Raw genomic sequence first — 53,995 nt, 5'->3', positions numbered from 1 at the left:
ATATAACACAAATATTATTAAATGAGGCTTCAAAATTACCAAAAACACATCAATATTTACTACCATAGATATTTTTTCTTGTTTTGAAATTAAATGATCTAGTTATATATTTTTGTATATTTAATATGTTTTTGATAAAATGTACAACTATTATATTTATTTTAATTTTGGGGTTACAAAATTTAAATTTTCAAGATTATTATAATTCTATATTTATGTATATTATAAATAATATTATTTATTATTATAAATTACTGTACAGTTATTATTTAATAATTAATTTAATTTTAATTAAAATCTAACATTTTAATTATAATATAAATTTTAAATTATATTTATTTAATTGAAATATTATTAATAATTGTAATAAAATAAACTTAAAATAAAATTTATATATAAAATAAAAAAATATTCTTTATAATATAAGTAAATATAGAAAATAATAATTAATAGAATTATCGTTATAAAATAAATAAACATTTTATAATTAAAATATTAAATTATTTAAAAAATATATATTAAAAATGATTATATATAATAATAATAGTAAAACTAAATAAAATATATTTTATGTATTATATAATAATAAGTTATATATAAAATAAATTGAAAATATAATATACATGATTTTAGAATGTTAATAGGTTTTAAATTCTTAATTTTACCTATTTTATAATTTGATTGGAATATAAGTTTTATTATAAAAAACAATTCTGTATATTTTTCATAATTATATATCTAATAAATGAATATAAAATAGTAATATAATAAAACTTATATATTAAGGTGGTAATTTATTTATTTTTATTATTTTTGGAAATAAATCCACACTTGAAATATAAAATATAAATAATTTTATAAAAATAAGTTAAAAATAAATTTTATCCTCAAGATTTTTGTATGAACTTATTTTATAAATTAATTAGTTATTTTCTAAACAATTATTTTATCATTGACATGTTTATTTAATATGAAAATTTATTTAAAATAAAATTCATTATTATGTATAATTTTTTTTTATAAAAATATATCAAACTAACTAAAGTTAATATTTGATACATTCATATAAAGAGTTTATCTAAATCTAACAAATATAATATGTTCATACTTAAATATAATACATGATCATTCCTAAATTGGACAAATATTAATATTTTATATTTTATAAAAATAAGATTATGAATTTAATAATTTAAAGTTAACTAAATTTACAAAATTATTTATAATTCTTTTTTTTATCAGGTATGATTTATAAAAATAATTAAAAGTCTTAATGTCTAATACTTGAAATTAGAAATTTATTGTTAGATTTGTAAATGTATATAAAATTTGTAACTATATATCAATTTTAATATTATATATTATTTTATAAAATTTATAGTTATACATGAATAAAATAAAATTATATCTCTAAATTTTAATATTAAATTAAAAACTTAAATATATTATAATTTATTAATTTATTGAAAGTAATAAAAAAATTAATTATTATTGTAATAAATATATTAATCTAATATAATATATAAATACAGAAAAATTAATATATATATATAATTTTATAAAAATCAAATATCAATTTAAATTCATAATATACATGATTTTAAGAATATAAATAATGACTTTTTAATTTGCATGATATAAATTGAAACTTGTATACAAAATTATAAAATTTTAAACAAGATGATAAAGACTTATATAGGTAATAAAGAATTTAAAAATTAATTATGACCATTTTTAAGAAATGTGTTATATATAAATATGACTTAGTAAATGTATATTTTAATATGAATTAATTTTTTTAATTAATTAGTAATAAATGAGTGTATTCATTAATCTTTTAATATAAACTAATTTTTTAAATTAATTATTGAATGAATTAGTCTACTCACTTAATATACTCATTTAATTTAATATGTATAATAAAGATATAACTAATTTATAACAAAATAAAATATGTTTGCATATATAATGAATATATGAGTTATATATAACTAATTGTGGGTTAATGAAATAATATATTAAAAAAGTGAATGAATAATTATTAATAAATTTGACTAACACATCAACTATATTTATAAATAAATATATATATAAATATATATATATATAAATATATATATTTATAATATATATATATATATTTATATATATATTTATAATATATATATATATATATATTTATACATATATATATAACGTGTATATATATATATATATATATAACGTGTATGTATAAATTTTAATTAGAAAAAATGAATTATTAGATAATTATTAATAAATTTATTACATACAATTAAAATGATGAGATGTCAAATGAAATATATATATATATATATATATATGAGATGTCAAATGAAATATATATATATATATATATATATATATTTAAAATGTATAGTTATACGTGATAAAATAAAATTATATCCACTAAATTTTAATATTTAGTAAAAAAAAAATTAAATATAATTTTTTTATTAATTTAATTAGAACAAATCAAACCGTATATAAAATTTATAATTATTTATTTTTATTGTTAAAGCTGGATAAAGTGGTTTCCTCTCTCTCCACTTTCACATTCTCCATTATTTATTCATACCTCCCTCACCTTCCATTACATCTTCATCTTATCTCCATAACCTCCTCATTCCATTATTTCTTCACAGTAACTTCCTCATCTCCCCCTCACATCCTTGCTTATTCTCAAACCTCTCATACTTTCATATTTTTAAATATTAAATTAAATGATTATATATACTCAATTTGAAATATGTATATGTGAGATTACAATAACGTTGATTCAAAATTGGATTATATATACTCAATTTGAAATATGTGAGATGACAAAGATGTTGAATTAAATTGTCAAGTCCCAAGAACTCCAAATAATAAGGTATGATTTCTTTTATAATGATTCTTTAATTTTTTTACTAATATAATAATTTGAGTAAAATAAATGAATGTTCTTTTATCATGGATCACATAATGAGAAGATATATTGAAATTTTATGTATAAAATGATCATTTATTTCAAGTTTAAAATGATATTTATTTTATGATGTAATGTTCTTAATATTTTGAATGTGTATAAACTTAAAAATCTATGCTCATTATTAGAAATTTGATATTATTTGGTTGTAAAATTATTTATATAAATTATGTTTATGAAATGATTAAATTTAGTAGAAAATTATGCTTATACAGGGGATTGAATTATTATTTTTTTATAAAATTTATTTAAACTAGTTATAATTGTTAAATTATAATACGTTATTAATTTATAAATTTTTATTTGAATGTTATACAGGTTTTAAAAAGAGTTGAGCTGTTCAACCCAACCCAAAAATAAGAAGGAAGGAAGGAAAGCTGTTCAACCTAACCCAAAAATAAGAAGGAAGGAAGAGAAAAGGAAGGAAGGAAAGTTGTTGGAAGGAAGAGAAAAGAAAAGAAAGGAAGGAAAATTGTTCAACCCAACCCAGAAAGAAGAAAGGAAGAGAAATTGTTTATTGTTATAAAGTTTGGGAATGATAATTTATTTGATTTGTTTGTTAATAAACTTTTTATTATTTTATATTTAAATATAATCAAATTTTATTATAATAATATTTGGATGTAATTATATTTACAGTAATATAAATTATTTTCATGAATGCTTTTATTTTTATTTTAAATATATAAAAGTTTTTCTGTTAAAATCATTAATCAAACTGCAGTTAATATTCTATAACGGCGGTTTTATAAACCGTAGTTAAAGACTATTAACTAAGGGCGGTAAAATTACCGCAGTTAATAGTCTCTAACTACAGTTTATAAAACTGCAGTTAAAGACTAATTACTACGGTAATTTTACCGCAGTCAACCGTAGTTAAAAGTTCCGTCGTTAAAAAAATGTTACTTAATAAGGGCGGTAAAGTTACCGCAGTTGGAGACTATTAACTACGGTAAGTTTACCGCCCTTATTGAAAAAAAACATTTAACTCCAGTTTTTAAAACCGCAGTTAGAGGCTATTAAGTGCGGTTTATTAAACCGCCGTTGTAGACTATTAACTACGGTATTTTTCCCGCCCTTATTGATTATTATTTTTTTAACGGCGGAACTTTTAACGGCGGTTGACTACGGTATTTAAACCGCAGTTAATAGGCTTTAACTACGGGAAATTATCTTTTAACGGCGGTTAAAACCGCCTTTAAATATTACTTTTTTACTAGTGGTACTTCTTCTTAAGTATCGTAGTATCCAATTTACTGCTTCCCAATGTTGTCTACCCAGGTTGCTCATGAACCTGCTAACAACTCCCACTGCATGTGTTATGTCTGGTCTTGTACAAACCATCGCATACATAATACACCAATGGCAGAGGCATACGGAACAGTGACCATGTAATTTTTCTCCTCATCTGTTGAAGGCGACTGATCTTTAGATAGTCTGAAGTGACTAGCTAAGGGGGTAGTAACTGATTTTACATCATACAAGTTGAACCTATTAAGAACTTTCTTCACATATTCTTCTTATGAAAGTTTGAGAACTTCTTCATCCCTGAAAATTCTCATCCCAAAGATTTTTTTAGCAGCATCCAAATCCTTCATTGCAAACTTTTCAGACAACTCTTTCTTGAGCTTGTTAATCCCATACAAACTTGCTCCAACAATCAACATGTCATCAACATAGAGGAGCAAAATAATGTACGATTTTTCAAACCTCTTAATATAACAGCAATGATCAGCTTCACACCTTAGAAAATTGTTACTTTTCATGAAGTTATCGAACTTCTTGTACCATTGCCTTGGAGCCTGTTTCAAACCATTCAAACTCTTCTAAAACTTACACACAAGCTCATCTTTTCCTTTGATTTCGAATCCTGCTAGTTGTCGCATATAAATCTCTTCATCTAAATAACCATGAAGAAAAGAAGTTTTGACATCCATTTGTTGAAGATGAATGTCTTCTTTCACAACCAAACTCAAAATAGTTTTGATTGTCATCAATTTAACAACTGAAGAGAATATCTCATTGTAGTCAATACCTTCATTCTGTTGAAATCCTTTCACAACCAATCTTGCCTTGTACATCATGGTTTTATCATGTTCTTCTTTAATCCTGAAGATCTATTTGTTGTGAATTGCTTTCTTTCCCTTTGGTAGCTCAGTGAGCTCCCAAGTCTGATTCAACATCAAAGAGTCCATCTCATCTTTCATAGTAGACTCCCACTTAATCGATTCATCAGATTGTATTGCTTCTTCAAAACATTCAGGTTCACCTCTATCTGTCAACAAGATATAGTTCAGAGATGGAGACCACCTCTCAACTGGTTTTCGATTCCTTGATGATCTTCTCAATTGTATAACTGGTGTTTGCTGATTTACCTATGGGGCCACGTTCTCAACGATTTTATCTTCAACAACATATTGTTCTTCTTCGACAACTGGTATATATTCAGCTGAAATTTCTCTCAAATCGACTGTACCAGTCTCTTCCAACTTGGAATCACCATCTGATGTCTTCCCAACACAATCTTTGTAGAGAACCTGTTCATTGAAGATAACATTTATGCTACGAATGATCTTCCAATTTTGATTATCCCAGAAACGATAACCAAACTCGATATCACCATAACCAATGAAAAAACATTTATTAGACTTTGGATCAAACTTGCTCCTATCACATTTTTAATATGAACATATGATAAACAACCAAACACTTTCAAATAAGAAAGGTTTACCTTTTTATTGCTCCAAGCTTCTTCGAGAATTCTGAATTCAAGAGGAACAGAGGGTCCATTGTTTATCAAATAGACATCAGTATTAATAGCTTCTGCCTAGAAGGTTTTAGGTAGCCCTGCATGCAATCTCATGCTTCTGGCACGCTCGTTCAATGTTCGATTGATTCGTTCAGCTACTCCATTCTCTTGAGGCGTTCAGGGAACAGTCTTCACCATACTAATCTCATTCACAACACAATACTCTTTGAAATATGAATTGATATATTCACCTCCGTTGTCGGATCTCAAGCACTTAACTTTCTGATTTGATTCATTTTCAACCAAAGTCTTCCATTTTTTGAAAATAACAAATACTTCAGATTTGTGCTTCATAAAATATACCATATCTTTCTTGTTGAATCATCTATAAACGTCACGTACTATTTCGATCCGCCAATAGAAGAAACAGGTGAAGGTCCCCACACATCAGTGTGTACCAACTCTAGCCTTTCTTTCTTGAGCTCCTTCCCAATCTTTAAGAAACTCACCCATTTCTGTTTTCCAAGAATGCAGTTTTCACATAACTGATGTTCAATAGACTTCAGTTCTGGAATCTGTCAATTCTTCAAAAGAATTTTCATCCCTTTTCGCTCAAATGGCCCAACCTACAATGCCACAACTCATTGTTCTTCGAGTCATCAACTATAGCAACAATTGTTTCTCTGCAAGTTGAAGTCGTGTATAACGTTCCAGTTTTGTGACATCGAACAACAACTATTGCTCCTTTAGTCACCTTTCATGCACCATTTCCACAACTGAAATTGTGACCTTCTTCATCAAGTTGTGTAATAGAAATCAGATTGCGCATTAAACCTGGAATGTGTCTCACCTTATTAATCTTCCAAACAAAACCATTTGCCATCTTCAATTTTATGTCTCCCATGCCAACAATATCCAGTGGCTCACCATCTGCGAGATAAACTTTCCCAAAGTTTTCAGCCACATAATTCTCCATTAATTCTTTGTGGGCAGTGGTGTGGAAAGACGTGTTGGGAAAAATCCTGACAAAAACACAAAAGAAGAAAACAAACTGAAAGAACACTAACAAAATTTGATAACGGAGTTCGGCCAAAATATTGCCTACGTCTCCGAGCACTAAGGCTATCAATTAATAAGGAAGAAGAGATACAAATTTGGGTGCAATAAACTAAAGAGGGGAGAGTTTCTTTTATACACTAAGAAACTTCCCCAACTCCCATCATCTTCCGATGTGGGATTTATACTAATTGTGAATATAGTTTCTTTTATATACTAAGAAACTTCTTTCACTCCCATCATCTTCCGATGTAGGATTCTAATTGTGCCAAAAACAACAAATCTCCACTTTGGCACAATATCCAAATACTAATCTTCAATATTAAAAAATAAACCTTCAGTGCTTCCAATTGGTGCTCTTCAGCGCCGACTCAAACGCGGAAGATGCTTACCAAATCTAAACAATTAGATTTGGTTTTCCCCATGTCTTTCATCTCGAACTCTTTACCCAATTGAGTCTTCAATTTGTCAACTTCATATTGGCTCTTTGATGCTATCAACACATCATCAACGTACAAGAGTAGATAGATGTAAGACTCATCTTGCAATTTGCGCAAATACTCACATGAACTGAATCTGCTTCTTCTGTACTTGTGCTCCATCATAAACTTGTCAAGTCGCTTGTACCATTGTCTCGACGATTGCTTCAACCTGTACAATGATCTGTTCAACTTGCAAACCCAATTTTCTTTATCAGCAACATTGAATCCATCTAGTTGATAAATGTAGATTTCCTCGTTCAAATGACCGTGTATGTCTGCGGTCTTCACATCTGGTTGAGCTAGCTCCAAATTCATCTACGCTACCAAGGCCAATAAAATTCCAATGGAAGAGTGTTTAACAATAGGAGAAAATAACTCATTATAATCACCTCCTTCCTTCTAAGCGTAGTTCTTAGCTACCAATTTTGCCTTGTAGCGAACATCAAATTTTTCGGAAAATTCTTCTTTCTTAGCAAAGATCCATTTATCACTAATAGCCTTCTTCCCTTTTCGTAGATGCGTCAACTTGCATGTCTCATTCTTCTGAATAGATTGCATCTCATCTTCCATAACACCTCTCCTTTTTCCATTTTCAGTACTTCGACTGACATCTGGAAAAGTGGATGGAACATCATCTACGACTAGAAGTGCACAGGCCGCCATGTCAACAAACCGACCTGGTTTTTGAATAACTCGTATTGGCCTATTCACATCAATTGATTCACTTTGTTCTGAAGGTTCTTGGGTCAGAACTTCTTCCACATTTAACTCTTCGTCTGTCGTCGGAGAGTCACTTCAAGTTGGCTTTATCTTTATCTGCTCAAACTCCACCTGTAGCGGAGTACAATCAATCTTGTCTGATGTTACCTTATTCAACATTGAATAATCATCAAAAATAACATCTCTTCTAATAATGGTTTTCTTTACATCCAAACACCAGAGGCGATATTCTTTAACTCTAGTCGTAAATCCCATAAAAAAAAGCCTTATTTCCTCGTGGATCTAAATTTGATTCAACTCCATGATAATATACAGTAGAACCAAAAATATGCAAAGAATCATAATTAGTTGCAGGTTTTCCAGACCATACCTCTAATGGAGTCTTGCCACCAAATGCAGATGATGGTAGGCGATTTACCAAATGTTGAGCGTATGACCCAACTTCTGCCCAAAATTTCCTGTCTAACCCAGCATTAGACAACATACATCGAACTTTCTCCACCTAATCATACGTTCCGATACTCCATTCTTTTTCTTCTATACCATCTGGCTTTCCGACCTCAATAGCAACATCTAGACCCTGCTGAAAAAGACAATCTAGAACCTCACCTTGCCACATGCCGAAATGCCTAGTTTCATCAAAGATCTCCACTGCAAACTTCAAATTCGACATCGGTGTCCTCGTCCAGGATGACGAAGAAGTTGACGACCCTTTTGAAGACTCCACCATGCCAAGGACGAACATTCGGCTCTGATACCACTTGTTGGGAAAAACCCTAACAGAAACACAAAAGAAGAAAACAAACTAAAAAAACACTAACAAAATTTGATAACGGAGTTCGGCCAAAATATTGTCTACGTCTTCGAGCACTAAGGCTATCAATTAATAAGGAATGAGAGATACAAATTTGGGTGCAATAAACCAAAGAGGGGAGAGTTTCTTTTATACACTAAGAAACTTCCCCAACTCCCATCATCTTCCGATGTGGGATTTATACTAATTGTGAATATAGTTTCTTTTATATATTAAGAAACTTCTTTCACTCCCATCATCTTCTGACGTGGGATTCTAATTGTGCCAAAAACAACAAGACGCTCCCGAGTCCAAAACCCATGAATCTATTGGGCTATCAACAGTAAGAAGTAATGCATTAGTGACAGTTTCTGTAACAACGTTGGCAGCATCATTTTTATCATCATTGTTTTTCTTCGGTGCTTTGCAGTTCCTCTTCAAATGACCCTGTTTACCACAATTACATCACTCCTCTTGCTCCTCGACATAGATCTGCTCTTACCTCAGTTGAAATTTCTATCATTATCTCTGCCCCTATTTTCCACATTTAGAACAGAACCTTTAAACTTTTCACTATAATCAATTTTATGAACCTCTTCAGCAAAAATACAATATCTAACTTCAACAAATTTCAGTTTAGCATTTCAAACTGAATTACTAATTGCTGCCCTCATAGGTTCCAACTATTTGGTAGAGATTCTAACAAAATCAGGGCACTAACTTCATCCCCAAAATCAATCTCAACACATAGCAATTGATTCACAATTGTATTGAATTCATTCAAATGAGTAGTGACAGAAGTACCATCAACCATTCTTAAGTAAAAGCTTCTTTTCATTAAGTGTACCTTGTTGTTAGCAGATGGTTTCTCATACATATCAGAAAGAGATTTAATCAGACCCATGGTGGTCTTCTCCTTTGCTACTTTGTGAGCAACTGTCTTGGCTAGCGTCAATCGGACAACTCCCAAAACCTGTCTATCAAGGAGTTTTCATTCAGATTCATCCATCTTCTCTAGTTTCTCACTCAAAGGAACATGAAACTTCTTTGCATAGAGATAATCTTCAATCTGTATTCTCCAGAAGGCATAATCTGTCCCATCAAATCTTCCAATCCTATGTCCTATACTGTTCTCACTTGCCATTGTTTCTAATGCTCAGATCTAGCCTAGCTGCTCTGATACCAGTTGTTAGAATTTGTATCTCCCAAATCCAACCAGCTTGAAACAATCTGTAAAAATGCATGAAAGAAGAACATAAGAAGACACATATTTATAGTGGTTCACTCAAATTTAGCTTCATCCACTTCAGCCACCACCAGATTTCACCATGAAAAAGAAGGAATACATAGTTTTTACCTCAAACTTTATCTCTCTAGAATTATTTCATTTCATTGTAAACCCTTAATAATCACATATTTATAGGGTAAACATTTAGATAATAAACTTAAATAATTCTTGGTCAGACCCAAGCCCAAAACCAAATACAAACCAATAAACTCTAATTAACACTTGTAGAGTTTATTATAAGTGTAGTCTCCATAACTCAGCAATGAGGGAATAAATTCCAGAGGGATTGAAGACACAATAGGGATAGAGAATCTCGGAGATAGAAAAGAGTAACAATCCGGTCAGAGACATATATAGCAGGTCGTGACTGGAGTTCAAGACCATCATTGTTGAACACGAGGTCGAGCCATGGTGATGGAATCGATGAGAGTCATATTGTCCGAGCGACGAGTGCATACTATGAGCTCGAGAGAGGATTTGGAGAGGTGTAGGTAAAAGTCGGTTGATAGAGGTAGGGAAGCAGTCGGTGTCGCGGGGAGGAGAGAGAATCAGAAGAGATGACGTTGGGCGGTCGAGGAGAGGTGGTTTGATGATATATAAATTTATTAAATAAATAAATTAAAAATTAAAAAATTACATGAGACATATTTTAATAGAATTTTAACTAAATTGAGGGTGTTAATAAGAAGTTTTAAACATTATAAAAAATTAGGAGAGGCCTATATTTGATAAAAAATTTCTAGTTATAAATTTATCATTTATTTAAGATAACTATTAATTGCGGTTTTAAAATTACAAATAAAGACTATTAACTTCAATAATTTACCATTCTTAATTGTCAAAATTTCTTAAATCACGGCTCACTGTGATCATTTTACTATTTATTTACGTTTTAACAGCGATAAAACCACCTTTAAAATGTTAAGTTCATTTTGAAAGAGCATTCTTTCACATTTTTTTTATGATCAAAATAAATATAACAATAATCTTATTTAATGAAAATAAACTAATTAATACAAAATGTCAACTAACTTTAACTTTGACTTGTTTCAAATAAATACTAGTTATCAAATTGATTTATTTCGAATAATTCAATTAATTATGAAATTAAGTAATAAGTCATTTTTATTAAATATTTTCTAATATTTAATTTTTAAATAAGAGTATTAAAATTGCTATTTTTCTGTTTTCCAATGTTTAGTGTGTTAGAAATTTAGCTGTGAAAATAGTCCATTTTGTAGTGAAATTTTATAAATAAATTATGCAATTTAAAAGGTTTTTATATTAATCCAATTTATATGTGCACTTATGAGTTGAACTAATTTAATTATAAATATATAAAGGGTTGAATTTTGAATGAATCACAATTAGAGATGGCAATGGGTACCCATATGCCCGATACCTGTGGGTACCCGATAGTTGGGTTCGGGTATTTTAAATCGGGTTCGAGTATTTTAAATCGGGGTCGGGGTCGGGCATGGGGAGAGGGAGAAGGTACCCGGTCGGGTACGGGGTCGGGGATGGGGAGTGTGCGAAACTCAAACCCGATACCCAATACCCGGTTATATTAATATTATTGATATTTTTTTATTAAAGTTTAAAGTTTTGACTTTACAAAAATGCCTCATCATTACAAATGTATTATAATTTATAAATATGCATCATTTAATTTGATCTTATCTACACTTTACTCCAACCATAGTCATAAATACACTACACTCCGACTTTAATTATTTTATATTCCCAAAATAATATTTCTCTACATAACTTCAATTTTTATTTTAATAACAAAATATTACTCTCTCTCATAATTCTTCATATTCAATCTCTATTTTTTTTTCAATGTTAAAATTATTTATTAAAGTTGTGTTTCTTTTTTTAAAACTTTATAATCTTATAAATAATTTAATCGGGTAATGGGGTACCTGTCGGGGATCGGGTACCCGACGAATCGGGAATGGGTATAGAAGTAGAGATACCCGTCGAGTTCGGGGATGGGTACTTCACTACCCGTCGGGTAGGGTACCCATTGCCATCCCTAATCACAATGAACCTCTTGTTGTGTTAAAAAATATTAACAATTTCAGTAAGACAAAATACTGTTAACCGTGTTTTCATTCTAATTTTTTTTTTTTTTTTTTTTTGCGTTGCAAGGTTAGTTTGACAATAGTCACTTCTTTTTGCATGAAAACTTATAAATAATATAGAATATAGTTTTATATATAGTTTTTAAGCTTGACCCAATTTATATAGGCAATTAGTAATTGGAAACAATTTAATTAATTATAATATTAAAAGGATGAATTTTGAATTAATCAGATTGAAACTCATGCATGAGGGCATGGCAAACAAAATTGACAAATCCCATTGTTGACCTTCAGCATGAATAAAACAAACTCTTTGTTATCATTTAATATAAGGCTGCAGGCAGTCAAAAGAGGATTTGATCATGTTTAATTAATAATTCGCCCTTCACGCGGCTACCCAGATTAGATTAGAAATATTCTTATTGAAAGCCACCAACCGAACTCTCCTCCTTATAAATTGAAGATTACCATTCCAACTCTCTCATCATTAATCTCATCCATTTTCTAAGTATTTACAAAATCAAGAAAGGGAAAAATCATCTTATTAATTATTTGTTTGCAATGACTTCAGCCACCCCTCCCATGCTTGTTTCCATCTTGTTCTTTATATCCTTATTCATTGGGAGCAACTCCTTGTCTACCACCTTTTACGATAACACTTGTCCAAATGCTCTTACTACCATACGAACATCCATCAGACAAGCTGTATCTCGCGAGCGTCGCATGGCAGCTTCCCTTATTCGCCTACATTTTCACGATTGTTTTGTACAGGTAATTTCCCATTACTTATTTAACCAAATCATTAATTCCTATATATTCGACATTAATTATATGATCCCCGCATTGTAAATATAACTTGCGATACTTTCCATATGGGTATGTTCAGGGATGTGATGCTTCTGTCTTACTCGACGAAAACACAACCCCCGCGAGTGAGAGAAACGCAATACAAAACCAAAATACTGCTAGGGGATTCAATGTTATTGATGCGGCCAAGGCTCAAGTCGAGCAACTATGTCCTGGAATTGTTTCGTGTGCTGATATACTTGCCGTAGCTGCGAGAGATGCTTCAGTTGCGGTGAGTTTATAATTCAAACTCGTTAAAACATGGCTTACTTGTGAATATTTTGAGATATATAACTTGCTAATTAGAATGACGGTTGATGAATTAGGTGGGTGGTCCAACATGGAATGTAAAACTTGGAAGAAGAGACTCCACCACTGCAAATTTAGACGAAGCTAAAAGAGATCTTCCATTATTTACAAGCACCCTGCGTGAACATATTGAAAACTTCAACAAGAAAGGTCTCAATGAAAGAGATATGGTGGCCTTATCGGGTTCGCACACCATTGGACAAGCTCAATGTGTCACTTTTCGAGACAGAATATACAACGGAACAAACATTGATGATAATTTCGCAAGAACTCGACAACGTCGATGTCCTAACAACCAACAAGATGGCAACGGGAATTTGGCACCTCTTGACTTAGTCACACCTAATTCTTTTGACAACAACTACTTCAAGAATTTAATTCAAAGAAAGGGTCTTCTCCAATCCGATCAAATATTGTTTAGCGGTGGTTCTACCGATAACATTGTGACAGAATATAGTCGCGACCGTGCAAAATTTAGTGATGATTTTGCCTCTGCTATGGTGAAAATGGGAGACATGAAACCGCTCACAGGACAAAATGGGATCATTAGAAGAGTGTGTAGCAACTTGAATTAAGCCTTGAACTCCACAATTCATAATCTTTTATTTTGTTATTCTTTTATTCATTATTGTTTTTTATGTTGTTAATAAATCAATTGTATTTTATGCACACATCTCAGCTCTTTAGTCTTTTTTTTTATGTACTCATCCACCCCCTCTAAAGGTTAAATGAATAAAACACTAGCATAATGTTGTATTTCCAAAGATTAATAAAATATGATATTGAGACTTTTTTTATTTGAAATTAATAATAAGATTAAATGTCTATAAATTATTTAAAAAATATTCAATTAAATTGTTAAATATTATATCGTAAAATATGATATAACAAAAAAAAATTGTAATACAAAACAACAGCAACTTAATACTTTTATTGAAAAATTAAATATTAGACAATATTTTATAAAATGACTTATTACTTAATTAAATGAATTTGACAGTTAGTTGAATTATTTGATAATTTGTATTTATTTAAAATAAGTCAAAACACTAGTAAAAATTGTTTCTTTAAGGTGGGTAAAAATCCTCAAAGAAAACCAAATTATCTTCGGTGAAAATGTTCACCGAGAATGAATAACCCTCGATGAAGACATTATAGTGTTACCGAGAACGTTAGCACAACTCTCGGAGCTAATTTTTTATATTTACCGAGAGCATAAGCCTATTGCTCTCAGTTATAATGAGTTTTTTTTAAAATAAAATGATTGTAAACCCATATTACATATTTAAACCAGACAATTTCAGACATAAATCATACACAAATTAAAAATACCGAATTTCATATACCAAAATCCCAATAATCCAAAAATACAACTATTACAAGGGTTAGATGGGCCGAAAAAAACAAACAAGTTAGGAAAGATAGCAACCCTGAAACAGTCATCTCCTCAGCTCCTCCTACTGCTGCAATTCCTGACAAATAAAATACTCAGGCTGATAACAAGGATCCTAGTGCTGGTCCAACGTGGTCAATGAGGAAAAACGAAATAGCAAATTTGCCAGGACTGAGAAACCAGATGAAGAAGCTATTTTTCCAAGTTAATAAACAAGAGATTACAATGTCCTAGGAAAGAAATGATCAGTTGAATGCTCAATTCAACAGTCACTATCTAAAGAATTGGAATCTCTTCAACAAAGACCAATATGATGAAGTGATCAAGTGGGCGGTTGACGCCATGAAGGAAATTTCTAAATGTAATAAAACAAAGGTGTATACAATCATGAGCAACCCAAACAAAACATGGCAAGAAGGAAAGGTGTGGAATGGAAATGCCATGAACGATCCAGAAAAGGGAAAATTCTAGATAGACACCTTATACCCAAAGGTAATTACACTTGATCATCCGCACCGATTTGAGCTCCCACCAGAAATTGAAGAAAAATGCGTAAAGGCATGGGAGTTTGTCATAGTTGGTCACTTTATGGGCAACATGAAGGCACCATTTGCTGAGGTTAAAAGAACGTTGATGGGTCAATGAGAATCCTCTGGCCTGGAGAGGATCACAATCAATGATCACAGATTCTACTTTCTATCCTTCAGGAATGGAAGCGAAATAAAACCGATCATAGAGAGCGAATATACCTTTATCAGAGGAAAGAGATTCAAGTTGTATAAGTGGAGCGAGGAACTTAATACTAATCATAGACCACTTGAACTTGAACAAATCTGGGTGAATCTCAAGAATGTTCCACCACACCTGTGCAACCCAATGGGCCTGGCCTATATTTCAAACATTATAGGCAAACCACTTATGTTTGACCCATAAATGGAAGGCTACGAGCGTGCATCTGTGGCCAGAGTTAGTGTCGAAATCCATACAAGTAGCTCTCTTCCAATTAAGCTAGAACTTAAATATAAATTGGGAAATTTATTTGACATTCACTGGTGAAAAAGGGGTCAAAACCGAGAGTAAAAACTCTCGGTTTTGACCCTATAACATTCGGTATAGACACATTACCGAAGGTTTTGGTAACTCTCGCCATCCCTCGGTATTGACTCTTTCGTTAAAAACAATTGGGCATTTACCGAGAGATATCGTAGAGTTTTCGGTTTAGATACCCTAGAGTAAAACCGAAAGGTAATTGAAAAACTTTCGATTTTCCTCTTTGTGGAAAAACCGAGAGTTTTCATTTAACTCTCGGTTTTCTTCAAATGGAGAAAACCGAGAGTTTTCATTTAACTTTCGGTTTTCCTCTTTGTGGAAAAACCGAGAGCTTTCATATAACTCTCGGTTTTCTACATTTGAAGAAAACCGAGAGTTAAATGAAAACTTTCGGTTTTCTTGTAATGGAGAAAACCGAAAGTAATATTGAAAACTCTCGGTTTTTCCACGAAGAGGAAAACCGAAAGTTTTCATATAACTCTCGGTTTTCCTCTTTGTGTAAAAACCGAGAGTTTACTAATAACTCTCGGTTATCTTCAAATGGAGAAAATCGAGAGTTTTCTAATATCTCTCGGTTTTTCCATTGAAAGAAAAACCAAGAGATTTCAATATTACTTTCGGTTTTTTACGGAAATTTTTAAAAATGTGCGGATTATTTTGCTCGCAACCAAAACCTTTTCAGCCAAACCAATATATCAATGATAAAAGAAATGCCAAATACATTAAACGATCACATTAAATGATCATTATCATTACAAAATTCGCAACCAAACTAATAATCCGAACAATCTGTTATAAATACAAATTGACACAACTACTAATGAAAACATGTTTTGAATCGAATCAACCTTAGCTTGTAGGGGGAGGAGGTGGTTGTTGCCTCATATACAATTCGATTCTCTCCATTCTCGCATTCATCTCTAACTTCTCCCTCTCCATTCTTGTCACAATTTCTTCCTTTTACGCTTGCATTTCTTCCATTCTGCGCATTCTTTCTTCATCCCTCTTCTCCAGTTCCTCCAGCTTGAGCTTCATTATTTGATTCTCTTCTAACAATCGCTCATTGTTTCGCTGTGAACTGTTTCCACTTCGATGATCCTCACGAAAGTGTGTGGCCCGGACGCCTGATCCCATTCCGAACACTACCCCGTATTTTTGTTGTCCGAACACCCTCTTCGTCAATTCAAAATCCGATATTCCCGGTTCGTTACTAACAACCTCCTCCATCTCAACCTGCACAATTCAAATAAAATATCATTTCTATAATAAAAAAACTAGGCATATTCAATTCACTTACAATTTTTTCTTGCACGTGTTCGTCCGGAACGGGTGTTGGGTTTTCTTTTGTCGGTTTTGGGGTACGGGTCCTCTTGAATACTTCAATTACAAACGGTGCCCGTCCCATTTCAATCGCCTGTTGAAATAAATGATTTATATAATTAATAACAATCTTTAGATTAAGTTATTACAAATAATGTACTTACCAACTCGTCTTCAATTTGGGCAAACGGTCTACTTCCCGTTCGATGCGGGAATTTCAGCTTCTTCCTGTTTTTCATATTTGTACTACTGTTTCCCTGTATTTGAAATAAAAAATGAAGTTATATTAATTAATATCAACTTTTATTTGAATTACGAAACCGTACCTTAAATGTTTCTTTGAAGAAATGGTTGCGACACAAACTCCCAATCATCTCGATCGTAGTCTGGTGGAGGATTAGCCAGTACCGCCGCCTCGTCTCCTTTGTGGACGCGGATATATGTCTTGTTCAAATTCGACCGCCATCTATCCCATATCTGATTGGCGTGTCTTAATCCGGTCTTTCGAAAAGACTCAATATCACCATTAGTAGCTTCGAACGGATCCTGAAAAAAATAACATCCAAATGTTAAAAATAATTATTTAATGACGTAATGTATAATCAAGTAATAAGTATTACCTTGATAGCAGTCCACAGTGAATCCAATTGGTCTGCACTTAAAGCCTTCCACTTTAGAAGACGGTGTGAGACGGCTGCGGGGTCCCGGATAATCGACCCCACATGTCTAGACCATCGTGTTCTTCCCACGCCTGTACCGCCTGGCCTCCCATCCTTCTCTCTAAACGTAAGAGGAATCCTTGTCCCTGCTACCCTCTTAGACAACGCAATATTCTTGTTCTTCCCCCGTCTCTTGCGGGCAGAAGATTCTTCAAAATTATCAAAATCATAATTAGATATGTCAATCAATTGAAACATTCACTAATTTGTAAACGAGTTACCTGTCGATGATGGGTCGGGAGTGGAACCGTGCTCCTCCTCGCCATCCTCCTCCTCGATATGCTCCTCGAGACCCTCGTCTTCCGCCTCATCGCTATCCACCATATCAGCAAATGTGCTCTCTATAAACTCTTGGAGCTCACTAGCCTCAACATCCTTGTCTGTTGGGGGAGGCGCAGTAGCTATCGGGACCACAACAATAGGTGGTTGGTCTCTAGAAGACGATCCTCGAAGCTTTAAGGACTCGGATTGGGCAAGTAGGTTTTGGTAGCTTTTATCCAATTTCTTAGGTGTCTTCCTCATACTCTTCCAAGTTGTTTTAGAACCTTCAGACATTCTTAATTCACACCATTAATAAAAATGAGTGAATAATTGAAATAAAGTAGTAATAAGAATGAATATAAAGTTAAAAGCATAAATCTACCTAATTAATTAATCTGAACTATAAGTTTATAAACCGCAGTTTTATTTTTTGTCACAATCTTCCAACCGGGTCGGGCTGACATATCAGGACCGTAGAATATTTGTTTCGCTTGACTCGCCAATATATACGGGTCTTGACTTTGGGTTTTCAAAATTCGGTTTACATTTTCACTTACGAAGCCATATTTATCCACTTTCACTCCTAGTTCCCCCGAGTGTGTATCAAACCACTTACACTTGAATAAAACAACTCGTTTGTGAGAATAGTATTGTACTTCGATTATATCCGTTAAAACTCCGTAGTATGACATAGTTTCAGACCCGTTGTACCCCTCAACAACCACCCCACTATTTTGAGTGGTCAAACCTTCGTCGTGTTTTTCTGTACAGAATTTGTATCCGTTTACTTTACACCAAACATACATAGACGAGTACATACTTGGACATTCTCTTAAGATCTTGAGGTCTCTTGATATGTCGTTAATTTCTGCTAAATAGGCGACCTATATATGTATCCGAAATGAAGTTGTTAAAATGAATAAAAAGAGTTAGGATATATGGTTTATAATTTACTCACTCGATGCTTGAAATATGCAGCAAACGTTTCTCCACTGGACTCGTTGTTATAATCTCTACAAATAGATCGAATATTAAATAACACACTCTTTAATGTTAATTAGTAACAGCAACATCGAATCTTACATGTAAAAAAGTTCTGTTTCGAGACAATTTTTCAAAATGTAAGAATGAGCTGTCACTCGATCGATATAATCCAAGTTGTATACTTTTCTATTAGATAAGTCTTCCAACGATGCAAATATTGAAATGCCCGAGATTTCAGGTTGTGCATTTTCTTGCTCTTGTTCCTCCATATACCTGGCACATAAACTAATACTCTCATTAATAAGATAGCTCTCGCTTATAGAGGCTTCGGGGTGGTTATTATTCCGCAAATATCTTTTCATTGTACCCATGTAATGTTCAAACGAATACATCCATCGATACTGAACAGGTCCTCCAAGCAAAGCCTCAAATGACAAGTGAACCGGGAGATGCATCATGATGTCGAATATTGACGGCAGAAAAATCATTTCAAATTTGCAAAGTGTCAATGTAATATCCATGTACAATTGTTCGAGGTCCTCTTGAATCAACTCTTTGAAGCACAACAACCGAAAGAAACGAGACAAATTTACTAATGCATCATACACATTATCTGGAAGTAATCCACGAGTTGCTAAAGGAATAAGATATTCCAATAAAATGTGACAATCATGACTCTTTAATCCCGAAATCTTTTTCTCTTCCAAATTTACACAACCGCCGATATTTGAGCAAAAGCCATCAGGCAACTTGAGATCTTTCAAGAAGTTACAAAGACGTTTTCTATTTTCGGATGTCAAAATGAAAGGCGCTTCTGGATAATGAACAACTCCTTCATCATTTATAGGATGTAACCATGATTTTATGCCTAAGAGTTGTAAGTCTTTACGGGCTTTAGGACCATCCTTAGTCTTCTCTTTCACATTCATTATTGTTCCCAACACGCTATCACATATATTTTTCTCAATATGCATCACATCCAAATTATGTCTCAATAATAGTGATTTCCAATAAGGCAGACAGAAGAAAATGCTAAGTTTGTTCCAATTGTCTCCCCGCGTTTCATGATATATCTTGGTTCTCTTGCTCAGATCCGCACTAAGAATTATGTCTTCTAGGTCTCGTGCTTGCTCGTAACTTTCTTGCCCCGTTAACAATTTAGGGGGATCTCTATAATCAGTTCGACCATCAAACGACTCTTTATCCCTTCTGTATTTGTGCTTCGGTGGAAGGAAGCGTCTATGACCCAAGTAACATTGTTTGGAACCATGAACCAATCGAAGAGATACTGTGCCGTTGTTACAACAAGGACAAGCGAATTTACCTTTCGTACTCCAGCCTGATAAATTCGCGTAGGCAGGAAAGTCGTTAATGGTCCACAACAACGTCGCTCGTATGTTAAAGTATTGCGAGGTGTGTGCATCAAACGTTTTCACACCTGTTTGTCACAGTTCATGCAACTCTTCGATCAATGGCTGGAGAAATATGTCAATTGCATCTCCCGGACTCTTTGGACTCGGAATTAACATAGATAAAATGAAATTGCTAGAATCCATGCAAGTCGTGGGTGACACATTATAAGGAACGAGAATAACCGACCAAACACTGTATGATTTTTCCCATTTGCAAATGGTTGAAACCCATCGCTTGATAAACCCAGTCTTACATTTCGAGATTCTGAAACAAAATCTGTAAAATTTTCATCAAACGTCTTCCAAGTTAAGGAATCAGCGGGATGTCTCAATGTATCACTACAACTCTTCCTTCTTTATGTCATCTCATCATTGGAGCCGTTTTTGAGGACATGTATAGTCTTTGCAGTCTTAGTATTAAAGGGAAATATCTCAATACCTTTTTTGGAATGAATTTCCCATTTTGCTTCTCTCGAACTGTCCCACTTGTTTGGTCGACTTTCCATCTTGAAAGACCGCAAACTCTGCAAGAATCTTCATTTATGTCGTCCTTCCAAAATAGCATACAGTTGTTCTTACATGCGTCTATCTTGTCATATTTAAGCCCGATATCAGTAATGAATTTTTTACTTTCGTAGTATGAGTTTGGAAATTCAGCGTCAATCGGTAATATGTAGTCTTTAAGCAGACGCAGCAACATATCGAACGAAGAATTCGTCCATTGACATACATTTTTTATGTGAAGTAGTTTCAGTAGTGCCGATGATTTCGTTATTCGAGCACCTTCATAAAATGGTCGTTTGCAATCATCAAGCAATTTATAAAATCTATGCGCATCTTCGACTGGTTCATCATTGCTTGGGACGTCATTAACGTTGGGGAACATATCGTTTATAAATTCGTGCATATAACGTTCTTCATTGACCTCTTCATTAACTGTATTATTCATCTCCTGTCTCGCATCGTTGAATTCCGGCATGGCATCCTCCGACTGATCATCGTCATCATCATCATCATCATCTAAGTCATCGACATCTTCATCGACATTGTCATTAACCACTTGAGTAGTACGTCTCTTTTCTCCATGAAAATACCAATACTCATAATGAACATTTATTCCATAAACGATGAGGTGAGTCTTCACTTCGTCTATTTCCATAAACGACGTGTTCAAGCATTTCACGCAAGGATATTTCACGGTTAGTCGGGATGTACTCCTAACAGCATACTCGAGGAATTTGTAAACACCTTCCTCGTAATCTGGATGATCTCGACGTAAGGTCATCCATCTTTTATCGGGTACTTACATATTTCTAATAAAATGGAAAAGAACCCGCATTATTATTTACTTAAATTTGTCTAAATTAATTAGACTTACATAATTGTAACATAATCGCTACATAAATCCAACATTCATCAACCTAGCTAACATAATCTAACATAACCAAGTATTCATTAAATTAACCTAAATCAAACCTAAAATCCAACGAGGGTCAACCAAACATAATCTAACATAAATCAACCTAACCAAATATTCATTAAATTAACATAAATCAAACCTAAAATCCAACATTCATCAACCTAGCTAACATAATCTAACATAACCAAGTATTCATTAAATTAACCTAAATCAAACCTAAAATCTAACGAGGGTCAACCAAACATAATCTAACATAAATCAACCTAACAAAATATTCATTAAATTAACATAAATCAAACCTAAAATCCAACATTCATCAACCTAAATCAAACCTAATCTAACATAACCAAATATTCATTAAATTAACCCAAATCAAACCTAAAATCCAACAAAAATCAACCAAACATAATCTAACATAAATCAACCTAACCAAATATTCATTAAATTAACATAAATCAAACCTAAAATCCAACATTGATCAACCTAAATCTAACCTAATCTAACATAACCAAATATTCATTAAATTAACCTAAATCAAACCTAAAATCCAACAAAAATCAACCAAACATAATCTAACATAAATCAACCTAACCAAATATTCATTAAATTAACATAAATCAAACCTAAAATCCAACATTCATCAACCTAAATCAAACCTAATCTAACATAACCAAATATTCATTAAATTAACCTAAATCAAACCTAAAATCCAACAAAAATCATACCAAATCTAACATAAATCTACATATATTCATCTAATTCATACCTAATCTAACATATAAATCATACCTAATTTAACAAAATCACAATATATTCATCTAATTCATACATAATCTAACATATAAATCATACCTAATTTAACAAAATCACAATATATTCATCTAATTCATACCTAATCTAACATATAAATCATACCTAATTTAACAAAATCACAATATATTCATCTAATTCATACCTAATCTAACATATAAAACATACCTAATCTAACATATACTATTATAAATCAAACATATATATAAACCCTAAACGAATTTAAACTAACCTTGTAGGCGGCTGTAGGTGGAGGATCGACGGTGATCGATAGTGAGACGGCGAGTTTACGGCTGGCAGCGGCGATCGATCTGGATCTTCAATCGGCGTCGTTGTCTTCAAACGGCTAGGAGGCGTTGTCGTCGGTCTTCAATCGGCGTGGGAGGCGTCGTCTTCAATCGAGGGAGGCTTGACCGGCGTCATCTTCAATCGGGGGAGGCTTGCCGGCGTCTTCGTCAGGTCAGAAGCTCCGTCGGACGGCTAAATGCGGGAGGCGCAGCGGGCGAAATCGAGAGAAAGAAAGAAATCGGGGGAAAGAAGAAGAGAAAAAAGAGGGATTTTTTTTTAATTAGGTCATTACCGAAAGTTTATTAAAGAACTTTCGGTTTTGGTCTTTACCGAAAGTTTTATGATTAAATTTTCGGTTTTGATCAATTGATTAATTCCGAGAGTTAATCATAAAACTCTCGGTTTTTGATTTCCCTATTTTCGAGAGATTTGTATATATCTCTCGGTTTTGATCTTTTAAATTCCGAGAGATGTGTCTTAATCTCTCGGTTTTTACATATATACAATTAAATTTAAATAGATAAAACCGAGAGGTTTTGGTATATCTGTCAGTTTTAATGGTTATTTCCGAAAGTTATATATTTAACTTTCGGTTTTACAAATTCATAATTTGTTAATTTATTTGGTTTTCACTTTCTAATAACCTCGAACAACATTAATTTAACAAATTTTATATCCTCAAAACATTTCTCAATCCATATAATCAAACATTACACAAATACATAGGATAATCAAACATAAACATTCACATACACTTCTCTATATGATCAAACACATTCATTAACATTTTAACATTAAACACAATCTAAATTTTTAAAATAAAACACACACTTGATAATATTAGTTAGGAGTCTAGATTGGAAAGTAGAAAACCAATTAATTTAACAAATTGTGAAATGGTAATTCCGAGAGTTAATGGTATAACTCTCGGTTTTGATGGGTATTTCCGAAAGTTATACCATTAACTCTCGAAATTACCATTTCACAATTTGTTAAATTAATTGATTTGTAATCTTCTAATGACCTTGAACATCATTAATTTAACACATTTGATAACCTTAAAACATTAGACAGTCCATATGATCAAACTTTATACACATTAATGTGATCATCAAACACAAACATATATGCACACTTTTTTATATAATCAAACACAATCATAAACATTTTAACATTAACACACAATCTTAATTTTTCAAAAACAACACACACTTGATTAGATTATTTAGGAGTCTAGATTAGTAGGTGAAAAACCAATTAATATAACAAAGTATGAAGTGGTAACACCGAAAGTTTTATCTATAACTTTCGGTTTTGATGAGTATTTCCGAAAGTTTTAAATAAACCTCTCGGTCCTGACCTTAAACAGAATGTTTTTTGGGAAGGGTCAAAACCGAAGGTTTCAAATAAACCTTCGGTTATTACCCTTCCCCATACTTAGAAATTTTTTAGATTTTTTTAAACGAGGGTCAAAACCGAAGGTTTATTTGAAAACCTTCGGTTTTTACCCTTTCCCATACTTAGAAATTTTTCAGATTTTTTTAACCAAGGGTCAAAACCGAAGGTTTTCAAATAAACCTTCGGTTTTTAACCTTCCCCATACTTAGAAATTTTTCAGATTTTTTTAACCAAGGGTCAAAACCGAAGGTTTTCAAATAAACCTTCGGTTTTTAACCTTCCCCATACTTAGAAATTTTTTAGATTTTTTTAACCAAGGGTCAAAACCGAAGGTTTTCAAATAAACCTTTGGTTTTTACCCTCCCCATACTTAGAAATTTTTCAGATTTTTTTAACCAAGGGTCAAAACCGAAGGTTTTCAAATAAACCTTCGGTTTTTAACCTTCCCCATACTTAGAAATTTTTTAGATTTTTTTAACCAAGGGTCAAAACCAAAGGTTTTCAAATAAACCTTCGGTTTTTACCCTTCCCCATAATTAGAAATTTTTTAGATTTTTTTAACCAAGGGTCAAAACCGAAGGTTTTCAAATAAACCTTTGGTTTTTACCCTTCCCCATACTTAGAAATTTTTTAAATTTTTTTAACCAAGGGTCAAAACCGAAGGTTTTCAAATAATCCTTCGGTTTTTACCCTTCCCCATACTTAGAAAATTTTCAGATTTTTTTAACCAAGGGTCAAAACTGAAGGTTTTCAAATAAACCTTCGGTTATTACTCTTCCCCATACTTAGAAATTTTTCAGATTTTTTTGAACGAGGGTCAAAACCGAAGGTTTATTTGAAAACCTTCGGTTTTTACCCTTCACCATACTTAGAAATTTTTTAGATTTTTTTAAACGAGGGTCAAAACCGAAGGTTTTCAAATAAACCTTCGGTTTTGGCCATGCTGTTTCTTTTTAAAAAAAGGTGAAAAGCAAACAAAAATAAAATAATGCATGAACAACATATATATTAAAACCAAACCAAAGATAATAATAATAATTCATGAATATTAAAACAAAACACATAAAAATTAATGTCATCGTTCGTACGGAAAACTAATAAACACATAATTAATCTAGAAATTATTAGATGGGATGGGAGGAGGGGGTGGTTGATTCAGTCGACTCCTCAACAATACAAGTTCCTGTTCGAGTTTCTCCAATCTCTGGGCCATTTCAGCCCTGTCCGCTTTAATTTCACTCAGCAATCGGCCTCTTTCCGCATCCCTCAATCGGATTTGCTCCATTTCCAGTGTCATCTGTCTCACCTCTTCCTCACGTGCCGCAATTTCAGTTTGTGCTAGCAAATTCTGGTAACACGGAGGCAGTTTCTCCGGTGTACGCCGAAGACTATTCCATGAATCACCCATCCTAAATGCATTTCAGATATATGTATATTATATATATATATTAATCAAACAAATTATAACCGTAACCTAAATCTAATATATATAACTTCAATCAAACAAAACTAACAAAATCATATTTATTTAACAAACTAACCTAAATCTAATCTAAACAATAACGTAGAGACAAATCTAAATCAATGAAACAAACAAATAATTTAAACTAGCCTAAATCTAGATAATATATATAAACTTAAGAAATCTAAATCTAAATCTAATAATAAACAACAACAAAAACCAAATGAAACAAACCTGCGAGAAGAGAAGAAGCGGCGTGGAGGAGGAGGCGGCTGCGGCGCGGGAGAGAGAGAGAGAGAAAGGAAAGATTGGAATAAAAAGAGAAGGGTTAGGGTTTGTATTTATAGAAGTAGATGCCGAAGGTTTTCATATAACTTTCGGTTTTGATCTTATTCAAAACCGAAGGTTTAATAAAAACCCTTCGGAAAAAACCAATACAAAACTTAGAATTGTTTTTAATTGAGCCAAAACCGAAGGTTTTCCAAAAACCTTCGGAAAATAGAATTTCAAAAAAGTTAAAACCAAAGTTTATTTGAATAACCTTCGCAATGAAAAATCTCTGGGATTTCAAAACCGAAGGTTTTTGTAAAACCTTCGCAATTAACCCACATCCAACACTTAGAATTATTTTTGGTTTTTTGGGAAGGTAAAAACCGAAAGTTCTTTGTAGAACTTTCGGTAATAATTAATAAACCCGAAGGTTTTACACCCCTCACGGAATCTAATTTTAATACCGAAAGATTTATTCCTCTTGGGAGTATTTAGGAGAGTTTTATAAAACCTTCGGAAATAGTCGTCGTTAAAGGTCGATTTTTTACTAGTGATTGGAGTACAATACGAATGTAAACCAAATCAATGTATATGGTGTAGCACTTTCACACACGCTACGAATAAATATCCAGTCAATAATAATCTAAAATCGAAGGCCAATAACAATGTTCAGGAAGGCGGTATCAATGGCTCTAACTAGGCTTAGGTTGAGAGAAATGTGAACAGGTCTGAACTTAACATCAATGAACACACTAATAATGATAGTATGGGCAACCAAAAGCAAGAACAGATAAGGGTAAGGAAGAAGATAGGAAAAAGAATGAAGTGGGTAAGGGTACAAGATGACCCTGCTAACGCTGATCCTATAGGTCATATTCAGGGCACCGGTCCTAGGGATTTTGTGTTCTCAAGAATAGGTCCTGTTCCAAACATCGATCTTGGTCAAGATATCGGTCCCAATAAAGCTAGACATAGCCACACTAGTCCTAGAGCTTCTCATAATGCTACCGTACCTAGCCATATTGACCATGTTAAGCCTGGTCTTGGACTTGCTGATCCGGATAATACTCAAGCTACCGGACTTGCTACTACCGGTCCTGATGAAAAATGTTTTGGTTCTAAAGTTTCTGGAATTCAAATATCTATGGGAGGAGAATACTTGGCCCATATGAAACAAGAAAAATTGGGTCTGATGGCACTCTAATAGGTTGTGAGTCCACTCTTCACAATTCTAGGAATGCAAGCAAGAACCAAAAAGGCAATGTCATCAGAATTCGAAATGACCCGATCAATGGGCTCAGAGCCACCTTTCGAGATAATTAACAAGAAAATTCTAGACAAAAAAATATTGAAGAACCAACAAGCAATAAAGAATCTCTTGAGAATGAACTGGAAAATCTTGGGTTTTATGAAATTAAAAGATCAAGTGTAGAAGAAGACAATTTGGTCTTGAATAAGGCAGTGAGGCTTGGTTCTGAAGTAGGGCAAATTAAAATCGATAACAGACATGAATTCATTATTGAAGAGGTTAAAAGTCAGAAAAGACCTACTAAAGAATAACAAACTGAAAAGCGAAGACAGAGTAGAAAAATTCTGGATCCAGAAGCCACCGACTCGATAACGGGAGAAGATGAGATCTATGTGAAGCAACCCCCACTCAATGTGAATAGTATTCCATGTAATAAAGCTGTAGCCATTGAGGATAGCGAGACAAGTGATGTTTACGATTTCTCTGATGAAGAGGTCCAGGACAGTCTAGAAAGTTAGGAACCCAACACTTATATCCATTCATGAATATAGTGACATGGAACATAAGGGGACTCAATGACCCTCTAAAATGCAAAGAAATCAGGAGGATTATTGAGAACCAGAAGATCACTATTAACGCACGCAGACATTGATTCCATTAAAACTATTAGGGCTGCACTAACGTTGTTTTCTGAGGTTACAGATTTAACTATTAATGAAAGAAAAAGTGTGGCATTTTATGGAGGCGTGAAGGACGAAACAAAGTAAGACATCTTCAACATCATGGGCATCAAGGAAGACAATTTTCCCGTAAGGTACTTAAGAATTGCATTAACCGCGAAGATCGAGATCTCACACTACAAGCCGCTGATTGAAAAGGTAAAAAACACGATATCTTGCTGGGCAGCGAAAAAACTTTCTTATGCAGGGAGGATCGAACTTATCAAAACTGTGGTCATGGGCATAGTTGGCTACTGGGTGTAGCAGATGGTCATTCCGAAGAAGGTAATGAAGGAGCTCGATACGCTGATGAGGAACTTTATCTAGGGCAGTAGCGGAAGAGGAGGAAAAAAAGTCAAATGGACTGCTCTCTGTAAACCGAAGGACGAGGGAGGCATCGTCTTGAAAACTGTATCGAGTGGAACAAGGCACTCACCTTCAAGCATCTGTGGGCTTTGGAGCGTAATCAGGAGTAGTCACTATTGATCAAATGGGTGCATACGAGGTTTATGAAATACGAAACCAGCATCTGGACCTGCAAAATTCATGAAGGTATGAGATGGTCTCTAAAAAATATTCTTAAACTAAGAAGTGATATTGCATATCTTTATGACATCCGACTAGGGACGAAAAAGGCACTCTATCTCTACAGAGAACTTGATCGTCCAATATATATGGAACTGTTAGTATTTGTATCTCCCAAATCTGACCTGCTTGAAAACAATCTGTAAAAACACAAGAACACACAGATTTATAGTGGTTCACTCAAATTGAGCTACATCCATTTCAGCCACCACCAGATTTACTATGAAGAAGAAGAAGGAATACAGAGTTTTTGCCTCACACTTTATCTCTCTAGAATTCTTTCTTTCAATGTAAACACTTAATAATAACATATTTATAGGGTAAATATTCAGGTGATAAACCTAAATAACTTTGGTCAGGCCCAAGCCCAAAACCAAAAAAAGAAAACCCAATAAACTCTAATTAACAATGTAGAGTTTATTATAAGTGTAGGCTCCATAACTCAACAATCTCCCACTTGGAGACTAACTTCATCATCTCTCGATCAGTAGTGGCTTTCCATTTGGTGTCTTAACGAAGAAGACCAACTGAAGTTGCACACAACTTCAGTTTCTCATTTGTCACAACTTTCGTCAAAAAGGGTTGTAACCACATCATTTCCTTAGCAGCTTCTGTCACAGCAACATACTCTGCCTCACAACTAGAAAGAGCAACAATCTTCTATAATTTTGAAACCCAACTGATTGCAGTACCTCCCAGAGTATAAATGTACCCTGTTGTGCTCTTCCTACTATCAACATCACCATCATTGTCAGCATCAACACATCCTTCCAAACCCATATTAGACTTTCAAAAACACAAATCGAGACCCGTACTTCCTCTTAAGTATCGTAGTATTCACTTTACGGCTTCTCAATGTTGTCTACCCGGGTTTCTCATGAATCTGCTAACAACTCCCACTGCATGTGCTATGTCTGGTCTTGTGCAAACCATCGCATACATAATACAACCAATGGCAGAGGTATACGGAACATTGGCCTTGCAATTTTTCTCCTCCTCTGTTGAAGGCGACTGATCTTTAGATAGTCTGAAGTGACTAGCTAAGGAGGTAGTAACTAGTTTAGCATCATACAAGTTGAACCTGCTAAGAACTTTCTTCACATATTCTTCTTGTGAAAGATTAAGAACTTCTTCATCCCTGAAAATTCTCATCCCAAGGATTTGTTTTGCAGCACTTAAATCCTTCATTGCAGACTCCCACTTAACTGATTCATCACACTGTTTTGCTTCCTCATAACATTCAGGTTCACCTCTATCTGTCAACAAGATATAATTTAGAGATGGAGAACACCTCTCAACTGGTTTTCGATACCTTGATGATCTTCTCAACTGTATAACCGGTGTTTTCTGATTTACCTCTGGGGCCATGTTCTCAACGATTTCATCTTCAACAACACATTATTCTTCTTCGACAACCGGTATATATTCAGCTGAAAATTCTCTCAAATCGACTATACTAGTCTCTTCCAACTTGGAATCACCATCTGATGTCTTCCCAACACAATCTTTGTAGAGAACCTGTTCATTGAAGATAACATTTCTTCTACGAATGATCTTCCAATTTTATTATCCCAGAAACGATAACCAAACTCGATATCACCATAACCAATGAAAAAACATTTATTAGACTTTGGTTCAAGCTTGCTCCTATCACATTCATTAATATGAACATATGATAAACAACCAAACACTTTCAAATAAGAAAGGTTTACCTTTTTATTGCTCCAGACTTCTTCGGGAATTCTAAATTCAAGAGGAACAGAGGGTCCCCTATTTATTAAATAGGCAGCAGTATTGATAGCTTCTTCCCAGAAGGTTTTAGGCAGCCCTACATGCAATCTCATGCTTCTAGCACACTCGTTCAATGTTCGATTCATTCGTTCAGCTACTTCATTCTCTTGAGGCATTCAGGGAACAGTCTTCACCATACTGATCTCATTCACAGCACAATACTCTTTGAAATCTGAATTGATATATTCACCTCCGTTGTCGGATCTCAAGCACTTAACTTTCTAATTTTTTTCATTTTCAACCAAAGCCTTCCACTTTTTGAAAATAACAAATACTTCAGACTTGTGCTTCATAAAATAAACCCATACTTTTCTTGTTGAATCATCTATAAAAGTCACATAGTAGTATGATCCACCAATAGAAGAAACAGGTACAGGTCCCCACACATCAGTGTGTACCAACTCTAGTTTTTCGTTCTTGAGCTCCTTCCCAATCTTTAAGAAACTCACCCGTTTCTGTTTTCCAAGAATGCAATTTTCACATAACTGATGTTCAACAGATTTCAGTTCTGGAATCTGTCCATTGTTCAAAAGAATTTTCATCCCTTTTTCGCTCATATGGCCCAACCTGCAATGCCACAGTTCACTATTCTTCGAGTCATCAACTACAGCAGCAACTGCTTCTCTGCAAGTTGAAGTTGTGTATAACGTTCCAGTTTTGTGACCTCGAGCAACAACAATTGTTCCTTTAGTCACCTTCCATGCACCATTTCCACAACTGAAATTGTGACCTTCTTTATCAAATTGTGTAACAGAGATAAGATTGCGCATTAAACTTGGAATGTGTCTCACCTTATTAATCTTCCAAACAGAACCATTTGCCATCTTCAATTTAATGTCCTCCATGCCAACAATATCTAGTGGATCACCATCTGCAAGATATATACTTTCTCACAGTTTCCAGCCACATAATTCTCCATTAATTCTTTGTGAGCAGTGGTGTGGAAAGACGCTCCTGAGTCTAAAACCCATGAATCTATCGGACTATCAACAGACAAAAGTAACGCATTAGTGACAGATTCTGAAACAACATTGGCTGCATCATTTTTATCATCACCGTTTCTCTTTGGTGCTTTGTAGTTCCTCTTTAAATGACCCTGTTTACCACAATTCCAGCACTCAAGTGTCCGCCCAGACTTGGACTGACTCCTTCTACTCCTTGACATAGATCTGCTCTTACCTCGGTTGAAATTTCTATCATTACATCTTCCCCTGTTTTCCACATTCAGAGTAGAACCTTTGAATGTTTCACCAGAATTAATTTTACGAACCTCTTCAGCAAGAATACGATCTCTAACTTCAACAAATTTCAGTTTAGTATTTCCAACTAAATTATTAATTGCTGCCATCATAGGTTCCCAACTATTTGGTAGAGATGCTAACAAAATCAGGGCACTAACTTCATCCCCAAAATCAATCTCAACAGATAGAAATTGATTCACAATTATATTGAATTCATTCAAATGAGTAGTGACAGAAGTATCATCAACCATTCTTAAGTACAAGAGTCTTTTCATTAAGTGTACCTTGTTGTTAGCAGATGGTTTCTCATACATATCAGAAAGAGTTTTCATCAAACCCATGGTGGTATTCTCCTTTGCTACATTGTGAGCAACTATCTTGGCTAGCGTAAATCGAACAACTCCCAAAACCTGTCTATCAAGGTATTTCCATTCAGCTTCATCCATCTTCTCTGGTTTCTCACTCAAAGGAACATGAAGCTTCTTTCCATAGAGATAATCTTCAATCTGCATTCTCCAGAAGGCATAATCTGTCTCATCAAATCTTCCAATCCCATGTCATATACTTTTCTCACTTTCCATCATTTCCAATGCTCAGATCTAGCCTAGTTGCTCTAATACCAGTTGTTAAGATTTATATCTCCCAAATTCAACATGCTTGAAAACAATCTGTAAGAACACAAGAAATAAGAACACAAGAACACACAGATTTATAGTGGTTCACTCAAATTGAGCTACATCCACTTCAGCCACCACCAGATTTACTATGAAGAAGAAGAAGGAATACAGAGTTTTTGCCTCACACTTTATCTCTCTAGAAATCTTTTTTTCAATGTAAACACTTAATAATCACATATTTATAGGGTAACCATTCAGGTAATAAATCTAAATAATTTTGGTCAGACCCAAGCCCAAAACCAAAAAAAGAAAACCCAATAAACTCTAATTAACAATGTAGAGTTTAATATAAGTGTAGGCTCCATAACTCAATAGGAACAACCACCTGGATTCAAGAAGATTGATGGTCCCTAGTTGGTCTGTAGACTTAAGAAGGCACTATATGGATTAAAGCAAGTTTCGCGTGCATGGTATGGAAAGATTGCAGAATATATTCAATTTTGTGGGTATAAGGCTTCAGAATCTGACTCAAGTTTATTTATAATGAAGAGTCAAGGACAGATGGTGGTGGTTCTTTTTTATGTGGATGATATAATCTTGATGGGTAGTAACTATGATGAGGTTGCTCGTCTACAAGATGAGCTATCGCTTCGCTTTGAGATGAAGAAGCTTGGTGAACTTGGAACATTCCTTGGTTTACAAATTGAAAGTTTCGATAAAGGTTTATTGGTATCGCAGATCAACTACGCAAAGAAGTTGGTAGAAAATTTTGGTATGACTGATGGAAAAAAGAGCTATAATCCTCTCGACGTAAATCCTAGAATCAGTGGGAAGTCTGATTTATCGTGTTATCGTGTCTACCAGATCCTCGTCTTTATCGTGCTCTTGTGGGAAGTGATTTATCTAACTATAACAAGGCTTGACATTGCTTATGCAGTTGGAGTGGTGAGTTGATACATGTAGGAGCCAAGGAAACCACACCTCGAAGAAGCGAAGAAAAATTTTGAAGTATATTAATACCTCACTAGATATTGGTCTACTATACAAAAAGATGCAAAATTTGTCTTGTAAGGATATGCAGATGCTGACTTTGCTGGAGATCGAGACGATCGAAGGTCCACATATGGGTTTGTTTTTCTTTGTGGAAACACTCGAATATCTTGGAGTAGTAGGAAACAAGGATCGGTATTATTGTCTACAACAGAAGCGAAATACGAAGCATCAACTCACGTAGCACAAGAGTGCATATGGCTTCGTAGACTCTAGGAGGATTTTCGTGTCAAGTTTGATCAGTCGGTTCCTATCCATGGAGATAATTTGAGTGATATTAAATTGACTTCAAATCCTGTGTTTCATGCGAGGACAGAACACATTGAGTTGGAGCATCACTTTATTCTTGAAAAAGTACTAGAGGGAATCATTGAGATGGTTGTAGTAAGGAGTGAAGACAATGTTGCTGATATCTTCACAAAAGCACTTCCTAAAGGTCATTTCAAAGATCTATGATCTAAGTTGGGACTAGTTCATCGGACATCACTTTAAGGGGGAGTGTTAGAAATTAAAGTAATAATCATAATAATTAAGGAATCTTTTTGTTATTCTAGAGTCTCTTAGATCGTTCAAGTCTCTTGGTCTTATCTCTAGTAATGAGACTCTTCATTTCTCTTAGTTAATGTCTAAGTTATGTTTTTATTTTATATAAGGTTGTAATGGTGTTCTTATTTTAATAAGTTCAATAGACAAATTTTTATTCAAGGTTATTTTCATTCTCTAAATTTTCTATTCATTTTCTAATATATTTCTTCATGGTTCGATGATTGAAGTTCTGTGACTTCGCTACAGTAATTAACAACTTATGGTTTTTCCAAATCTTGTTTTGTAGATAGGAAGTGATGAGATTAATGATGAGAGAATTGGAATGATAATCCTCAATTTATAAGGAGAAGAGTTGGGTTAGTGCCTTTCTATAAGAATTTTTCTAAGCTGGGTGGCCGCGTGAAATGCAAATTAAACATGATCAAATCCTCTTTTGACTGCCTGCCTTATATTACAAGTTAACAGAGTTTGTTTTGATGCCTGCTGAATGTCAACTCTGGGAATTTGTCAATTTTGTTTGCCAAGCCCACAAGAGCTTCAATCTGATTCATTCACAATTCAACCCTTTTAGTATTTTTAATTTATTAAATGGGTTCCAATTCATCATTGCTTATATTTATTGGGTCAATGTTAAAAACTATGAAAGTATACATTTAATATTATTTATAAGTTTTCATACAAAATATAAGTGATTTAAAACTAATCTTGCAACGCCAACAAAACAAATTGGAATTCAACAAAGTATGCAATGAAAACACTGCTAACACTAGTTAATTATATCTAACTAAAGTCATGAATTATCAATATTTTGTCTTACTGGAATTGTTAATTTTGTTCAACACAACGAGAAGTTCAATCTGATTCATTCAAAATTCAACCCTTTATATATTTATAATTAAATTAGTTCAACTCATACATATATATATATATATATATATATATATATATATATATATATATATATATATATATATATATATATATATATATGAAAACACTGCTAACACTAGTTAATTATATCTAACTAAAGTCATGAATTATCAATATTTTGTCTTACTGGAATTGTTAATTTTGTTCAACACAACGAGAAGTTCAATCTGATTCATTCAAAATTCAACCCTTTATATATTTATAATTAAATTAGTTCAACTCATACATATATATATATATATATATATATATATATATATATATATATATATATATATATATATATATATATATATATATAATTGGTCAATATTAAAACCTTTTAGATTGCATAATTTGTTTATAAATTTTTACTACAAAATGGACTATTTGCAAAGCTAAATTTGTAACACAAAAACACATTTGTGTACAAAACAATAGGAAATATTTAATAAAATGACTTGTTACTTAATTGATTGAATTTCATTGTTACTTGAATTATTTGAAATAAATCAATTTGATAATTAGTATTTATTTGAAATTAGTCAAAATTAAACTTAGTTGACATTTTTTATTAATTGATTTATTTTATTCAACAAAGATTATTGATTATATTTGTTTGAACTTTATAAGCGGAACATAAAAACCGAAAAAGTAAGAATGAATGATCTTAAAACTTTGGAAACGATCGATCTTATATTCTATGTATTAAAATTTGTGTGGTGTAAAATAGACGGATACAAATTTAAAACATGAACACACTAACGGCAGTGGCGGACCTACAAGGGGGGCCTTGGGGGGCCCGGGCCTCCCCCAACCTTACAATAATTTGTTTATATATATATATATATTTAACAAGCAACTCTTAGTCTAGTTGGCTTTGTAGCTCAACAGTGAACCTGAAGTCAGGTGTTCAAACCTTGTCTCACCTTAAATTTATTTATCATATTTTAAAATATAATTTTATATAAATAAAGTATAAAAAAAATATATATAATAATATTATTTATTTTGAAATTATATTTATATAATAATCATACATTATTTTTTATTTATTTCAATATAATAATACAAATTACTTATATTTTGAAATTATATTTATATAACAATTATACATTATTTTTTATTTATTTCAATATAATAATACAAATTACTTATTAAATTAGATTTTCATATTTTTTATATAGTTAGTTTTTTATGAATTTGTTTTTGTGTTATATTTGATGAAAAATTTATTGGGAATTACAAATGAGTTATCACTTTGCCTACAAAGAGGAGATCAAAATATAGTTCAAGCCATGTTATTGATTGCGAGTTCGAAAAATCAATTACAAAAAATTAGAGAAGATGGATGGCATGATATTTTGGACCAAGTTAACAGTTTTTGTCAATTACACTCAATCTCAATACTTGATATGAATGAGCATATGATAATTGATAGCAATGGTAATATAGTTCAAGCCATGTTATTGATTGCGAGTTTGAAAAATCAATTACAAAAAATTAGAGAAGATGGATGGCATGATATTTTGGACCAAGTTAACAGTTTTTGTCAATTACACTCAATCTCAATACTTGATATGAATGAGCATATGATAATTGATAGCAATGGTAGGCGAAGAGGAAAAGGAGAACTCATCACTAATCTTCATCATTATCGTGTGGAAATCTTTTGTCAGGTATAATAAATATTATTTCTTATCTATTAATAGTTATTATATATTATCTATTAATAGTTATTATTTATTATTTAATGCTAGGTTGTTGACTTGATTATGCAAGAAATAAATAATCGTTTTTCAGAAGTTAATACAGAATTACTTGATTGCATATCATGTCTTCATCCCAGAAATTCATTCTCCAAATTTGATATTCGTAAACTCATTCGTCTTGCCAAACTTTATTCTGGAGATTTCATAGGCAGTGATTATTTATTTTTGGAATAACAACTTCGGGCTTACTTATTTAATTTGCGAGATGATCCTCAATTTTCTTCAATTGAAGACTTGGAAATTTTTGCTCAGAAATTGGTTATAACAGAAAAAACATATAGTTTTTCCATTGATTTATCGATTGATGGAGTTGGTTTTAGTTTTACTAGTTACAACTGTATCCGTTGAAAGAGTTTTTTCTGCAATGAAGACCGTAAAAACTGATTTGCGTAATCGAATGGAAGATGAATGGATAAATGATAGTTTAGTTGTATATGTTGAGAAAAATATTTTCTCAACAATTGAAAATGAACCAATATTGCAATATTTTCAACAAATGGAATCTCGTAGAATAATTTTGTCTTCTTTTGTACTGACTCATGGACAAGAATAATTTAGTAATTGTGCTTATTAGTATTTTATAATTGTGTTTGTTAGTATTTTATGTAATTATCAAGTAAAATTTTAATTAAAAAATGCATTTATTTGATCGCCAAAAAAATGCTACGTTACTATGTATTCGGCCCCCCCGAGAAAACATTTCTGGGTCCGCCACTGACTAACGGGATTTAATGACATAAAATATTATGTTCTAGTGATCGACAAGAATGACAGTGAGAAAGCGTTTAGTTCAAATAATAGTATGTGTACACTATTTTCATGAAGCTAATGTCTATGATATATTTTAATGAAACCATTGTCTATACTATATTTTGATGAAGCTACAGTCTATTTTATAAAGTGATAAAACTATTGTTAAGACTTGAAATGAGTTGATCCAAGATATTATGAAGCTAATGGCATTTTTTTTATAGTTTTTTTTTGTTATTTATTCTATCAAAATAGAAGTTTTAAAATATAGCATTATGCAATAAAAGGTAAAATAGGTTTTAACAATTGAAAATGCATAATGAATCTTTGTTTACAAGATTTTCTTAGTTCATTGTATCTAGCAAATCATTTACCCTCTTTTTACATTACATTTATGTTATCAATTTCATCAATTTCACCACTTTGAATATTCTAATTGACTGTCTAATTTTAGGTATATATATATATATATATATATATATATATATATATATATATATATATATAGATTGATGATCTTGGTGGGTTCTATTTGATTTTATTTTGATGATAAATTGAGAAACTGTAATTATTCAAAGAGGTACATCACAAGTTTGAATTGAGTGAGGAGACACTTTTTCTGATCATATATATATGTTATAGATAGATTCTTGACTAAGGAATCTGTAAAGAATAAGAATTTTATATAGTCGGTTTGGTTGTTATGTTTTTAGTTTGATTTGATACACTGTTCTGACCATCTGGATTCATAAAATTTATATTTTTTTTATCATGACAGTAGAAATTGATGCTTATATTTAGCCACTAATTTTTATCATTTAAAGTAGAAATTCAAGTTGATTTTTGTTTGTAGTTTTAATTATTTTTTATCTAGAATTTGAACTTATAAAGTTTGAAAATTATTATCAACAAAAACATCAAAACTATATATGGTATGGATTTACTCATAAAAATTAAGAATATAATGTTTTTTATCTTAGATATTTAACTTTTAATGTATTTATAAAATAAATTAATAATGAAAACAATTTAAATATATTACAAGTTTAGCAACACATGATAATTCACTTACTGGCAAAAGCATATTTGTTGATAAATCAATTACCAACTCATTATTGCCTCTTACCTGCTCAAGTTTATGTGTCGATAAATTATTTTACTAACTCATAATTGTCTCTTACGGCACAAGTTTATGTGTCGGTAAGTCATTTTACTAACTCATAATTGCCTCTCACAAGTGTATGTATTAGTAAATCATTTTACTGGCACATAATTGTATCTTACCGGCACAAAGGTATTTGTCGGTAAAACCTTTTAGTGGCACATATATGTGGCGACAATGCTCGGTTTTTGTGTTGGTAAAAATATTTTTTTTGATGTAGTATGAAAATTTAATTGTCATTAGTCTATGTGGTGATCCATGTCTTGAAAATGACATCAATTAATCTAGGAAGAAAGTACAACACTTTGGGAGAAAAAAAAAAGGACAAGTTAATTTGAATAATTGGTTATTTAACCAAAGTTGAAAGTGTAACACTTACATATCTACTATTTTACTAGTATTAAAACTCTAATTTTTTAAACTTTGTCTATTTAATGAAAACTAAAGAGAATACTAGCAGATAGCAGATACAGTTGAAATCTAAAATGAGTTCAGAAATATTCATTTATCAAGTGAATCTGTCCAAAAGAACATTTTAGTTTTTCAGTTTGAATATTTCTTGTAAATCCTTGTCTATTTTCTTGTAACTTCACCATTTGATCATAGTGAATAGCAAGTTTGATTGGTTTATGCATTGTTTAGTTGTATAAGTGTATTGCAAATTTCAATTCTAATTCCAATCGTAACATTAAATATTTATTTTTGGGAAAAAAATGTACTGTGTTAAAATAATTTATTTGGATGAAATTATCAAAATATGTGCAGTGTAAATAAAGAGTAAGAATATTGAGTGGTGTATTTATTTGAATATTTTAAATAATACTTTAGTGAATAAAATGATTAAATGATTAATTTTTAAAATAATATAACAATTTCATTATTACCCAATTTTGTGAATGTTATAATTTGTAAGAAAATATAATTCAAACAATTACCGATAACATATGATTATTTGGAACCCTAATAAATTAAGTGCTTAGATATTTTAGTTATGAATCTGCTACGGTTTAGAAATAAATGTCACGGTCCCAAATACAATTCCAGCACCCTCTATCGGTCTTAGTATGCACTTGGGCTAGATTTATGTTTGTTGTTTTAATATTATGTTTTGCTTTGCCTTTCTATTTTACAAACTGAATTTTTTTTTTATTTTCTAAGTAGTTGTAACCGAATATTCTAGGGCAAGACATCACCTATAAAAGGATGATCACTCTTCCCCAAGGACCCATGAATGGAATAATGAATATATTAAATTACTTGTGAAAGTTCTTCACTTCTTCAGCCCCCATTTGACTATTATGTTTTGATTATTTATTTTGGACTGTTTGGTATAGACCAACAATATTTCTTTTCTCACCCTTGGTTCTTCTATCCCCTCATCCCAAATTCTCTATTACAAAACCCTTTCGCTACCCTTTGATTATATATTTGCACTCGGTCCTAGACATCAAGAACTCGATTCTTGGAATCAAGAACCATAAACACAACTTACGAAACAAGTCGTAACATCTTGGTATTAGAGCTGGATGATTCTCCAAATGATAGAAACCCGCAAAAATAAAAAATGGATGATCTAAAGTCCCTAATCGATGATTTGTCCCAACAATCAGCAGCTACACATGCCATTTTGCACCAATACATGACTGAATCGGCTGCTATGAATGTTGCCCTTAAACAGCAGATGACTGAATTAAGCAATAACATGGACAGAAGATTCAATACCGGTGAAGGAAGACTTGCAGCGATTGAAAATGGCGCGTCTGGAAATGGCCAAGATCCCCACACCAGACCCTATGAAGATGCTTCTTGCTATGGTCCTCCCCAGAATCGGCCCCACCACCATGGCTAGCATTATTTTCCTCCAAAGGTTGATATTCCTGAATTTGATGGGACTAATTTAGAGAGTTGGCTCATATTTACCGAGCAATTCTTTAGGGTGGGTAAGACGAATGATGCCACGAAACTGGACATTGTCCGCACTCACTTTTCAAAAAAAGACAAGAATGTGGTATGGCTCATATTTGCAGAACCGCAACCATATGGAAGCTTTGTCGTGGAATGTATTCAAGAGAGATCTCTTGCGGCGATTCGGTCCTTCCATACACGACACCCACATGAGACAAAGAATGAATCTAAAGCAGGTCAGCACTGTCCAAGAAGACAAAATGCGCGTCCCTAATGAGTAGTAGGACCTTGTACATCGTTGAAGCACCGTTGCTGCCCAAGTCATTCAATGTTAACACGGCCTGGCCAAGCAGCAAATCCAAATTATTCATGGACTTGGCTAATTAGCAAGAACCAATCCAAGAACCCGTCCAAGAATCAGGTTTTGATGATCCACTTTTGTTACTTGAGACATGGGATGAACCAACAACTTCTTTGAACACATTCACGGTCTTGTAGGGTATTTCTCAGTCGCAGGTCAACATAATATAAGGCAACCAGCTGGAAAAGACCTTAGAAAATTATAATGTTACTGCGATGGTGCAAATAAAAATTAAGCACGAAAGCCAATTTGTTTCACTTGTTTTGGAAGACACTCCTTAAAATTTCCAACACATAATTAAAGGGTTCAATCAGCTATTCCAGCAACCCAACAACCAACCACCAGTCAAGAAGGTAATTATAAGACATGACTATTTTGCTGCACCTGTATTACTGGTCCAGAAAAAGGACTAGGCTTGGTTGTTTGAAGACACTCTAGAGTATAATCGAAAGAAAAATGGCCATTTTGATGCACCTGGTGTATTGGGCCGAAGGAAGGATTGGTTATGGATTTTTTATAACACCTTAGTGTTTGATCGGAGTTGGAAGAAATTATTTTTGCACTAGGTCCTGGAGACATTGCAGCAACAAAGGTCAGCTCTCAGCAACAAAAAACTCGACTTTGGGTGCACACAAATTTCTCACATGGCGAAGTGGAAACTGATGACCCGGAAAAACTAAAGGGCACAAGGTCCTAACCAGTTCCACTATTGAAAAGGTGTTACCGAAGGCTTTTAAAAAAATTTGGTCCTATGCTCTGACCCTTGTTGAACCTGCTAAAAATCCGACCGGACAGCAAGAGAAAAGAGTTCTCTTTGAAGATAGGGGCATGCGCATTAGAGGCTAACCAAGCCACGGTCTTTTCGTCGAGGGCGACGAATTTTGAAGAAGGAGATAATGCTACAGTCTAGAAATAAATGTCACGGTCCCAAATAAAATTCCAGCACCCTCCATTGGTCCTAGTGTGCTTTGGGCTGGATTTCTATTTGCTGTTTTAATATTTTGTTTTGCTTTCCCTTTCTATTTTACAACCCGAATTCTGTTATTTTCTAAGTAGTTGTAACCGAATATTCTGGGACAAGACATTACCTTTAAAAGGCTGATCACTCTTCCCTAAGGACCCATGAATGGAATAATGAATATATGAAATTACTTGTGAAAGTTTTTCACTTCTTCACCCCCCATTTGTCTATTATGTTTTGATTATTTATTTTGGACTATTTTGTATAGACCAACAATATTTCTCTTCTCAACCTTGGTTCTTCTATCCCTCATCCCAAATTCTCTATTACAAAACTCTTTCGCTGCCCTTTGATTATATATTTTCACCCGGTCCTAGAGATCAAGAACTCGATTCTTGGAATCAAGAACCATAAACACAACTTACGAAACAAATCGTAACTGAATCATTGAGTTAAATGAAAGCAATGTCTCTTACACTTAATCAATAGGCTATCTTATTTTTCAAAACATAGGGCTTTAGTTATGGAGACTTTCTTTCTTTTATATTTGAATTACAATCAAAATATTATTTATGTCTTAATTTTGGGGAAATGGAAATCTATATACCTATGTCATCCTTCACAATTTGAAAAAGGAATGTCAAATATCACCATAGTTATTTATTTCTCCACTTGGCTACTACAACAATACAATTCAATACAAAGTTTAAAATTAACATAAGATAAACAAAATAACAACAACATTAAATGACCAAAACAACCCAAATTAAAACTTGATTTTCAACCCTCCTTAAAACTTGATTTTCGGAGATGAAAATGAAAACAAAAGAACTTTTAAATATCTCTTAGGGAAGACTGCTGCAAACTGTCCTTATGATTCCACTGTTCCCGGTGAGAGGGCTGATATCGCCCATTTTCACCATGGCATTGGCAAAATCAGCACTGAAAGTAGCCGGGTTATTACTGTATTCAGTGACAATACTATCGGTTTCTTCTCCACTAAAAAGTATTTGATCAGATTGAAGAAGACCTTTCTTTTGAATAAGATTCTTGAAGTAATTGTTATCAAAAGAGTTCGGTGTCACCAAATCAAGAGGTGCAAGATTTCCATCCCCCTCACCGGCAGTGTTAGGACAACCACGTCGACGGGTGCTTGCAAAGCCTGCGTCAATATCGCTGGTGTTGTCGTATATTCTTCCGCGAAATGTTACACATTGTGCCTGACCAATTGTGTGGGAACCTGATAAGGCTACCAAATCCCTCACGTTGAGATTCTTTCCACGAAAATTATCAATATGTGTCTGAAGGCTGCTAGTAAAACGTGGCAAGTTAGCTTCAGCTAGAGAACGTTTTGATTCGGTAGAATCTCTTCTTCCAAGTTTTACTGTCCATGATGGACCACCAACCTAGCCAATCAATTCTCAATTTGTTTAGATTTGTGTTTTCATATTTATACCAATCAATTTAATAATATTAAGTTTATGTTTTTTAACTTACTGCAACAGAGGCATCACGTGCTGCTACAGCAAGAATATCGGCACAAGAAACAATACCGGGACAAACTCTTTCCACCTCAACCTTGGCAGCGTCGATAACCTCAAAACCTCTAGCGGAATTGGCATTCTGAATCGCGAGCCTCTCGCTGTTGGGAGCAGCTTGTTCGCTCAACAAGATTGAAGCGTCGCATCCCTAAAGAACACAAAAAAATGTTAGTTATTGTTGGCATAGCACTAATTGTGAAAAGGTAATTAAGTTAGTTAACGGGAATAACCTGAACAAAGCAATCGTGAAAATGTAGGCGGACGATGGATGCAGCCATGCGACGCTCACGCGATACAGCTGTCCTAATGGAAGTCCTTATGGTTGCGAGGGCATTAGGGCACGTGTTGTCGTAAAAGGAAGGGGACAGTTGGGAATTGCATAGAATCATGGTGTTCATTAACAAGAACACTAGGAAAACATGAACCGTGGCCATGATTAATGCAACCCTTGTATTGATATAACAAACGATGATGATGATAATGAATGTAGTGAATGAAGATGAGGGTTACCCCTTTATTTATTTATAAGGCGAACTCTCATGGACATTGTCAAGATTTTCTTTCTTATGAAAATATAATTTTATTTTATGCATGGGCCGACTCCTTCTTTATCGGCTGCATCAAATACAATTCAAATCAATCATTAATTAATTAATACCAAATGTCAATAATAGACATTGAAAATTCAACTAGCAATCACTATCATTTGATTAATCAAAATATTGAAGACAACATGTGCTTTTTTTTTTTCATGATTCGTGTATATCTACATTATTTGACTAAGTAGATGATTAGTGATTTTGGGTCTCACGTCTCATCAACTTGAAGGTTTGATATTTACTTTTATTATCTTTTATCACATTTAATTCTTTCATTTATTTTTTAGGCTTGTATATTTTAGAATTACAACCATGCATTATGATTTTTCATTTAAAAAAATATTATATTTTTTAAATGATGAATTTGTATTAGTTCACAAATATATGTCTATATTTTTTATTTTTTTACAATTTTCACCGTATTTATATATCAAAAACTGTGAACATATATATGTACACATTATTTACTTTATAAATAATAAATAAATGTGTTTGACATCTATCCATGCCGCCGTGTGCATATGCATATGACCTTATATTGAATTATATTTATTTTTGACATTTATCTTTCTCTGTTTTATTTTTTCTTTACTTTTTGACCGTGTTTTTTTTGTCACTTTTTCTTCTTTTACACACTGTAATCTCTTTTTTCTTAAATCTATTTAATGGTCTTTCAGAAAAAATATATAAGTTTAGATATTTCTTTTTAAAAGGTAAATTTATTAAATATCACTTTGTTAGAAAAGTCTTAACTTACATTGAGTTTAGGGGTAATACTATAGCTAGGTAGACAAATTTGAAACAATCTCAAAACCAAACGTTCTTTTTTTCTGGACATCAATATATTTTATTTAAATATCTAAAATATGAGCCGCATACAATTCAAATATCAAATAGTACTTATTGAAAATTGAGCTACAAAATCAATCACTAATCTTGGCATCTAGCTAATACTTTATGTTATATATATATATATATATATATATAAGATAGCTGTAATTGATTACTATTTACTAGTTAGAAAAAACGCTCTAAGTTGCAATAAAAAAAGAAATGAGTGTACTTACAATGAAGTAAAAAGAGTTTAGATATAATCCTAGGTACATAGTAGGGTGTAAACGAGTAGAGTTGCTCGTGAGCAGTTCGGTCAAAATTCGATTTGAACTCGATTTGAACGAAGTAGTTCAATTTTTATAATGGAGCTCGAGTTCGAGCTTATATTTTTAGCTCGAGTAGCTCGTGATTATCTCGTTTTATAAATATTATAAAATTATATTTATGTTTATTATATAATTATATTATATTATATTAGATAAGATGATATTATATTATATATAAATTAAAAAAATTTAATATTTTTATTATCTATACGTGATCTTATTATTTTCTTTTACAATCAAATGAGCAAATCAATTTTACACATTCCAAACAAATAATCGATTTTACACCTCAATCAATTTTAAGTAAAATATATAATTTTAATTAATAAATTTAATGTTTGAGTTTGTGTAACTCATACGGTTAACGAGCGAGTATAAATTTTGGTAGTCGATCGAGATCGAGTATATATAAGTATATATATATATATATATAATACAAATCGAGTAGTATATTAATCAGCTTAACTCAACTCGTTTACACAGGTTGCCAATTTTGAAAAAATATTGAAATAACACTATATTTTTTCTGGGCATTTATATATTTTATTTAAATATCTAAAATATGAGGCGCATACAATTCAAAAATGAAAATTAATATCAAATAGTTTTATTGAAAACACAGCTACAAAATCAATCATTAATTTTGGCATCTAGCTAATATGTAATGTTAGAGTGAAATATATATATATATATATATTTATATTATATATATATATAAATAAAGTGAGGTGTATCTGATTATTTGTTAATTAAACATTATTTTAATATAACAATAAGGAAGGGTAGATATCAAAAATTAAATTATTCATCAAAATAATACAAATTACACACATACAAAATAATCTCCTCTTCTAATTTGGCGGCAACAAGAGTGAATATCTCAGTCTCTCAGAGTTCTTGGGTTCGAGTCCGTTAAACGACAAGTTTTGAGCTAACTTGCAGGAATTAATCGCACTCCAAAAACATATCGAAACTCAGCGTTCTAAAAAAACCACATATAAACTATTCCTACGCATACAAACACTAAAAACAAAATTCAATAACAAATTAAAGGAATAATAAAGTGATAATAATGTTTACCCTTTACTTGAAGTTATTTTAAATATTTTGGTAAGGAATAATAAACTTTTGAAAATATTTATCTTTTTTATTTGAGGGTATTTTAAGATGTTTTTTCATGCCATTATGTTTTGAGTTTTATTTTCCAATCTTCAATAACTATTATTTAACTGTTTGAGTGTCAATTTGAAATGTGGTAAGATTGGTAGGACTATGCAATTCTTAATTTTAATAACTGTTTCTTAAAATATTTGAGATACATAATACATTAACATTAAAACTAATAAAATTTGTTTAGTCTGGTTGGTTAATTTGTATTTTTTATGAGATTATTTATCTAAAAAATCTTACTAAAATTTGTGAGAAGATGAGTTATTTGATTAATGTGAAAGTAATGTCTTTGAGAGAATAAATGTCGATTGTGATTGGTGGATAAATGTAGAATGTTATGATTTTTGATTAGTCGAAGTGAAAGTAAGGTAAAGAGATAAACGTCGATTGAGAAAGAAATTGATATTGGTGGTTAAAATATGTGAGAAGATAAGTTGTTTGATTGAAGTGAAAATTGAGGTCACGAGATGTGAAGTCTGAATTGAATTGGTAGATAAATGTGAAATTAGATGTTGGGTAAGTCAGAGTGCTTTAAGGTGACGAGGTAAGAGGTCGATTGAGCATTGATGGGCTAAAGTGACGGTAAAAAAGAGATTGATAATTTTGCGATGTTTTATTTGACAAAAGTGAAAGTGTAAGGTCACGAGATGAGAGGTTCATTGAAAAAAACATGTGATGAGATATGTGAGAAGATGAGTTGTTTTACCGAAGTGAATAAAATGTGAAATGAGAGTGTTATTTTTTATTTTAATATATTATTCTTGATTTATTAAGAATTTTAAACATTGAATACAATATTTTAAAATTCTTATAATTTTATTTATTAACTTTTTTGTTTATATTTTTATCCACACGAAATCTTACTAGTTGGTATTAATTAGTATAAAAAATGTAGTAACATATTAAGTATATAGCCCGCAAACACACTTAACACTTTAACTAGGCGCAGAACTTGCCGTCTGACGGGCTCGAACCCAGGACCTTAAAGTTAATATTCACCTCTTGTTGACGCTAGGCTAGAAGACAAGATTAATTATTATAATGTAAATGCTTGACGAACTTTTTTTGAAAACGGTTAAAACCATTTCATTAAAATTTCAAAAGGGGAATGGTCAAGGATCAAAGCTAAATAAACCCTAGTTATGATTAAAGGATGACAATCAAACGACCTTAATGAATCTAATCCGTAGCAATCAAACATACAAATAGAAAGTACAAAAAAATATTATAAACTGTATCAAATTCTAATTATCTCAATCAGGATTTTGATTTCCATACCAATTTATTGTATCAACATGTTGTCTTCCTCTTCCCCTTGTCATTCCTCTTCTCCTTCCTCTTGTAATGAAAGGGGGATGAACTGAATATGTTGATGAATACTGCCTATTTTTATTTTGATTTATTTCTTTATATGAACCTGTTCTGATTTGATAGAAAAAATTATTTTTTAGGACTTCATAGATTTTTACCTTATTGTTCTCAACTTGAATTTCTAGATCATTGTCTTCCTTTCTTTTAACTTCTGTTTTGGAATCTTTAGGAAATTTGGATTACTTTGTATCAACCTTGGAATTTTCTTCTTCTTCTTCATGATTAGTTTGAATATCTTTTTCTTTGTTTTTCATTAGCAACTACTTCAACTTGATTTGATTATGATTCATCATCTATCTTTTCAACATGATTAAGTTGAGGCTCCATCTTTTTTCATACTGCATTTTTCTTGTACATTATTTTCTTTATCTTTTGTTTAATATTCTTTAATCACATTTTGCTTTTTGATTATATGCACATCTATTTTATTTTCCTACATCTGTACTTTCTTACCTTTATGAATTTTCTAATCTTCTTTCTTAGCCATATCACATTTTGGACTTGCATGTTGAAAGGTATTACAGAAAAAACATTTGTCTAGCCTCCACTCATAAGTGATTTCTATGACAATAGGTTTTCATTTTTTGTCTACTACTGTCATACTTTTCGGAAGGGTGCTTCTATGATGCACTTCAATGTTAATTCAAGCAAATGATAAGTGCTCTCCTCCTTCAGTAATTGGGTCCATGTACAATTATTTACCCAATAAACATGCAAAATGACTAATGGCTTCAAAATTGTACATATGTGCAGGTATATTCCAGAGCTTGAACTATATCTATGTAGTTTATTTTGGCTTACTCAATAGGTTCAAGCCTTCAGACCATTTTTCCAACTTTATACAATTGAATCATATACATGTATGCCCATTTTTTTAGAATTTCCTCCAGATTAGATCCTTTTCTTGAATTTAAGAAAATATAAATCATGGACATTTGCTGAAATATTCTCTATCCCTTTTGCTTCTCATTGTTTCAACAATGCCTCTTTAGTAATTGGGAAAGATACTCTGTTTTTCCCTATTAAGTTTTCCACAACTACATTTTCTTATTTTTTTATACAGTTTTTCTTTACTTTAGTAAGTAATTTAAATTCAAATGGAGAATTCAGTACCTCCACTTTTATAATTGGGAAAGATACTCGGTTTTTCCCTATTAAGTTTTCCACAACTACATTTTCTTATTTCTTTATACAGTTTTTGTTTACTTTAGTAAGCAATTTAAATTCAAATGGAGAATTCAGTACCTCCACTTTTGTCTGTGTATTACCCAAGCAGATTTTCTCTTCATAGGCATGATCTTCTGAATTTTTTGCATTGTTGTTCTTCTAGACACTATTAATTTTCCATGTTGAGTTACTCATAATAGTATATGACTTAGATTTGAGAGCCTTCATTATCTCTTTCATTGTAGCAATTGACCATTGAAAAATTTCTTCATATTATTCTTTTTTGCTGCAGATTTCAGTCTTGAAGATAGTGGATCGATGTTGAGTTGAATTGTAATCTGTTGTGCTTTCTCCTTATAAATAATAATTTCTCCTCTTTTGGCATGCATAAAGAGCTCTGTAATCTGACTCTTGAGCCCAAACAAATTAGTTCTTTCATTATAGGGTATCTTCCAAGCTCCTTAATTATTCTCTTTATTTTTCTGCATTATTTTTAACAGGAATTTTCCCAACAACAGTTGGAGGAAATTGCATATTTGTGTTGCTATCCTACTATTTTTTGATGACTTCTTCAGTAATTTTTTCAATTTCTTTGACTGTTGCTTCCTTAATTTCTTCTAACACAAAATTCCTGACTTTTTTAGATTTATTATTTTTGTTCTTTCCCTTCCCCATAATGGCAGAAACAAAATAATAATTGTAGAAACTCCAAGAGATGATCAAAGATAAACCGCAATCGAGGGCAAATTCTAGTGGCATTTACAAATGCACAAGAAACCCTAGACTAACAAAACTTATTGAACGACGCAAAACAATAGCGGGTCGCCCGTTCCAATCGTGTTGTGCCTCCTATGTCTATCATGCTGCCCGTGCCGATCGTGCCTTTCTTTGTTTGTTTGCTGCCGCCTATGCTGATCGCGCTTCCTTTCAAACTCTAGAGCTTTTTTCTTTCTTCTATTATTTTTGTGTGACATTGAGTATATTCAGAAAGAAAAAGGATTGAAGCTATCGTACCAACACTAATGCACCAGATCCCATCAGAACTTCTCAGTTAAGCGTGTTTGAGCGAAAGTAAGACTAGGATGTGTGACCCTTTGAAAAATGCTCGTGTCGCACTCCTTCTAAATTCTTGCATTGGAGAAGAACTATTGAGAGGGATGCTCATCTAACCATTAAGAGATACCCTACCCTAATACATGCATGTATCCCTCCAAAGGCTCTAGAAACGGTTATTTATCCTAATTTGATTATATGGGTTTATTTGTTAAACATTTAAGAGATAAATGAACATAATTATACAATGAATAACATTTTATGGTATTTTTTTAAAATAAAATTGTTAATACTCTCTATTTCTAATTAAATATGAGTGACTACTTATTTTAATGATTCATAAGTCTTACTTATGCCCTCGTTTTATCCATTGTATTTAATCATGTAAGTAATATACTTTATTCCACATATATTCCCTTCCTTGATATATATATATATATTAATTAGAAAAGTCTATTATTCAATTTACTTTAGAGACAGTGATTTATACATATTAGTCAAACTTCTAAATAACGAATTGATAGTGCCATGTAACCAGGCCAGCACTGAGTTAAGGAAACTGTTGCATAAGAGTCCCTTTATAGAATTCCTAATTTTTCATATAATAATATTATTAATTATATATTATATTATTAATTTTTTTTCTCTCTTTTAATATAACATATATATTATACAATATATATATATATATATTATCTCTTTCCGTAATGTATTACTCTTTTATTAAATGATTGGTGAAACAAGAAGGACCTAATTAGTGGATGGACAATCATAAGGCTTTAATTGAAATGCAAGTCTAACCTAGAAACTTATACCCATTTTATAGTAGCGTGAAAACTTATGTCTGAATGATCATGAGTTAGGGGTGAGCAAACGGATAAACTCAACCTGTATTATCCAACCCATATTTAACCCAAATTAAATTTATTCAACTTGTAACTCAACCTATATTATTTACTAATATGGGTTGGGTTGGGTATGGGTTGAGTAACCCAAATTATTTATTTTTCATTTAACATGTATTTTGACTCATTTAACATATTTTTATCCATTTAAAATGTTTTTGACGTTCTTCACATTTTTCACGTTTTTTGCATTTTTAACACGTTTAACACGTTTTTGACATGTTTAACACGTTTTTCACGTTTTTGACATGTTTAATATTTTTTCACACGTTTAACACGTTCTTGACACATTGAACACGTTTTTGACACGTTTAACACATTTTTGACACGTTTTGACACGTTTAACACGTTCTTGACATGTTGAACACGTTTGACACGTTTTTCACGAATATGACACATTTAAAATATTTTTACACGTTTTTGGCACCTTTAACATGTTTTTTATACGTTTTACACGTTTTTTTTATACATTTTTCACATTTTGACACGTTTAATACTTTTTTTCACACGTTTAACACATTTTGACACGATTAACATGTTTTTGAAATGTTAAACACATTTTAGGCACATTTAACACATTTTTGACACGTTGAACACGTTTTTCATGTTTTTAACATGTTTAACACGTTTTGACATGTTTTTCACGATTATGACACATTTAACACATTTTGATACGTTTTTGGCTCGTTTAACATATTTTGACACATTTAACATGTTTTCAAGTTTTTCACATTCTTGACACGTTTAACACGTTTTTTTACTTTTTTTTGCATGTTTAACACGTTTTGACATGTTTTCCACGTTTTCCATATTTTTGGCACGTTTTGACACGTTGAACACATTTTAAGGCACGTTTAACATGTTTCTCATATTTTTGACACGTTTAATATGTTTTTCACACATTTAACATGTCAAAACGTGAAAAACATGCTAAACTTACCAAAAACGTGATAAAAGTGTTAAACATGTAACAAAATGTGTTAAACATGCCAAAAACGTGTTAAAACTTGTCAAAACATGTTAAAGTGCAAAAAACTTGTTAAATATGTCAAAAATATGTTAAATGTGCAAAAACGTGTTAAACGTTCCAAAAACGTGGGAAAACGTGCCAAAACGTGAAAAATGTGTTAAATGTACCAAAACGTTTTAAATGTGTTAAATGAGCCAAAAACATGTTAAACGTGTTCAACATGTCAAAAATGTGTTAAACGTGTCAAAAATATGGAAAACGTGTCAAATATGTCAAAAACGTGTTAAACATGCCAAAAACGTGAAAACATGCTAAACCTATGAAAAATGTGTTAAACGTGTGAAAAAACGTGTTAAGCATATCAAAAACGTGTTAAACGTGTTAAAATGTCAAAAACATGTTAAACGTGTTAAAATGACAAAAACGTGTTAAACGTGCCAAAAACGTGAAAAGTGTGATAGATTTATCAAAAACGTGTTAAACATGCCAAAAACGTAAAAAAAAATGTGTTAAACGTATTATACAAATCAAAAACGTGTTAAACGTGATAAAAACGTGAAAAACGTTTTAAAAGTGTGAAAAACATGTCAAAAATGTGTTAAACGTGCCAAAAACGTGAAAACGTGTTAAACGTGTGAAAAACGTGTTATAAGTGTGAAAACGTGTTAAACGTGTTAAACATGTTAAACATGTCAAAAACGTGTTCGACTTAAAGTTGAAAGATGATTGGTTTATATTGGATTAATAATAGAGAATTAAATTAAATTTATATAATTTGGGTAATTTGGGTAACCCTAACCCAACCCAAATTAAACTCAACCCATATTTAATCCAACTCATACTCAACCTAACCCAAATTAATATTTTTGTTTTGGGTTAGGGTTGAGTTTGGGTAAACTCAAATTATGCTCACCCCTACTAGTCGAACTCGAACACTAGACACAAAAATAAACCAAAGAACAAAATATATTCAGAATAATAATTTTTAATCTAGCACGGATCAAATATAAAGCTAAAAGTAATGATAAAATAAAAAGAGTCTGGATGATCTATTACGAGCATAAAAGGAAATTATTGTTATATCCAAACGTGGAAAGCCTTTGGTCATGTTAAAAATAAAGTGAAATTTTAGTTATTGTCAAACATGGGAGGCCTTTAGCCACATTATATATTTATTTACCTTTACACCATGATTAATGTTACTGTGGTTTAAAGTCTTTAGAGTTTTGACTTTAACAATAAATTTTGTTTACTCTCATTATTAGTAGTTATTGCTATATTTTTCCTCAAAATAAAAGTCCAGAGTATAATTATGTAAGATTAATTTAAATAGGGATCTTGTTTATTTGACTAGGCATTGTGGCGGCTGACGATCAGATGGCACGCTATCAATTCGTTAATTACCAATTTGACTAATATGCATAAATCATTCTCTTAATCTAAACTAAATTGAATAGTAGACTTTTCTAATATATATGTGGAGAATACATATGGAGAATAAAAGTAAAGAAAAATGACAGAGATCGAAGTTGGGGGCAGCGACTCTCCAGCGACGTCCCCCACTTAACAGCCACCGTGGAAAAAAAGACATGGTGGATGAGAAAGAAACTAATAATAATAATAAATTTTAATTTTTTTTAATCTCTCCCTCTCCATTCCCTCTCTTATTCACTCTCTCCATTTTCAATTTCTAGCTTCGAACGGTTCGTCTTCCTTCTTTCGCGACTTCGACTTTCTTCTTCCTTACGTGACTTCGGACTTGGGTACTTCGACTCTCTTCTTCCTTCTTCCTTACGTGACTCTGGACTTGGGAAATTTGTTCTTTCTTTCGAGCTTTGAACATGGTAAGCCCTAAAATCAATAGAAAGCAATAATGTTAGCGAACAACTAAAACCCTAAATCATTTTACTTTTACTTTTTAAAGAATCAGTTTCCTTCAACTATATCAAATTCCAACACTTATAGAAGGTAAGTTCCCGAATAAAATCATCTTGTAGTTAGGGTTTTCCCAACCATATTTAATATTTGATTTAATATTTGGAAATTGTTTTTATTTGTGTTTTTGATTTTGTATCTGAGTTAGGAAATTTGAGTATCTAGGTTAGGAGATTTGAGTATCTAACAATGAATAATAAGATATTTAGGTTTTATAAGGAAGACCGATTTGTTTATTTCGCCATTTTAGATGAGTCTCTTGATAATTGAGGTGTTTATAAGTTTCTATAAATTGTTATGGATGAATTCAGAAAAACTATCAATAACTGTTGTAGAAAACATGACAAAACATGAATTTTCATGTTAGGGACCAATTGGTCCTGAACATGACCATGTCCGGAAA

At 32.3% G+C, this 53,995-nt stretch overlaps 3 protein-coding genes across 3 annotated transcripts; 2 read left to right on the top strand and 1 right to left on the bottom strand.

The window, feature by feature from the left end:
* The first annotated feature begins 12,722 nt into the window (after positions 1 to 12,722).
* Positions 12,723 to 13,891, top strand: LOC124909785 (lignin-forming anionic peroxidase-like). Its single transcript, XM_047450427.1, has 3 exons — positions 12,723 to 12,932; positions 13,048 to 13,239; positions 13,334 to 13,891. Exons 1-3 carry the CDS (start codon positions 12,723 to 12,725, stop codon positions 13,889 to 13,891), a joined length of 960 nt encoding a protein of 319 aa, XP_047306383.1.
* Positions 13,892 to 32,866: 18,975 nt separating this feature from the next.
* Positions 32,867 to 33,539, top strand: LOC124909784 (uncharacterized mitochondrial protein AtMg00810-like). Its single transcript, XM_047450426.1, has 2 exons — positions 32,867 to 33,250; positions 33,357 to 33,539. Exons 1-2 carry the CDS (start codon positions 32,867 to 32,869, stop codon positions 33,537 to 33,539), a joined length of 567 nt encoding a protein of 188 aa, XP_047306382.1.
* An 8,820-nt stretch (positions 33,540 to 42,359) lies between these two features.
* Positions 42,360 to 43,738, bottom strand: LOC124945835 (lignin-forming anionic peroxidase-like; the record flags this gene model as incomplete). Its single annotated transcript, XM_047486338.1, has 3 exons — positions 42,360 to 43,127; positions 43,219 to 43,410; positions 43,493 to 43,738. Coding segments are annotated over 3 exons (999 nt in total), but the record flags the coding sequence as incomplete, so codon positions are not given.
* Between the last annotated feature and the right edge of the window lie 10,257 nt (positions 43,739 to 53,995).

This window comes from Impatiens glandulifera, chromosome 7 (genome assembly GCF_907164915.1).
Source record: "Impatiens glandulifera chromosome 7, dImpGla2.1, whole genome shotgun sequence".
Lineage (NCBI taxonomy): Eukaryota > Viridiplantae > Streptophyta > Magnoliopsida > Ericales > Balsaminaceae > Impatiens > Impatiens glandulifera.
This window is presented reverse-complemented; position numbering and strand designations above follow the sequence as displayed.

What these genes read in the sequence shown, in the direction of transcription:
- LOC124909785 (XM_047450427.1), top strand. Translation starts at nt 12,723, where the DNA reads ATGACTTCAGCCACCCCTCCCATGCTTGTTTCCATCTTGTTCTTTATA. An exon ending in TTCACGATTGTTTTGTACAG is followed by an intron (nt 12,933 to 13,047) that starts GTAATTTCCCAT and finishes GGGTATGTTCAG; the next exon opens with GGATGTGATGCTTCTGTCTT. An exon ending in CGAGAGATGCTTCAGTTGCG is followed by an intron (nt 13,240 to 13,333) that starts GTGAGTTTATAA and finishes TTGATGAATTAG; the next exon opens with GTGGGTGGTCCAACATGGAA.
- LOC124909784 (XM_047450426.1), top strand. Translation starts at nt 32,867, where the DNA reads ATGGTGGTGGTTCTTTTTTATGTGGATGATATAATCTTGATGGGTAGT. An exon ending in TTGCTTATGCAGTTGGAGTG is followed by an intron (nt 33,251 to 33,356) that starts GTGAGTTGATAC and finishes CTATACAAAAAG; the next exon opens with ATGCAAAATTTGTCTTGTAA.